This window comes from Hemitrygon akajei, unplaced genomic scaffold, assembly GCF_048418815.1.
Source record: "Hemitrygon akajei unplaced genomic scaffold, sHemAka1.3 Scf000045, whole genome shotgun sequence".
Lineage (NCBI taxonomy): Eukaryota > Metazoa > Chordata > Chondrichthyes > Myliobatiformes > Dasyatidae > Hemitrygon > Hemitrygon akajei.
The window spans coordinates 125,769-197,857 of record NW_027331931.1 but is presented as its reverse complement, the minus strand read 5'-3'; the positions used below and the strand labels follow the sequence as shown (position 1 = coordinate 197,857).

Sequence of the window (72,089 nt, the reverse complement as noted above, 5' to 3'; positions counted from 1 at the left end):
CTCGACAAGGCCGCTTCCCTCGACAGGGCCGCTCCCCTCGATAGGACCGCTTCCTTCGACAGGGCCACTTCCCTCGACAGGGCCACTTCCCTCGACAAGGCCGCTTCCCTCGACAGGGCCGCTCCCCTCGATAGGGCCGCTTCCCTCGACAGGGCCAGTATCCCTTCATGTCTTGACTAATAGAAAATCTACCAACCTCTTCTGGGAGTGCAGTTAGACGAGAAGCTAGACTGGATTGCCAACACAGATGCCTTGTGCAGGAAGGCACAGAGTCGACTGTACTTCCTTAGAAGGTTGGCGTCATTCAATGTCTGTAGTGAGATGCTGAAGATGTTCTATAGGTCAGTTGTGGAGAGCGCCCTCTTCTTTGTGGTGGCGTGTTGGGGAGGCAGCATTAAGAAGAGGGACGCCTCACGTCTTAATAAGCTGGTAAGGAAGGCGGGCTCTGTCGTGGGCAAAGTACTGGAGAGTTTAACATCGGTATCTGAGCGAAGGGCGCTGAGTAGGCTACGGTCAATTATGGAAAACCCTGAACATCCTCTACATAGCACCATCCAGAGACAGAGAAGCAGTTTCAGCGACAGGTTGCTATCGATGCAATGCTCCTCAGACAGGATGAAGAGGTCAATACTCCCCAATGCCATTAGGCTTTACAATTCAACCGCCAGGACTTAAAGAACTTTTTAAAAGCTATTATTAATGCTTTTTGAGAGAGTGATTTAGATGCATATCATATTTTTACTGAGTTAAGTATTGTATGTAATAGTTTTGCTACAACAAGTGTATGGGACATTGGAAAAAAAATGTTGAATTTCCCCATGGGGATGAATAAAGTATCTATCTATCTATCTATCTATCTATCTATCTATCTATCTATCTATCTATCTATCTATCTATCTATCTAAATACACCCAAATACTTGATCTTCACAGCCACCTGCGGCAACGAATTGTACACATGCGCCACTCTGGTTAATTAGATTCCTCCTTATTTATGCTCCCAATGGACGTCATTCTAGGACTGAAGGAAATGAAGTGATGCGAGAAATGCTTCAAAGGGGTTTGTTCTCCGCAACGGGCTGCACGAAAATATACTCGAGGGTAAGTACACCATTGCAGCTTGCAATAGAAAGAGAAGTCAATGACCTGTTACTGCAGTTCATGGTAGTTCCACATTTCTGCAATCACTACATCACGAAGATCAGACCAAAAGTTACTTCAGAAGATACGAGACCATGAAATGAGTAAACAATGACGGAATGTGAGTGGCTTTGAAGAGCTGAGCTGCTGAAAGCAAATTACCAGACCTGGAGTGATTGCGACTGGGTCTGACAGAGGCTGAACTGGTACTCTGGGCACATTCACGTTCGCTACAAATACTTCCTACCTTCCTTTGTGAAGATATATAATGTCTAAAGGACCAGAGTTTGAGTAAATGAGACTCACCAAACTTTCTCCTGACTGAATCACTGGAATCTTCGAGTCAGAAGGGTTCGCTCCAGTTGATGCTCTCAATCCTCGGGCTGGTTCACTTGCTGCTGTTCCCTCGTCATCAGTCGCGCTCTGCTTCCAGTTGTGTGCTTTTCTTCCAATAAATGTCTCACTGCAGGTCTAACTTTAACATGAAAGATAACGAAGTAAGTTCACAATACAAAGGAAAACACAACATTTCTGTTCCATGTTCCTAAAGACATAAACTCACAGAAATTTAAATGTTGAATAAAAATATCACAATCTCAGTGAACATATCTGTAATTGTCCCTCACACATCAGAAAACCTGATGTGGGCAAGAAGGAGTCATAATTCAGTCATTGTAAGATATAAGATACAGGAGCAGAATTAGTCCATTCGCTCCATCTTGTCTGCACCACCATTCATCAAGGTTGAAGATTACACCCCTCCCACACCCCCGCAATGCTCCATTTCTTTCTGCCTTCCTACTGTAACAGCAAAGCTAGTTATCAATCAAGAATATATCAAACTCAAGACCAATCTTCTGAATGACAGTGAGTGCAGGCCCAGACCCACAAAGGAAACTCACCAACACGTCTAATCTGTCAAGACCAATCTTCTGAATGACGCCCAGACCCATCAAAGGAAACTCACCACACACGTCTAATCTATCAAGACCAATCTTCTAAATGACAGTGAGTGCAGGCCCAGACCCATCAAAGGAAACTCACCACACACGTCTAATCTGTCAAGACCAATCTTCTGAATGACAGTGAATGCAGGCCCAGACCCGTCAAAGGAAACTCACCACACACGTCTAAACTGACAAGACCAATCTTCTGAATGACGTGAGTGCAGGCCCAGACCCATCAAAGGAAACTCACCACACACTTCTAAACTGACAAGACCAATCTTCTGAATGACAGTGAGTGCAGGCCCAGACCCATCAAAGGAAACTCACCACACACGTCTAAACTGACAAGACCAATCTTCTGAATGACAGTGAGTGCAGGCCCAGACCCATCAAAGGAAACTCACCACACACGTCTAATCTGTCAAGACCAATCTTCTGAATGACAGTGAGTGCAGACCCAGACCCATCAAAGGAAACTCACCACACACGTCTAATCTGTCAAGACCAATCTTCTGAATTACAGTGAGTGCAGGCTCAGACCCATCAAAGGAAACTCACCACACACGTCTAATCTGTCAAAGCCAATCTTCTGAATGACAGTGAGTGCAGGCTCAGACCCATCAAAGGAAACGCACCACACACGCCTAATCTGTCAAGACCAATCTTCTGAATGACAGTGAGTGCAGGCCCAGACTCATCAGAGGAAACTCACCACACACGTCTAATCTGCAAAGACAAATCTTCTGAATTACAGTGAGTGCAGGCTCAGACCCATCAAACAAGTCGTTCAATCCTGTAATCATTGTTGTGAACTTCCTCTGAATCCTCTACAGTGTCAGAACATCCTTGCTTAGATAAAGGCTTGAAATCTCCTCATTGCAGATGTGTAGATAGAATGCCCTGAGATTCACTGTAATCCTATTTTCCGAGGAATTTTCAATGCTTTCCTAAATCCACCTTCAGCCCTTTATAATCATCAAGGGGACCGTTTCATTCGAGCTTCCTAAGCTTTGCATTTATGTCTTGGCTAAATTTGTCACCTCTTTCGACATCCAAGGTTCCCTTCCCTTGCCATCCATCTCCTTTCTTCCTCCTGGAATGTACTTGCCCAGCATTCCGTGCAGTTAGTCCTTAAATGCCCTCCACATTTGCAATTTCCAACATTCAAAACAGCCATTTCCTATTAACTTTCCCTAATTCCTGTCTAATAATTGCGTAATTTGCCCAGCTCCAACTCATTACTCCTCGGCAAAGTCCAGTATCTTTCTTCTCCAAAGCAATGGTAGAACTCTAATTTGTGTGGTGATTGTACACCAGGTGAATGCAAATCGGCCAATCGTGGGGCAGCGGCTCTGTTAGTTTAATAAAGGAATGAAGACATGGTCAAGAGGTTCAGATATTGTTCAGATCAGACGCAGAACTGGGAACAGATGTGATCTCAGTGGCATTAAGCATGGAATGATTGCTGGTGTCAGATAGTGTAGTCTGAAACTGCTGAACTCCAGAGATTTTCACACACAACAGTCTCAGGTTAAAGAGAATGGAGCGAAAAAATGAAGCATCCAGCGATGGCAGTTCTGTAGGAGACAATGCCTCGATAATGAGAGAGACCAGAGGTGGATGGGCAGACTGATTGAATCTGAAAAGAAGGCGACAGTAATTCAAATAACCACAGGATACAACAGTAATGTGCAGAAGAGCACCACTGAACGGGTAACCTGTCGAACATTGACCATTGACGTCGATGGGATACAACAGCAGAACATAAATTCTGTGGCCACGTTAGTCGGTACAGGAGATACACAGTAAAGTGCCCACTGTGTCGACTTCGGTCATTTAAACAGCCAGTGAGATTCAGGAAGTGTTATTTTAAATATCCCTGCCAGCTGTACCCAGTCTTTGATTAAAAAACACACACACACACACACACACACACACACACACACACACACACACACACACACACACACACACACACACACACACACACACACACACACACACACACACACACACACACACACACACACACACACACACACATATTAAAACAGCATCACATTGCCCATTCTATCCTTACCTTGTGCTGAGCTTGATTCCGTTTCAAGCGAGTCCGAACACCTGAGGTTTATGGTTCCAAACAGTAAGTGAACACAATGTTCACCTGATAATGCACCGATAAACCTGGGCTTCACATTAATCAGCAAGTCACGCCACACCCTGTTCTCACAGCGCTTCTAATGTCCAACACAAAGCACATTGAAGCAACTATTTCCAGAATTTCCAAATGTTTGAGCCAGATTTACCGCTTCAGTGCCCGGGGCCGATGATAACATTTCTCTCCAAATGTTTAATCTGCTCCAGCGAGGAATCACAACTCACAACCTGGTTCGGTCCGGTCGGTGCTGTCGCTTTGATTTGTTATTAACCTTGCGACCGGTTCATTGTTGGATTATAAACTCCAGCGACAACTCAGAACAAAGTTGGCTGTGGTTATATTGAACAGAGACAGCAGAAATAAAGGCGCGTATCTCCACACCCTACTCCCCAGCGCTTGTATTGAACCACAGAAATACTAATTCAAACAGCTCGTGCCGATTATGCCTTTTTGGTGATTTTTGATCAGTATATCCTGGTTCCTACCTTTCACAGCGGCCCCTGATCCTCTTCTCACACTGACCAATGCGAGACTGAGCTAATGGCTCTGCAGATAAATGAACAAACCCCGATTAAAGATTAATCTGCTCCTAGTGAAAATCATTAAGTCGACCCGCGATGTTATCAGTGGATCTCTCCGTGACCTGTTCCTTGGTACAGTGCTTGTTCTGAGTCACACGCCCTTTTTGTTTTACAAACAGGACAGTTCGGACAATTTACCGATGTTACGTTGCTGCCAGTAATAAACGAGACTGTCGCCATTAACCCTCTCATCAGCGCAACAGAACAAACGCCGTGACCTGCAGCTCAGTGAGTTACGAGGTCGCAGGTTCAGTTGCATGTGGCATTATGCATGTCAGAATAGACAATGTCTGTCTCATGTTTCGGAAGGAAGTTCAGGCAAGTCAGGATTACAATGCACTTTCCACCATGGCATTTAAATTGTGGAGGGTGGGAATTCTAAGGGATAGATTTCATTCGCTTCTGGAAAAGACAGTGAAAGGCACAAAGAGAAAAGAAAAGAGAGACAGAGACAGAGAGCGACAGAGAGAAACAACCAGGCAGAAATACACACACACACACACACACGCACGCACGCACGCACGCACGCACGCACGCAAACAGGCACAGAAACTGACAGAGAGACAGACGGAGAGGGGGAAATATACAAATAGAAAGGGATAGTAGGAGAATGACAGACAGGCAGACACTGACGGGAACTTGTGACCCTCAGATAGAGACTGTAAGTGACTCCGGTGCCTCTCATTCATCCAAGGACGGGCGGTGGGGTTGAACTCGGTGCTTTATACGGGGCTAAGTGGGGGAGGGGGAGGACGGGGGGAGATGCTTCCGAAGAGTAGGGAAACATTTGGCGAGAAGCAGTGGCGGGGCCAAGAGAGATGAGGAGGGGGACTGGGCAACTGGGATCCGTACCCTGAGATGTCAGGAAGTTCATGGGACAAGTTGCCTCCTTCAGCTTCTCACCATTAATTCTGTCAGCTTATCTGCTGCAACCGAATGAAGCTGATTCACCGGTCAGTGGGGAACCCCATTCTCAAACGCCCCCAACTTCCCCAGAGGGGGAATCCGATTCTGTTTATCCGATTCGGCCTCTAACTTTAATCGGAATTGTTTATACACACTTAAAATTGTTTTCCAGGGGCCATACCTGGATTTATTGGAAAGCTCCGGATTACTGGTCTTGAAGGCCACAGGTCTAGCCCTCAGCAGACGGCCGATGTCCTGGTTCATCCACGGCATTTGATTTGGTCAGTAGCCGGCAAGTTCTCCAAGGCAGACACTAATCTACACAGGTCTTCGTGTAGTCGGTAACAATTGTGGCCTTCTTGGTCCTCACCACTGGTGCTGTGGTCCTTAGTCTCTGCCCATATGCCGGGAATAGAAGTCCAGCCAAGTGAGCAGACTTTCAAAAGTGTGGGTCTAGATGGTACTGCAGGCGTTCTTGAATATGGGACAACAATGTTCACGTGCGTTGCCTCCTCTGGGTTCACGAGCGAAACTTTGTTGGTAACTGATCAGAGACTTCATCAAGCTGGCCTGGCTGCACACACCAACCTCCCACCCCACCCCCCCCCACACAAACACACACACGCACACACACACACACACACACACACACACACACACACACACACACACACACACACACACACACACACACACACACACACACACACACACATTGAGAGGTAAAGCATTAGGTTGTGCAGTTTCGAACCTGCGGATAACAAAGCTTAGCTCCTTCAGTGCCTGGCTAATGCTCGCTTGAGTTCAAATGTACAACACTACTAGAAAAAAACTTCCTCAGCTGATAAAATGGATTGCATTTGACTGATAGGTGTTCTAGTTCAAGTGGACAGGAAAGACACAGAACTGATACGTCTGTGCATCAAGACAGGTTAATCACAAAGCATTTGAAAAGGTTCCACACGGAAGTTAGTTAGGAAGGTTCAATCGTTAGGTATTAATATTGGAGTAGTAAAATGGATTCACCAGTGGGTGGATGAAAGATGCCAGAGAGTAGTGGTGGATAACTGTTTGTCAGGTTGGAGGCCGGTGACTAGCGGTGTGCCTCAGGGATCTGTACTGGGTCCAATGTTGTTTGTCATATACATTAATGATCTGGATGATGGGGTGGTAAATTGGATTAGTAAATATGCAGATGATACTAAGATAGGTGGCGTTGTCGATAATGAAGTAGGTTTTCAAAGCTTGCAGACAGATTTAGGCCAGTTTGAACAGTGGGCTGAAAGATGGTAGATGGAGTTTAATGCTGATAAGTTTGAGACGCTACATTTTGGTAGGAATAATCCAAATAGGACATTCATGGTAAATGGTAGGGCATTGAGGAATGCAGTAGAACAGTGTGATCTAGGGAAAATGGTGCATATTTCCCTGAAGGTGGAATCTCAAGTGGATAGGGTGGAAAGCATTTGGTATGCTTGTCTTTATAAATCAGAGCATTGAGTATAGGAGTTGGGATGTAATGTTAAAATTGGACAAGGCATTGGTAAGGCCACATTTGGAGTATTGTGTACAGTTCTGATCACCGAATTATAGGAAAGATGTCAACAAAATAGAGAGAGTACAGAGGAGATTTACTATAATGTTACCTTAGTTTCAGCACAAATTATAGAGAAAGGTTGAACAACTTAGGTCTTTTTTTCTTTGGAGCGTAGAAGATTGAGTGGGAACTTGATAGAGGTATTTAAAATTATGAGGGGGACAGATAGAGTTGACGTGGATAGATTTTTTTCCATTGAGATCAGGGAAGAATCAAACAAGAGGACATGAGTTGAGAGTTAGGGGGCAGAAGTTTAAGGGTGACACGAGGGGGAACTTTTTTACTGAGAGAGTGGTAGCTGTGTGGAACGAGCTTCCAGTAGAAGTGGTAGAGGCAGGTTCGATATTGTCATTTAAAGTAAAATTGGATAGGTATATGGACAGGAAAGGAATGGCGAGTTATGGACTGAATGCAGGTCGGTGGGATTAGGAGAGAGTAAGCCTTCGGCATGGACTAGACCAGGGGTGTCAAACTCATTTTAGGTCACGGGCCGGATTGAGCAAAATGCAGCTTCATGCGGGCCGGATCAGTCGGACGCGTGCGAACGCAGCTTTCGTTGCCTCCGTTTTTTCAGCCTGCTCTCATGTGTCTCAGTCTCTGCCATAACTACAAAGTGTTTCACTTTACAAATTCCGTTTCTTATGAAGAAGACTGCCGAATAAACACTAAAAACCCTGAAAACCTGGTACCTGAATAAACTCAGCATTAGCCATATAATTCGCCATAGGCGCTTCGATTACTGGGGCCAGCTTTAATAGTGATTAGATATTATCTCGCCGGCCAAAGATAATTCCACCGCGGGCCGGATTTGGCCCGCGGGCCTTGAGTTTGACATATATGGACTAGACGGACAGAGATGACCTGTTTCCGTGCTGTAATTGTTATATATTTATATGATTATACGATAAAACCACGATTCAGAGGTAAATTAGCATTAGGATAAAATGGTGTGTACTTGAATTAGGAATTTGGAATTGGTATTTTTAAGTTGTAGGGTTCCATTGGAAAACGTGTTGAAGTCATTGTCGCACTTGCCCTGTAATATGTAAATTACAGGTCAGTTTAGACAACGTGGTGGTGCAGTCAATTGCTCAGCGATTTGCTTACGTCGTCAGCCCTAATTCCATAAATTATCCAGCTGCAGCTGGGTGGTCAGTTTAAATCGATTATTTCCCTCTATAACTACAGAGTCCAAATATAGCTATAAATTGTACCGAAATTTCAGCCCTCCTTGCGGAACACGGGTGCCCGCTGTCTTCCAGCCAGAATTCACTCTATCTACTACATCATCCAATTCGGAATCAAAGCAGCCAGGTTTCTCTGGATCCCATGTTTCTTGACTTCCTGAATGATTCTACTATTGGGAACGGATCGAACGCTTATCAAAATTAATACATCCACATCGACTGTTCTGATCCATCTATTTGTTTTTCACTGTTACAAGTAATTCAATCTGGTTCATAAAGGGCAATATGCCCCTCAAAAAGCCATGTTGACTCTCCGCAGCTGAACTACGTTTCTCCAAGTGCCCATAAATTCCCTCCACAATAGCCTTTCTGCAACAGTTTACCCACTACTGACATAATATTCAGTGGTCTCTAATTCGAAAGAGCGTACCTATTATTTTTCGTCAACACAGGGATTACATTTGCCGTCCCCAAATCTTCAAAGTCTACTTCCAGGGCCAGCGAAGACACAAATATCTTGTCAAAAAGTGCACCAATATCTTCGCTGGCCTTCCAAAATTATCTGGACTATATCCCTTCCGGTATCGGGGAATTATCTATCATCATGTTTTCCAAACTTCCAGCGCATCTTTTTTCTGAGCCTCGGCATGTTCGAGCATATCTGCCTTTTTACGCTGTGTTCATATTCATGAATGTATTCGGTGAGGAGCGTCACCGCCTCCTTGGACTCCAGACACAAGTTTTCCTCTGATCTCCCCACACTCTCTCCAGTCTACTCCTGTTCTTCACAGTGCAACTCGCCAAGGGCTCTCAAGTTCCTTTCTACCTCTTCTAAGTCCATTGTTAAATTATTTCTTCTCTCAATTGTGACTCGCCACAACCCTACCCGATCTTTTCTTCCTAAACCTTACGTATCTTTCTTTCTTCCTCCTGGCGAGCTGTTCCAACTTTCTTGTCAGGCAGGGTTACTTTATGCTATCATCCTTTCCCTGCATCAATGAGACAGACTCTTACTGTACCGAATGTCAGTGCTCCCTAAGCAATCCCCATATATCTGTTGTGTATTTCTCTGAGTGCATCATTTCCCAATGTCCGTTCCCAAGTTCCTGCAGGGTAGCACCATACATTGCAGACCCCAAATTCCATACTCTCCGTCCTACCCCTGGGCAAGGTAAATGGAGGGGAGTTCTGACCTATCGTTCTGAAATGCTGACCCGCGGAGAGATCTGTCACCTGATCCGTTTCCTTTTCTAATATTAGATACCGTATGGACTGTTCGCTAGTCCGCGTTTCTTCTTATAGTGACATGAATCCTTCCTGGACACAACTGAGGATTTATGCCAAATGCCTGGTCGTATGTTGTGTAATATATAATACATACGTAATATTGTGTAAGTCTCAGCTGCCCGTGTTAATAACCTGGCGCATGTCAAAGATCCGTTTCCCGATCGGTTCCTCACTGTTCCCGTTGCGTTTTGTTTTTGGTGTAATTTGTTGGGCGGCAGTATAGAATACTCCAGATAGGGTGCTCTCTCGCTTCATGTTTCTGTGTTCGTCTCACAGTCTATTAACAAACGAACGCTCCACGTTGTCCTCCCTTTCTGCAGCAGCGATACTATCCCTGGTTTCCCATCGCACTCCCTTTACACTCCGTTACTCGACTCTGTACATTTTTCAACATCTGAAACCCGGAAGGTCCTGAAGCCATTCCTGCCCATTGTGACAGCCGAGTGTCTGTGATAGTTTGGAACATACTTGAACCAATGTAACAAACACTCCAGGAGCATTGAGCGTTTGTATTGCTACCGACCTGAACTGTATGAAGTCAGCAATTTTCCGCCAATTCTGCAATTTACGGTTGACCAGGCATATGATTGTATGTATTTAAGACATATTTGCCAAAGCTGTTCATTGTAAAACGGCTTTATTTGAAAACTTCGCTGAATTCGCATTAGACACGGGCGTTATCTACACTGATGGCCATTTAATCTAAACACATACTTCATTCCTTTCCTCAGCTCCTCTCTGAATTTCCTCTGTGTCAGTGTATAGATAAAAGTATTGGTACACATGCTGAGTACTTGCAACATGTACCCAAATTGCTGGAGGATGTAGACCGGGGAACTCAAATATCTGTCCTCGTAAAAATAGTTTTGCACTTGCCAATTCAGGGAATGGGCTACAGAGGGCATCCAAAATAATATGAAATTAGCTGATATAGAAAACAACAAAATCATCGATTTTCTGCGTTTTTCCACCTCGGCATCTTTCTGATTGTCGCTGCTGTGCCGAAGCCTTCTGCGGACTCTATTTGCCAGAACGATATGTCTTACGGTTAACCCGTTAAACACCAGGATTAAGCCGATTGGTAGCAATGGTGTTAAAATGCTCTGCAGTAATGTGTATGCTCTCCACACGGGTGAAGTAACGTATTCATATGTGCCGATGCACCGCCACGGCGTGTTGTCAATGATGACGTAAGGTTCAATGGCAAAGTAAATCGGGACACATCTCCCACAGCTCACTATAACCACGGTCACGATAACCACCGTTGCTGTTCTCTCGGTGCAGTATCGCACCCGCAGCTTTCGACAACATATTGCGATGAAACGATCGAAGGTAAAACTGACCGTGAACCAAACAGAACAGTCCGTCGTTACGACCCGAAACACAACTGTTAGAGCGCATACTGGAGTGATGAGCAGGGATCTGGAATAAATGTAGATATTGTTGGTCTGGTCCACTAAAGCGAATACGATAACCACCATCAGATCCGCTGTTGCCATTCCAACCAGGTAACGGGTGATGCATTTGGAGAGTCCGCATTTTCCCCGAGATAATATCACAATCGCCGTTAAATTAACTGCAACAAATTGGGAAAAAAAAGAAATATAATCAGAGTAAATGAAGATATTGTTAGTCTGTTCCATAAATCAACAACGATAACCACCATCTGATCCCTTGTTTCCATTCCAAACAGGTAACTACAAAAATATGAAAACAAAATATGGTCAGCAGCAACTCTCTGAATGCCCCCAGGTATGGTCTGTTTGGAAGTGGAAAGCGGGAATCCAGTGTGTGCGGTCTCCGTCGCTGCACTCCGGCTGGAGGACAATGACGGATGTGAGTGTCAGTGGATTGGCGACCTTCCCACAGTTTAGAGCGAGGCATCCGAGTTCCACGACTCACGGACCGGTGGGCACCCGACCGCCCCTGTTAACAACACCATTTCCATTATTAGAGGTGAAATAGCTGACGGGATTGTATGTAGCGGCGAGAAAGTGGAGTCAAGGAGATATAAAGCACGAGATCTCATTTACTGACTTGCAGATGAACGGACCTGCGTGTCGGAAATAGACCGGACCGTCATTTAAATAAGCTGCCACGTTGTTAGAAGTTCGAAGTGTCGGCACTGATAGAGACTCGGGCTTGGAAAAGCGGAGACCAGCATGACTTCAGAAAGCCGAGCGAGGTGAAATTATGAAACAGTGACGATATTGGCACCAACTTAATTGACAAAAGAAGAAAACGCTGCGATCGAGATATGGAAAATGGAAATAAAACCATTAGATGCCTGAATCCTCCATTCCGGAAACACGTTTCAGCCGACGGTAACATCTGTGCTCAGTAACAGTGCGGATACCGCAGCAGAGTAACGACGGCACCATACATAAAGTAACCAGCTCCGGCATCTTACCGGGGACACCAACCGCTACAAGTGTGGGATAGAAAATGCCCGCGATGTAGTAAATCGCCGCATATCCCATGTTCCGTCAGAAGCAGCGTTCAGTTGTACGGAACGTTTCAGCTGCTGAGATGGACTGGTGATCGGTTTAGCAGACTTTTATTGAGGAGAGAGCAATTCCACTGAGGCAATTAGCGTGGCTATCACGTCAGGGACATTAGTGACAACCAACTGCACAAACTCTTACGTTAAAATATTTTTACTCACTCTGTCCCCGTGTCGTGAATTTGACTCATCAAGGGATTTTGCAATCTATTTACTTTAAAACAAAATATGATGTGTCTTCTTCCATGTTATTTTCCATGATACCTGGCTTCAGCATATAAATAGCATATTTTTATATTATTGTTGCTTTAAAACAGGCATTCATATTGAAGTCGATTTATTTTGTAATATTTGACCGTGCACATTCGCTTCTGAAATTGAGGGAAGGAGTTTGTTCTGGCAGGGGGAATGGAGAACACTTCTTTATTAAAGGGCAACATTCGTTCATTATTTTCTTTCGTTTGTTCCAGTCATTCTGGGCGGTGTGAGTGATGGATCAGGCAATGACAGCTGACATGTGTTATAATAAGATACACTGCACATATTCCTCCAAACACTGTAAAAGATCCACAGCGATATTCCAGAGGCCTGTGATCAAAAAGGGAACGTGTCCTCGGGTGATTAGCGAGGGCTGTGGACAGTTTGAAGAACAATGTTTTCCAGCGCACACATGGGGTGTTTGGCAGGACCCTGACCTCTTCCAGTGAATGACCTGACCACCTCATACCCGTGACCTGCGAAGCAGTCGATTTAACTTTAAAGATATTCTCAAACCAGCTACAATTCTACCAGTATTTCGCCATGCTTTCTCTGTTTGAACAAAAGTAACAAGTAAAATCTGTGACCATTCCGCAGGTTTTCAGGCTGATCTATTATTTGCCACGAAGTTGTCTGTTTTTCTCCAGATTTGCTTTCAGGTATATTGTCTTTCATACAAACATAGAAACATAGAAAAGTACAGCACAATACAGGTTCTTCTGCCCACAACGCTGTGCCGAACATGTCCCTACCTTAGAAATTTCTAGGATTGCCCATAGCCCTCTACTTTTCTGAGTGTTACGTACCCGTGACACGTGACAGTGGTACCCTTGTCACGTGACTGGGGTTGAAGTTACACTGGACATGAGGTAATGGTTTTGTGATGGTGGAGTGATATCATTTTCCCGCCAGTAGAGGTCATGTGACAGTTTTTTTTCTACAGGGTATAAAAGGAAGACCCACCCTGTCAGGTGGGGCAGTTCGTGGCGGAATTTGCTAAGATGACTTCATGTCACTGCGTGATTTAATGTGATGACGCAGTTTAGTTAAAAATGAAGTTTTATATAATGCCTAAAGTTTAAAAGGTCACTGCCAACGGTTTCTTTGCTGATGGAGAGTCAACAAAAGTTTGGAAGGTAAAGATCGAGGAGAATCGATTTTCGAAGGTGGAAAAGTTCGACCTTGTTTGATCCTCATTCGGAAGGATTTCGTTTACTATTCTCGTGTTAGTCTCCGCTGGAAATAGCGGGAGATTGAGAATAGTGTGGAAGGAAGGTCAGTACCTTTTAAGCCGTTATATTTAATTAAATTCTTCGTGGGAAAGTTCGACGCCGGGGAATCGAAGGACATCGACGTGGAAGAGAATTTACATCGCTTTAAAAAAGTCTCTCCTTTTAAAAGTACTGTGAGCTTTTGAACTTTCGGCATATCGTTCTAAAGAACTGTTTTTTCCCAATACCGCTTTAAAGACTGTTTGGGACTGCAAAGCTATTAAGAACTGTGAATGTGTCGCACAGCAGCTGTTTTCCGGTTACGTTTGGGTTTGTTTACTTTTGAGGGGGTTTGGTTCAGTGTTTAATAAACGTGTTATTTGTTGTTAAACCCTTGCCTATCTCATCTATATTTATTGTTGCCTGAATACGTAACATGAGCTCCATGTACCTATCCAAAAGTGTCTTAAAAGACCCTATCTTATCCGCCTCCACCATCGTTGCTGGCAGCCCATTCCACGCACTCACCACTCTTTGCGTAAAAAAAAAATTACCCCTGACATCTCATCTGTACCTAATCCCCACACCTCAATCCTGTGTCCACTTGTGACAACCATTTCCGCCCTGGGAAAAAGCCTCTGCCTGTCCACACGATCAATGCCTCTTATCGGGTTATACACGTCTATCAGGTCACCTCTCATTCTCCGTCGCTCCAAGGAGAAAAGGCCGAGTTCACTCTACTGTTTTCATAAGACAATCGTCACTATGTGTATGTGCAGAACAGCGGATGTGTTCGAGCTCACCTGTCAACAACACTTCCTTCTGCTCCTGCAGTGCACCGCTCCGTGCCGATTGTGGTACTCGTTCCGATGAGCGGGCCTCGGCTTATTGGAGAGAGTCTCAAAACTCTGTTTCCATTGTGGAACTCGCACTAATGTGCGGCCCCCGGTTGACTAAAGCAAGTAATGCCTCTGCCTTCAAATCCACTCTCCCAAAGGGAATCACTTCGTAGCTTCCGGGTTGAACTCCATCTGTAACTTCTCAGCGCTGCTCTGCGTCCTGTCACTGTCCTCTTGTAATCTGCGACAACATTCTATATTATCCATAATTCCACCAACCTCCACATCACCGCAAATACAATAACCCACCCCTCCACCTCCTCTTAAAAATCATTCATAGAAACACATAAGCCGGGAGTCTCAAACTGATCACTGCAGGACTCCACTGGTCACCAACATCCAGGGAGAAAACGCTCCATCCACAACTACAGTCTGCCTTCTGTGGGCATTAGTCCTGAATCCACCAGCCAACTCTCCCTGGATACCAAGCCTTCTGACGCTATGAACGGTCCTACCATGGTTAACCGTTTCAAATAGATAAATAGATAGATAGATAGATAGATAGATAGATAGATAGATAGATAGATAGATAGATAGATAGATAGATAGATAGATACTTTATTCATACCCATGGGGAAATTCAACTTTTTTTCCAATGTCCCATACACTTGTTGTAGCAAAACTAATTACATACAATACTTAACTCAGTAAAAAAATATGATATGCATCTAAATCACTATCTCAAAAAGCATTAATAATAGCTATTATAAAGTTCTTAAGTCCTGGCGGTAGAATTGTAAAGCCTAACGGCATTGGGGAGTATTGACCTCTTCATCCTGTCTGAGGAGCATTGCATCGATAGTAACCTGTCGCTGAAACTGCTTCTCTGTCTCTGGATGGTGCTATGTAGAGGATGTTCAGGGTTTTCCATAATTGACCGTAGCCTACTCAGCGCCCTTCGCTCAGCTACCGATGTTAAACTCTCCAGTACTTTGCCCACGACAGAGCCCGCCTTCCTTACCAGCTTATTAAGACGTCAGGCGTCCCTCTTCTTAATGCTTCCTCCCCAACACGCCACCACAAAGAAGAGGGCGCTCTCCACAACTGACCTATAGAACATCTTCAGCATCTCACTACAGATATTGAATGACGCCAACCTTCTTATGAAGTACAGTCGACTCTGTGCCTTCCTGCACAAGGCATCTGTGTTGGCAGTCCAGTCTAGCTTCTCGTCTAACTGTACTCCCAGATACTTGTAGGTCTTAACCTGCTCCACACATTCTCCATTAATGATCACTAGATCATCACTATATGAGGCCTAGATCTCCTAAAGTCCACCACCATCTCCTTGGTCTTGGTGATAGAGGCACAGAGTCGACTGTACTTCCTTAGAAGGTTGGCGTCATTCAATGTCTGTAGTGAGATGCTCTATAGGTCAGTTGTGGAGAGCGCCCTCTTCTTTGTGGTGGCGTGTTGGGGAGGCAGCATTAAGAAGAGGGACGCCTCACGTCTTAATAAGCTGGTAAGGAAGGCGGGCTCTGTCGTGGGCAAAGTACTGGAGAGTATAACATAAGGGTAAGGAAGTGCGGGTCCTCGCAAAGAGTAGGAGATGACGAGATGGGGAGGAGAGGGAGATCAGTGTGACAGGGAGGGAAGGGTCAGTCCGAGACGGAAAGGACTGAATGGATGTTTCAGTGGGATATTACAATGGAAGCTGTGCTACCCTAAACTGGCGTGCGGGTATGAAAACCCTCTCTCTTGCTTTGTGGCCCTTCGTAGCTCGTTATGTTGCGGATTCTGATTAATCTTATCGATCACCGCTGAGTCGTCTCCGCTGTTCTGCTTTTAGGTCAAAACTCCTCAACCTTTCCTGACTCGATGAGTGAAACGTCGATTGACCCAAGAGTATATTTGCAAGAAGGAGATCGTCCGCCGACACGAACACACGATCCAGAAGCAGCAGAAAGTCAATAACTACTTTCCGCCGTTCTTATCCAACTCTCTGCCTCGGTGGATCACCTCCGTGCCGTACAAACGGAATCGATTAATCTCTAACCCGGTATTGCAACTTCCTGTCCCAGAGCGTCTTACACTTCGAGCGCCAGCGCTCTCTGTATTCTACACACCGTGACAAGATCGTCTTCTTAATCTATTTATTGACTGGACGAGATTTGACCTGGGAAACCGCTAATAAAACAAGCATTTGCAACACATATGAGGATTTCACCGCTGACAAGCGCCGAGCCTCAACATCGGATCTGATACTTAACCTGCGACAAGGATTGTGCCGTGGAATCCAGGACTACCGCTCCGGGGTTCGGCTAGAGTGATGGATGAGACGCTTGTCCATTTCCATCACGGCCTTTGGAGCAATTGAAAGATGAGCTGTTTACCTGGGAGTTGCCCCCCGACCTCTAACACCTCGCCAGTTTGGCTCACCGTATTGACAAAGATCTTATGGAATCATGAACCGATGGCTTCAGAATCCACGCAGTTAAGGGAAAATTATTTAATACGGTGGAGCCGACCACCAACGCATCAAACAGCAGTCGAGTCGGCTCTCCCTAGCCCCTTGTTCCATTACCATAGTCCGTCTCACTCCCTCTGTCCTCCTCCACAATCTGTCGGCTCTACACGCGAAGGAGGCTCTGCTGGTTTCCGGCTCAGCAGATTACTTTCTGGATGGGACTGTGTGTCCCATGCAGCTTGGACGCCGAGCCGAAACATTCTCTCACGCCATCGACAGAACGGCCATTGACGAACCACCCTTGGGAACTGTGAGAGCCAGGCGGACGCCCACACGGCTTCTGCACCACGAGTCCATTCCATTCCTTTCACTTTGTGTTCCTCCTGGCTCCACACTCAAGGCTGTCCCTTCGCCTGGTCGTCCGCTGCACTGTGGAGTTGGAGGCCCAGTTGCTGCACTACCGGCCTGCAACCTCAGTTGATGTAACCCCATAAACTGGTAGAAACGGGTGGGACCTTGGCTCTCACCAAACCTGCACGGGATTATCCTAACTTTGCTCTCGCCTGTAGTGGTAGAGAAGCAAACATCCTGTCATATCACAGACATGACTGTGTAATCGAACTCTTCCGAAGCACCTCCCTATCCCGTGGCACTTTGCTCTCCCTCACTCCGGCAAAAGCTGGAAATTTGTGTTTCAGAATAAACTCTCTGAGTTGCTAGGACACAGCTCTCTTGTCGCACTCTTGTTTTCCCAATCCTCTAATGACTAAATACAGGAGATTCCTCGTTATCCTGACCGGTGTTTACAAGCCGCTAAATGCCGACTTTGAGCAGGCACTGGAGATATTGAATGGTGTCATCAGCAAACAAGAAACCGTCCAGCCCGACTTCTTCCAAACAATTTTGGTGACTTCAATCAGTCTTTAAAATCATTGATGCAAACTTCAATCAGGCTTGATTGAAGAAATCTCTGCCCAATTATCTTCGCAATGTAACCTGCAGCTCCAAGTGTCACAACGCACTCGGCCATTGCTACACTACCATTAGGGATGTCGAATTTTCCTAGACCACATTTCGGGACATCGGATCACTAGGGTGTACATCTCCTCCCTGTGCTCAGGAAGAAGCTAAATAGCAGGGCTTCAGAGATTAGACAACAAAAGGTGGTCGTGGGAGGTAGGGGGCGGCTATAGGATTGTGTCCAGACGGCGAACCTGGCCCTGCTGGGGACTCATCAGAAGGTCTGAATGATCATCGCCGTGGTTGTCACGGACTTTATAAAAACAGTCCGAGACGAACGTTTCCCCATTAAGTCAGTCAGAGTCTTCTCCAGTCGGAATCGCTGGCTGACCCATGAGTTCCGCCATCTGCTGAGGGCCGAACCTGAATCACTGACCAATGCTCGACAGCTGTGGCAGGGGTTGCATGCTGTCACTTCCTACACAGTGAAGACAGTCAGAGTCTTCTCCAGTAGGAATCGCTGGCTGACCCATGAGTTCCGCAATATGCTGAGGGCCCAACCTGAATCACTGACCAATGCTCGGCAGCTGTGGCAGGGGTTGCATGCTGTCACTTCCTACACAGTGAAGACAGTCAGAGTCTTCTCCAGTAGGAATCGCTGGCTGACCCATGAGTTCCGCCATCTGCTGAGGGCCCAACCTGAATCACTGTCCAATGCTCGGCAGCTGTGGCAGGGGTTGCATGCTGTCACTTCCTACACAGTGAAGTCAGTCAGAGTCTTCTCCAGTCGGAATCGCTGGCTGACCCATGAGTTCCGCAATATGCTGAGGGCCCAACCTGAATCACTGACAAATGCTCGACAGCTGTGGCAGGGGTTGCATGCTGTCACTTCCTACACAGTGAAGACAAGCGACTCAGGTGTAAACAAGGCATTGCCTCCAGGTGATTCCAATGGCCTCTGATCTCTCTTTGACCGTCAAGACATGGAGGAACCTTCCAGAACTCCCAAAGCCCCCGATGACCCTGTGATTCCTGTCTCATGGCCGACATGACAGCATCGTTCAGAAGGGTGAACGGACGGTAAGCATCGGGCCCAGACTGAGTACTAATGACCTGAGCTGATCAACGGTCTGGGGTTTTCACCGATATCTTTATCGTCTCGTTTATCAATTACCTGGTTCAAGCAGGCTTTAATTGTACTGGCGCTGAAAGAGAATGTAGTCATCCGCCTCAGGGACTATCGTCCAGCGGCTCTTACTTCCACAGAGATGAAAGATTTTGAGAGATCGGTGATGAAGTATATCAACTTCTGCAGGAGAAGTGACTTCTCCAGTTTACCTGCTGTCGCAACTGGTCCACGGCAGACGCGATTTCATTGGCTCTTCACTCAACCCTGGAACATCGGGACCGGGAGGACGCATACATCAGGATGTTCTTCATCGACTACAGCTCGGCATCCAATGCTGTCATCCCACAGATCTAGTCAATAAGATTCAGGACCTTATCCTTAATACCTCCTTGTGCAATTGGATCTTCGAGTTCCTATTCTGCTGTCCCCGGTCAGCTCAGATTCGCTAAAACATCTCTTCCACAAATTGCATCGACACAGGTGTGCCGCAGGGTTGTGTGCTTCTCCCTGCTCTACCTACGTTATATTGATGACTGAGGCGAAGCACAGCTTCAATGCTATGTTTAATTCTACTGTATACACCACTGCCGTTTAACGAATCACAGGTGTGTCGCAGGGTTGTGTGCTTCTCCCTGCTCTACCTACGTTATGTCGATGACTGAGGCGAAGCACAGCTTCAATGCTATGTTTAATTCTACAGTATACACCACTGCCGTTTAACGAATCACAGGTGTGCCGCAGGGTTGTGTGCTTGTCCCTGCTCTACCTACGTTATATTGATGACTGAGGCGAAGCACAGCTTCAATGCTATGTTTAATTCTACTGTATACGCCACTGCCGTTTAACGAATCACAGGCCTTGATAAATCAGTGTATAGGAGAAAGATTGAAAATCTATCAGAGGAGTGCCACAACTCTTCACTCATTGTCAGCAAGAAGGTGGGGCTGATCAGTGACTTCAGGAACAGGAAACCGGAGATCCATGAGTTCGTATTCTTCGGAGGATTAGAGGTGGAGAGGGACATCAGATTTAATGTCCTACTATCATTTAGGAGGATCTGTTCTGAGTCCAGCACGTAAAGGCAGTTTAGGGGAAAGAACCGCAGTGCCTCTATTTCCTCAAAAGTTATCGAAGAATACCTGAAACTTTGTCAAACTTCCATAGATGTGTACTACATAGTGTACTGACTCGAAGTATCACACTGATGCTTTTGAACATAACATCCTACATCAATAGTGGATATGGTGCAGTGCATTGCGGGTAAACCCTTCCCCACCATTGAACAAATCTACACGGAGCGCTGTCGCAGGAAAGCAGTGTCCATCATTAAGAAAACACTCCATCAATGCAATGCACTCTGCTAGCTGCACCCCCATCACGAAGATGGTACAGGAGTCTCAGGACACTCGCCAACAGGTCAGGGACAGTGATTACCCCTATCAACCATCAGGAAGAAGGTACAGGAGTCTCAGGACCCTCGCCAACAGGTCAGGGACAGTGATTACCCCTATCAACCATCAGGAAGAAGGTATAGGAGCCTCAGGATCCTCCCAACTGTTAAGGAACAGCAATACCACTTTCAACCATCAGGCTGTGAAGTACAGAAGGTATCTTCAGTCAACGTCCCTCGCCCCATCTCTGAATTGTTCCGAGAATCTACGGACTAACTTTCAAGAACTGTTTGTTCAATGTCATTGAAATGTATTGTTTTTTTTTGTTATCTCTCAGTTCAAAACCTGAGGTGCGGGCATCCGCTAGCACACTCACTTCTCAACTGTTAGGAACTGTTGGATTATTCTAGTGGTGTTTGCTCTTGGCTTGCTGAAGATTTACATAATTGTTGTGGTGTTGGCATAGTTTTTAATTCTATTGTGTGGTGATTGCTGTAGATATTATTATTAGGAAAATGTATGCCCTCTTCCCGTTCCATATTCTTCAATATTTTCTTTCAATTTCCCATGTCTTCGGTATTTTTCACTTAGTGATTTCTGTATGTTTTATGTGTTTGGAATGGCTATATTTCTAAAGTACGTTGTTTTTGCTTGTTTATACTGCAATGTTATATACCGACTAAAAGTATAGATTGGCCTATCTGTAATACCGGATCATTTCTAATATAATTTGTCGGATTCTGACAAAACAAGGACTTTGGTTTCTTTTGGCATTTTCTGCATTTACCATCTTGCATGTATTGGTCTTTTTTACTTATATTTGATAATATTTTTGAGTTAACCTGCTGGGCCGGGATTGCAACAAGGAGCCTGTCTGTTTCATGGACGGGTCTGCAACTCAGAGCAAAGCGTTCGCCTCTGCCAGACCGACATCCAGAAGGCTCAGATCGTGGGATGTCTTCCATGGGGGGTCTTGCTTTTCCATTGGTTAGATTTTACTCAGGTTGAATTATTTGTCATTTTCTTGGGTTGTGCTTCCATTTAAATTCAGTGGCGTGTACTTTTTATCAGAAATGCGCATCGTCCCGCGGAGTGCTGAATCCGATTTCGTTGTTGAAAATATATTATTAGAAGTTTTAGATCACTGATATGTGAATTTTTATGCCTATTAATCCTCAACCTCCTCTGTCAGAGGATACGGCTGTCAGCACTGTGCAGTACGTTATTGGCTGCCGGTAACAGATAGGATAATTTTGTCTGTACTCTCAGCTTGGTCATTGGCATTCTGTGGAGTCTCCACATCGATGATGTTGCAATTAACGGAACGTTGTGCAACCGTTGTTGAAGTGAACCTATTTGTATCAGCTCTTCACGGGTTGGGTTGGCATCTTCAATGTTTTTTGTACAGCATTGTTCTGTTCTTCAAGTTGGTTTCTTTCCAGCTCTTGTGCAATTTCATGTTGTTTCTGGTTTAACATGTCTATAGGGATTATATTATAGTGTTTTTTTTTTAATTTTCACTATTCGCGGATCTGCTATTCCTTATGCATTTATTTGTATGAAGGGAGATTGCGAAGTAGACTGTTGATGAAGTTTGCCTTGTGTACTGTCATGTCAGTCTCAAGTATCGTTACTCAGTAATGAATGGAGATTATAAATGTGTGTACTTGAAATGAAACGACGCAAAAGGCAAACAACCAAACACATTTAAAATGCCCACTTCAATCGTGTCTGCCTTTTCGGAACGACTCGTGTGTTCTCAGTTGTCAGTGGACTACTCGTCTGAGAAACAACAGCTGCAGTTGTATTCTGCAGTGTTCGTGGCCTACATTGAAGGCAGGCTCTATCATTCTCGGGTGTCCCGGTGACAGGCCGCCCATTCAGCAGCGCAGACCTATCTGTTTGCCGACTGTCACGCCCAGCGCCAGTTCCAGCCATGTCCTGGCAAACCTCTGTGCCGCTGTCCTAATGCTCTGTTCATTACAGTGTCGGGTGCTGTATGGTCATGCACTTCGGTAGAAGAAATTAAAGAGTTAACTATTTTCTAAACGGACAGAAAATACAGAAAAGAAAACACAGATGCAAAGTGATTTGGGGGTCTTGTGCAGGATTCCCTAGAGATTGTTTTGCAGGTGGAGCCTATGCTGAGGAAGCCAACTACACAACCATATCTACATCGGCGGTGCACAGGTGGAACAGGTCAAAAGCTTTAAGTTACTCGGGGTGAATATCACAAAAGACATGACTTGGTCTAGCCAAGCAGAGTCCACCGCTAAGAAGGCCCACCGGCGCCTTTACTTCCTGAGAAAGTTGAAGTAATTTGGCCTGTCCCCTAAAACCCTCACTATTTTTTATAGATGCACCGTAGAAAGCATTCTTCTAGGGTGCATCACAACCGGGTATGGAAGTTGTCCTGTCCAAGACCGGAAGAAGCTGCAGAAGATAGTGAACATAGTCCAGCACATCACACAAACCAGTCTTCCATCCTTGGACTCACTTTACATCATACGCTGTTGGAGCAGTGCTGCCAGGATAATCAAGGACACGACCCACGCAGCCAACACACTTTTTGTCCCTCTTCCCTCTGGGAGAAGGTTCAGGAGCATGAAGATTCGTACGGCCAGATTTGGGAACAGCTTCTTTCCAACTGTGATAAGACTGCCAAACATATCCTCACCCGGATCTGGGCCGTACCTTCCAAATATCCGGACCTGACTTGCAGTACCTTACTTTCCCTTTTCTATTTTCTAATTATGATTTATAATTTAAATTTGTTATTATATTTATTTCGATTTGTACTTCAGGGAGCGCGAAGCGCAGAAACAAATATCACTGTGATGATTGTACGCTCTAGTATCAATTGTTTGGTGAGAATAAAGTATAAAGTTAAAGTTAAAGTGTGATGCTCACAGTGCTCAAGAGGACTAAAATATAAAAGCAAGTGTGTGATGTTGAGATTTTATAAAACAAGTGTGAGAGCTCACTTTGACTGCTGTGAGCACTTTTGGGGCACTTATCTCAGAAAGGATGCGCTGAAACTGGAGAGGATTCAAAGGACAGTTACGAAAATGATTCCAGTACTTATCAGTTTGTCTTATGAAGAGCGGTCGATGGCTCTGGGCCTGTATTGACGGGAATGAAGAAGGATGAAGGGTGAACTCAATGAAACCTGTCGAATGTTAAAAGACGTTGGTGGATGTGAAGAGGATGTTGCCTTTGGTGGGAGAGTATAAGAGCAGAGAAAACAACTTCAGAATAGAGGGATGTCCTTTTAGAACGGAGAAGAGGAGGAATTTATTCAGCCAGAGAGTGGTGAATCTGTGGAATTCATTGCCACAGGCAGCTGTGGATGCCGTCTTCATGTATATTTAAGATCAAGTGTGACAGATTATCCATTGGTCGGGGCATGAAGGAATACGGGAGTGGGGGTGGGTGGGAGGGTAGGCAAGAGATGGATCAGTAATTATGAAATGACGGAGCGCCATTGATGGGCCAAGTTGCCCAATTCTGTTCCTATCTTACGGTCTTATGATCTATTCCGTAGACATTTTCCCATTTCTGAAGTGAAGGGTTGTTCCCTACAGCCATACTTTGGCTTTAAATGTCCTTTAACTTGAGAATGAATGCTGACCAAAGCCAAAGTGATATTTTATTTCCCACCTGTCCTTCATATCTGCAGACCGTTCCGTTATCCGCCAAGTGGGTACGCATATTAATATTATATTTATTTTTTTCCTCGGCTCAACCGTGTGAAACATGAGGGACAGGGAAAGCCAAGCACAGTAATTTCTCAATTGCCGGGAACTTTCAGACTACTCAGTTGGTGGAGACTCTTGCGGCTTTCCGGAGATTTGCGGAAATATTGCTCTGTGGGTCGAATTGTTGAATGTTATTGTGAGGTGAAGGTGGGATGATACCAGTTGTGGATGTTGCTATTGGATCAATGTACACCCTGTTCATGGTCCACAGCCTTTCAAATTCCTCTTCATGCAGCATGTTTCTGGTGTTTGTCGCTTACTAATTTCCGCATGTTATGTACGTTTGGAACTGCTACATCTTTCACGTCAGTTGCTCCTGCTTTTTGATCCCGTATTATTACAGTATTTCTGGACGTTTTACTATTGATCATCCTGTCTGTAATTACAGATTGGTCGTAATATAATTTGTAGTTCTCAAAAGCTAAAACTGGATCAAGAGGTTGTATTATCAAGTAGGATTTTGATAAAAGATGTTTACCATCTGAATGTGTCTATAGAAGTTACACTGCCGCATGATCCTGTAATCTCTTCGATTGTTTCTCTTGGCATTTTCTGCATTTATCTCGTCAAATTTGGTCTTTTAAAGCACGTTTGTGATGGTTATTTTGTGTTATTTTGTCCTGTATTCTCCATATTTCCCCCTGCCCCCTTCCCCACCCGCGACCGGTTTCACGTATCACCTTGTGATTCTCTATCCTCTCCTCCACCTTTTCAATCTACTCCTGATCATATTTTTTCAACACAGGTGCCTCGGCCGAAATGTTGACTGTACATTTTTTTTTGTCCACAGATGTTCGCCGGTCTGCAGAGTTCCTGCAGCATTTGGTGTGTGTTGCTCAGATTTACAGCACCTGCAGATTTGCTCTTGTTCGACATTTTCCATTTGTTGCACGGCAGCTTTTTGACGATGTGCATATTATACTAGGAGAACTCGCGTATTCATCAGATGTCATTCACCTGCCATTACCCCACGTCACCGGATGCTTCCACTTTATTGGCTTCCAGAAATCGGCCTGTTTCGGCCATGGACTTCAAGCAATTTGTGACCCATTATTTTTTCCAGCGTGACAGAATTTGTTCTAAAGACTGAAACAGAAACATAGACTAGCATAACTCATCTAGTAGAAAGTGAAGCCTGCTAACTCTCGCCCTAGGGTCCGTGTCAAGGGTGCAGGGGTGTCAATTTCCAACATGGACATTGCGGGGCAGTGAAAGGGAAACGACGACATGGAGATTTATTCAGCCTCTGTGACGAACTGCATGTGTATCAATATCAGGTAGGCAGCATCTCTGGAAATAAATGATCAGTCGACGTTTCGGGCCACGACCCTTCAACAGGGCTCGTAAGGCGTCTGGAGGGTGCCAAAATAAGAAGGTTGGGCGAGGGGAAGAAGGACATGCTAGAAGGAGACAGGTGACGGCTGCTGGGACAAAATAAGTGGAAAATACAAAGGGTTGGAGAAGAAGGTATCTGATAGGAAAGCAGAGTAAAGGAGGAGAGAGGAGGGGCTCCAGGGGGAGGTCATAGGCAGATGAGGATAAGGTTTGGAGTCCAGAGTGGGAAAATAATGAAGAGGGAAAGGGTTGAGGAAAACTACCGGTAGATAGAGATATCCATGTTCATGCCTCATAATTGGGGGTTACCTTGGCGGAATATAAGAGGAGGCCGTTGATTGACATCTCGGACTGGGAAGGGGGATAGATGTAGAAATAGCTTGTCCAGGGCGAAATTCCCCTTTAGTGGATGGGGCTGTGTGGCTGAACGAACCGTCATTTAATGAACGGTTTGCATGCGTTCCGTATCTTCTTAAGACTGATTGCGATACTAATTTAAGACTCCACAATATTACCATTGACAACCGCTGTCCCAGCATCATAGAATGAGTCACACCCTTTTCCTCACCTTCCACTCACTTCGCTCCCTGTTTATTCAATCTCAACTCCTCATCCCTCCTCTCCTTTCCCTCCTTCCTCGCTCTCTCAACTCTCCATTTAACCTTCTGCCGGCAGCCATTTTGTGACAGCGTGAGACACTTCCTCCCACTTCCCCCACCAAGAAGTGTGTCACCCCTTCACCATCTTGTCACCCTCCTTCCCATTCCATCACTCGCAAAACCCTTCCCTTCCTCCCCTCGCTTTCCTCTCCCCACCACCTCGATTCTCTGCATCGTATGCTGGTTGGCGGCCATTTTGCGATGCCAATCTTCGCCTCTCCTCATCGCGCTTTCTCTCTCTGTTACCCAGTGAGGCAATCCCATACTCACCTCATCACTCCTGACACACTCCCCTCTCTGTCCCCTTGGCCTTTCTTCCGACATCACGACATCCTGGGTGGTGAATATTTCCTTTTACAGTATTTTTATTCAGAAGAAAAAACAAGATTTACAGAGTACAACACATACATACATCTCAACATAAATTGTGTACATTCATATATTGTAATAAGATTGATCAAAATGTTATAGCATATCACATAAAGGTATATCACTCCGTAATCAAAAATTTAAAGATACGTCATACAACATAAAAGATTTATTTTATATAAAAAAGTCAACCCGTGACCAACTACCAAAGTTGATGAACAATTTCTGATGGGAAATTTCGCACCCCCAACCAATCCCTTCCCTCCGTCGTTGAGTGAGTGCTCCCCCTTTCCCTCACTCACGCCCCCCCCTTTCTTGCAGCTCGTCTTACTTGCGAAGGGAATGTCACCACTCATCCTCTCAAAAACTCACTCCCCCACACTTTCCAACCTGTTCCTCCCCACCCTGTCCTATCAGACCAAACCCTCCCATCCCATTCCAACACCTCCCTCCCCGTCCCATCACTCCCCTTCCCTTACCGTCCCATTACTCCCCCTCCCTCCCCGTCCTATCACTCCCGCTCCCTTCCTGTCGTGGGAACCCCCCAGTTCCAGCACCCATGTTATGAGACGCCCTGTCCCACCCTCGGCTCCCATCACTCCTGAAACACTCCGCTCTCTGTCCCCTCTATCACCGCCCATCTCACCCAGGCTGGGGGCCATTTTTGTGATGATTACCATTGACAACCGCTGTCCCAGCATCGTAGAATGAGGCACACCCATTTCCTCACCTACCACTCACTTCCCTCCCTGTTTATTCAATCTCAACTCCTCATCTCTCCTCTCCTTTCTCTCCCTCCTCGCTCTCCAAACTCTCCATTTAACCCTCTGCCGACAGCCATTTTGTGACAGTAAGCACCCCTCCCCTTTCTTGCCGTCCGTCTTATTTACGAAGGAAATGTCACCACCCATCCTTCCTCCTCTATTGAGTAAGTCCCTCCCCCACACTTCCCATCCTGTTCCTCCCCACCCTGTCCCATTATTCTCCCTCCCTCCCCGTCCCGTCACTTCCCCTCCCTCCCCGTCCCATCACTCCCGCTCCCTTCATGACGTTTCACTCCTCCTCACCCTGTCTTTATCTTCTCCATGTCGGCCACCAGTTTGTGACAGGAACTTTCGCCCCTTCCCTCTCCGTCCCCTATTGAGTCAGTGACTTTGCCACGCTCACCGTCTCATCAGTCCACTCCTCGTCCCATCACTCCTCTTCCTCCCAAACCCCTCACCCCTCCTCCCCAAAACCCACATGTATATGTGTATGTGTGAATATCTGAGATATATACATTAGTTTATTCAATGACAAAATTATTGGACTTAAACATATATACAATGCCCAGGACTATATAAAAACATATTAAAATACTGTTATTACAATCAGTAACACACTCGATCCCGGGATTGTATCCATGGGCACCGCATGTTCCTTCGCCATAGATTCTGTGTGTGACAGTGGCCATTGTAAGTCAGTGCCTCACTCCATCCCTGGCGGCCACATTAACCAAGGATTCGCACATTTTAAATTAGCGCGACCCTCCCTCTCTAGTGATCACTTCTACCAAAGCCGCCACTCCCTCCCCAGCGGCCATTTCCAGTGAAGCGTCGGCCATTTGAATTCAACGTGTCCTTTGCATCTTCTCTGCCGCTCACTTTAACCAAGGAGTCGCTTCCTCCTTGCCAGGAAACGTGTGCGGTAATATTCTCGGTGTCGATACAGAGACCCGACACCGTGCGCGGTAAAACTCTCGGTGTGGAGACAGAGATCGGGAATCGTGCGTGGCAGAATTCCCAGTTTGGGACATGGTGCCCTGTATAAACACCTGCGTGCAATGCTGGCACCCGAAACCGGGCGCAATGAATCATCCGCCGTGGGGACACGGAAACCATTAACCTCTATCATCACTCCCCCACCCGACCTCGCCATCTTCAGGAAGGCCCTGAAGTCCGATCGTATCCACCTTCTCCGCCGGGAGATGAGCATCGTCAGCTTTGCAAAGCCGTCAACATGCACACGATTGGACTTTGCCTGTAACTAATCAACCCACCCGCATTCTTGTCCCTAAACGCCGCCCTGAGTTCTGTCAAACATGGAATTCGGGCGTCCCACCAGTTTCCAGGTTCACAGACCCGTCGGAAATCAACTGGAAGGTGTCCCGTTGGGAGGCAGAGGGGGGAGTGAATTTGAAGATATGGGTCCCATTGGAAGTGAACGGGAACGGATGGGGCGCATTGGGAGTTCGGACGATAGGAGTGAATGGGAAGCGGTGCAGACGGTGGGGATAATTCGGAAGGTGAGGGCCCCTTGGCTGGCAAACAGTGGGAGTAACGGGGAATGGGTGGAGCCCATTGGAAGTTTGGAAGATGCAAGCGAATGGGTAGGGGTACGTCCCGTTAGGAATGCGGATGGGTGGAGTGAATGGGAAGAGACTGGGTCCATTGCGAGTGCGGATGGTGGGAATGAATGGGAAAGAATGGCATTTGATTGGGATCGCTGTCCGTGTGAGAGGACAGGAAGTGTTAGGTCCCGCTTTTCAAACTTATCCTCAACTTCGATTCCACCCTAGAAGCCAAATGTGATTGTTAACCGTTAACTGCCTGACTCCGGGAGTGTGTGATGGGATGGTGTGGAGGGAGATTCACACTGTGTCTGACTCCGGGTGTGAAGTCCGACCTCCCTCAGCCTGGTCCTGAGATGTTACTGTGTCAGTGTGAGGAGCTCCGACCCACTGTTGCAGTGCACAGGCTGCGGGGGGCAGCAGAAACCTCAAATAAAACTCGAATCCGGCACCAGGACAGGAAGTTACAGCGGTTTATTGATTTCATCATGACAAATGTAGATTAAACAATGTGTGAGCTGCTGACGTGCGGGAATAAATAAGCTGCTCCCGACTCACTCACAGTCACACACAATTAACTGACCGGCGACAACGAGTGACCGGTTGAATAATCAGTCCCGTTTCTCACCGTCACTCTGCATCGGGGAACCGATGATTATAAAATCACACTTCAGGGCTGTGCCCGAGATCACTGCAGATCCAGGGTCACTGCCGAGGTATTTGTCAATTTAACAGACCGCCGAATGCACCATCCTCAGCAAAGGGAACAAAATGATTCTCCCTCAGGATAATCACACCCCGGGGAATCACATCCATGGGCTCTTTCGGTCTGTGTAATTCCCCAGGATCTCACATGGGCGGGGTCTCTAAACAGCAGATCCAGCGGAACCAGGGCCGGCAGACAGAAGGCGGAAATACGTCACTGCGGGATCGTGATCACTTCCGTAGTCGCGGGCGTGAGACTGGAGCCTGTTCCATAAAGATCGTTGGGAATCAACGGTTCGGAAAACATTGGGCGGACTTTACAGGGGAGGGCGGGAATCGGCCAAAATATCCCCATCCCGCGGGCGGGGATGTTCACACATTCAGATGTTCACACGGTCACTGTCAGTCCGGGTCTGGGTTCCTGCATAGATCTCAGTTCCTTTCCCCCAGTCTCACTGAACTGATTTCCCCGCAGCCTGAAACAGATGAAAGAATAAAGATGATGTTAACAGATTACACAACAGTGTCAGTAACAGGGGACTGGGGTTAATGATTCAACAACACTCACAGACAAATAGCACCAGAAAACCCGCGGATCCAGTGATATTTTATCACATTGAACATTAACACAAACACTCACCCGATCCACTCTAGACTCGGGTGGTTCAGTACGAGACGGCGGAGAGCGGGGACAGATTGGTCTGTGAGCGAGTTTGATCCCAGGTCGAGCCATGTCAGTGATGGGATTGTACTGAGAGCGGAGGCGAGATCCTCGGCACCATAATCTGTGAGACCGACTTTGTACAGCCTGGAGATGAGAGAGAGTGAGGGTGAAGGACACAGAGAGACAGGAGACGGTACAAATCCCCAGTGTTTATCAGTAACACAATTACTGATCACATTAATATTCAATGTCAGACACCCAGTGACTGTAAACACAATCTCCCACAGTCTGGTACCTACCACAGATTCCGAATTTTACACTCTGGGTTCCTCAGACCCGCAGGCACCATTTTAACACCGGAATCTCCCAGCTTATTATATCCCAGGCTGAGTCCCGTCAGGGATCGATTTGTACCGAGAGCGGAGGCGAGATCCTCGGCACCAGAATCTGTGAGACCGACATTGTCCAGCCTGAAGATGAGAGAGAGTGAGGGTGAAGGACACAGAGACAAAGGAGCCAATAAAAGTCCCCAGTATCTATCAGTAACACAACTACTGATCACATTAATGTTCAGTGTCAGACACCCAGTGACTGTAAACACAATCTCCCACAGTCTGGTACTTACCACAGTTTCTGTATTTTACACTTGGGGTTCCCCAGAGCCACAGACACCAGTTTCACTCCTGAATCACCCAGACCATTGTTATTCAGACTCAGCACCGTTAGTGATGGGTTTGTACTGAGAGCGGAGACGAAATCCTCGGCACCAGAATCTGTGAGACTGACACTGTTCAGCCTGGAGATGAGAGAGAGCGAGGGTGAAGGACACAGAGAGACAGGAGATGGTACAGATCCCCAGTGTTTATCAGTAACACAATTACTGATCACATTAATGTTCAGTGTCAGACACCCAGTGACTGTAAACACAATCTCCCACAGTCTGGTACTTACCAAAGTTTCTGCATTTTACACTCCGGGTTCCTCAGAGCCGCAGACACCAGTTTCACTCCTGAATCTCCCAGGTCATTTCCCCAAAGTCTAAACAAAAGCAGACTAATTGATGAAGAAAGTGATTCAAACAGTGTGTCTAAAGGAATTTCTCTCACTTGGATATTTCAGGAAACATTAATCCCTTCAATAAATCACTGATCGGAGTTCCCATCACTATTAATGTCCCACATTGACCAGCTCCAGGAAATTCACCGAATATCAGTAATTCATTCTGTCGGTGTGACTTTGTCATATTCCGGTTCATTCTCCGATGGTTAGAAAAGTGTTCCTGACGTAAGAGGGTCGGAAGGCGAAGGGATGAAGGATGGGAGAAAGTCCCACAGTGAGGAAGATTTGTGAATGTGAAATTGTCGATGGGAGATGGTGGAAGGGCAGCCACCTGAGGAAAAGGGATTGGAAGACAGAACCTGCAGGAGGATGGTGATTGAGGAAGAGCGATCCCAGAGGAGGAAGGAGGAGGGGGTCCCACAGTAGGAAGAGGGATGGGGAAGAGAGATCCCACAGGAGGAAAGGGACGAATAAGAGAGATACCACAGGAGGAAGGGGGATGGAGAAGAGAGATCCGACAGCAGGAAGGGCGATGGGGAAGAGAGATCCGACAAGAGTGTGGTGGATGGGGATGAAAGATGCAACAGAAGGAAGGGAGATGGGGAAGAGTGATCCGACAGGAGGAAGGTGAATGGGAAACTGAGATCCAACAGGAGGAATGGATGGGAAACAGAGATCCCACAGGAGGAAACAGGATGGGGAAGAGAGATCCGACAGGAGGAAAGGGGATGGGGAAGAGAGATCCCACAAGAGGAAGGGGGATGGGGAAGAGAGATTGTACGGGTGGGGAGGTTCTGAATAGAGGCCAAGGGTATCTGGAAGTGAGTAAAGTCACAAACGGGGAAGGGCAGGGGAGGACAATCTCACAATGGTATTTCTTTCCTTCTCACTGGGACAGTCTGCTGACGGCCTCTTGTCCCTCACCAGGAAGGGGGTGTGAATCTCTGACCCACCTGCTGCAGTCAGTGTTGGTCTGGGTGTCAGTAACAGTGAGAAGGGACATTGTCAATGGACGTGTCACAGGCAGCGAGAAACATGGCCATTCCTGTGATTTACTACCATTAAGCCAATGGCCATTGTTCACTGATCTAATGAAGTTTCCAACATCCCTTCACAAGGAGCCGCGGAACCCTCCCGTTTTTGGGGATTTACTGACCGATCCCCTGGGCATTTGTCACAAATCTTCTCAATCTCATTAACTGAAGGTGTACCCACATTCCTTTACATTGAAACAACACAATGGAACAGTTTCACAGTTCAGAGTGAGAGATAAATCAAGTTACCTCAATTCCTGGCACTTGTGCAGCCCGGGTCCCAGCCGCTGGATTTCTTCACATTGAATGTGGCAGTTCCCCAGGTCGAGGTGTTTAATTGTATCACAGAGTCCGATGGCATGAGACAGGACTGTGCTGTAAATCGGGGTCAGTGTCATTCCACTGAATGAAAGTGTTCTCATAGATTCCAGTGTGGCCTGAGCCAGTCCACGATTCTGAGACTCAACCAGGTAGTGTAATGTGTTCAGGAGGCTCCTTTTACCAGATTCACTCACCGTGCTAGCAATCTGGCGTTTAACCTCCTCCTTCACCCAGTCAATCACCCGGCTGTTTGTTTCATCTGGAAATGGACCCAGAAACTCCTCCAGGGCCCGAGCTGTCATTGGGGAGGAGAGACCAGCAACAAACTGGAGAAATACCTCAAATCACCCATCTGTCGCGTTGTGGGCTCCAGTGAGGAATTTCAGAATATCCCCGGGATGTGGATTCAGGAATTGTGCGACTGCAGCTACAAACTCTTGGATAATGAGGTGTGGGAATGTGTACACCACGCTCCGGGCAGAATCCTCTCTCTCCAAAAGCTCCATCAGGAACCCGGACAGGAACTGGGAAGGCTGCAGATTGTAGGCGATCAAATCTCCATCTGTAAACACAATCTTCTTCTCAAACACTCCTCTGAAGGCCATCTGACCAACCCTGAGTAACACATCACGGGGGTTCTCAATCTCACGGCCGTGGTTTTTCAGGATGTTGTAAATATAGTTGGAGTACAGTTGGGTGATGGTCTTGGGAACTCGCTGCGGGTCCCTGACTCTTTGTGTGAAGAAGGGGCCCAGTGTCAGAGTGAGGATACAGCAGTAAGAGGGGTTGTAGCTCATGGTGTACAGGATCTCATTCTCCTTCACATGTTTGAAAACAGCTTCCGCCACCGTCTGATCTTCAAAATACCTCATGAAATATTCCTTCCGTTCTTCACCAGAAAATCCCAGGATTTCAGCCCAGACACTGATCTCAGCCTTTTCCAATAAACGTAACGCACTGGGGCGGGTGGTCACCAGCACTGAACACCCTGGGAGCAGCTTGCCCTGGATTAAACTGTACACAATGTCCGACACTTCACACCACCACTCAGGATCTGGGCACTGGTGCTTGGGTTCTGTGTATCTCTGAATGTCAGCAAAATCGATTCTGTGTTTGAATTCATCCAAACCATCGAATATAAACAGCAATCCCTCTGGGTTCTTCCAGACCTCTCTCAGTAATTTACCAAAGTAAGGATACTGATCCAGAACCAGATCCCTCAGGTTTATTCTGCAGTTAATGGAGTTTAAATCCAGGAACTTGAAACTGAAGACAAACTGGAACTGTTGGTATATTTTCCCCGTGGCCCAGTCATAAACAATCTTTTGTAGCATTGTTGTTTTCCCGATCCCTGGGACTCCGGCCACTGCTGCCGAACTCCCAGATGTGGATTTACTCCGGGAAAAGCTGCTCTGGAACAACTGATCAGTCCGGATTTTTTCCAGCTCTCCACGGAGGTGATTCTCTCTCCACTCCTCGTGGTCTCTGCCTCTCGCCAGCAGCTCATGTTCCAACAGTCTCCGATCTCGAACAGTAGAAATGACCGTGAGCTCAGCGTATCGATCAAGCAGCTGGAAAACCTTCACCTTCTCCGTCATCAGGATCGTGTTCACTCTCAGTGTTTCAGTTTGTGACCGCAGAGTCTCCTTGTGTTTTTGTTGAACATCTTCCATGGGAACAGAGAGTGGACAAACTGTTAGATGCCTCAACTCCGAACTCTGTATTTAAGTAGCTAAGAATTAGCTCAAAGCCATTGCATTAATTGGATTCATCTAATTCGATTAACAGACCCTGAACTGGACATGGAGGCCCTGACTTGATAAACACCAGATCATCACATTTCACAATTAACTGTGCTGTGAAAGTGGGTATTTCCCTGGTAGCTTACTGACCCCCGACTGTCCCGTACTGGACAACCTCCCACTACTTCCAGAGCAATCATTGTTTCTGTGGAAGAACTTTGAAAGCCCAATGTTTGATATGGTGTATGGTGTCAGAGAAAGGGATAGTGAGCATTCTGTCAAAGGAACAGTTCGGGGAATCACAGCTCACCACCTCCCCTCTCACTGTCACTGATTCAAAATACAAAGAAGTAGCTTTGTTGACCAGTACATGCACTGTGGGTGGATGGTTGGGAGAGGAAATGTCACTGTCTTGTTCAGGAAATTACGACAGTCAGAAGATTGACACGAAACACAGACAATTCCGCCACCCCATCATCACAGATGCTGCTCCGCTCACTGAGTTCCTCCAGAAAATGGTTTGCGACGTCAGATTTGCAGTCTCGTGTCTCTGAAAGAGTATGTGTTGTAAATACTCAACAGATACAAGATAGACAAGTGTAAAGAATAAGGAAATAATTGTTATTCCGGATCTGATGCAGCACAAAGACTCAGATAAAGAACGCAATGAAAAATACAAATAAACACGTTCGACACAGGAGTTACTCTGACCTCAAGTGGCTCAGACAGAAAATTTTCAAACCGTGCTGGTGATGGGGTGGGGGGTTGTTGGTTGTGGAAGGGTGGCTTAGTCGTTGGAGGTGTTGATCAGTCTTACTGCTTGAGGAAAGTAACTGATTTTGTGTTGCAAGGTCGTGGTTAAGGATGAACCCAAGAGCAGGACACAGGCACGGAGTCCGAGTCGTGAGGCGTTAGCACCGTCGTGAATGGCGAACCGGTATCCAGGAGAGTCTTTACATGGAGACAAGGTTTATGTAGAGTATCCAGGGAATGATGCAGAGTTAGTACTGACAGTCCTAAGGAATCCTGAAACGATGTTTACTTACACTGGAGTCGACCAACGAACTGGCAAAGCTTGGCTGTGACGCTTGAATTTTAACCTATGCTCGCTAATGGGAACCAGGTGTGGTAGAATTAGTGGTATTGGGAATGATTGGAAATCAGACTAGGGGATTAAAGCCCAATTAAAGATGTAATAGCAAATGGGGAATTGTAAGAAGGGACTGTGACATTTTGATATGTGGGATAGGTGTGATCCTTCCTGATACTGCTGCCCCTTTTCCGGAGCCTTTCTGTATATACATCTCTGATGGAAGGTAGGCTGGGGGTGCCGATGATGCGTTGGGCAGTTTTGATTACCCGTTGTAGAGCCTTCCAGTCCGCCACAGTTATGCAGCATGTTGGCCTGTTCTCTGCAGCACAGCTGTAGAAGGACGGGAGTGTAGATGTGAGTACAGGTCAGACAACGTCTGTGGAAAGGGGAGAAAGGGGAGATGCTACTGGTCTATGACTTTAAATACAAATTTGAAAACCATGCCGATTACAGGTCGGGTGGTGAAGAGAGCAGAGACCGAGGAATTTCTGTAGCAGGTGGTTCAGGATTTCAGCTGTCACAGGACCTGGACAGAACACAGAACAGCACAGGAATAGGCCCTTCGGCCCACAACGTGATGCCACATTAAACTCTGATGTTTAAACATTCTCCCCATTTAGATAACAGTCTGTACTATTGTTTCTTTTACCAAAATACATTACCATACATTTTCCAACACTGTATTCCATCTGCCATATTTTGCCCACTCTTCCAATTTGTCTAAGTCTTGCTGCAATCGCATTGCTTCCTCAGCACTACCTACCCCTCCATCTGTCTTTGTATCATCCGTAAACTTTGACACAAAGCCGTCAGTTCCACTATCTAAGTAATTGACAAACAATGTGAAAAGTAGCCGTCCTAAATACTGATCCCTGAGGAAAACCACCAGTCAGCGGCAGCCAAACAGGAAAGGCCGATTTTATTCCCATTCACTGCCTCCTGCCTGTCAGCTATTCCGCTATCCATGCCAGTATCTTTATTGTAACGGTATCGGATTTTATCTTGTTAAGCAGCTTCATGCATGGAAACATATCAAACGCCTGCTGAAAATCCAAGTAAATGACATCCATTGCCTCTCCTTTGTCCACCCTGTTTGGTTTTTTACTCAATGAACTCCAGCAAATTCGTAAAGCAAGAATTCCCTTCATATAAACTGTACTGACTTTGACTTATTGTATCATGAGGCTTGTTATGTGTGATAAGCAAACCAGATGGAGATGGGGGCCAGAGTTGACCCCCCCCCCCCCGTGAACTATGCTGCTAATGACAGAGAGAGATGAAGAACAGAGGGAGAGGTATCTGCTAGAGATAAGAGACAGAGAGACGCATGATTTAGTGTTATGGCTTCTTCACTGATTATTTACCTTTTGGTACAAGGACACTCTGCTTTGCTCGTTAACCTTCCTGAGGAGACAGCAGGGAGTGGCTTAGTTTGATGGACATGGACATGTTGAATGATAGATGGCTGATATCCCATCAGGGGAGATAAAAGACGGGTCTGCCGAGGCACCGGCAGACACGCCACGAGACACTGCACGAGTGTTGTGCACCCACAGGAAGGTGGGGGCCTGGGGGATCGGTTCCGGGGAATCGGTCCAAAGCTCACCGTGGATGAAGGTAGGCAGATGGGGACTTGTGTGTGTGTCCACCGACGCCCTGGTGACAAGTCTGCCACTGAAGAACGGTCTCGCCTGGAACGGAAGGGTCATAACCGGTGACCGCAACGGCACAACGGAACAAGAAGACGACGGAAGGTTTGCCTGCTGCAACTGCTCATCTCTCTCTCTCTCTCTCTCTCTCGAACATTGCAACAGCCCCTTCCTCAACACGAACTGAACTGAACCGAACTCTGTTTACTCTCAGGACAATTTATTTACCCCTGAACTTTGACAGAGCTTGGTTCTGATTCTGATTCCTATACTTCTGTATTGATCATTGCTAACCTGTTTTATATGTATATTTGCATTTTTGATACCGTATTACTTAGTTTAGTAACCCAGTCACGGGACGGGTGTGGGTAGGTGGCAGAAATGGAGTGATGGGCACGGAGTATCGGCATGGACACTGAAATACCAAGCAAGGTCATTTGATTCCAGACAATTACAGAATGTCTCTCTGGTACTTCCTGCTCCCTCCCCTCTCCCTTCCCCTTTTCCCAACCATGATTCGTCTCTCCCTATCCCCTTCCCACTCTCAGTCCACGATAGAGACCCATATCAGAATCATGTTTATCATCACTCACATATGTCATGAAATATGTTTTTTATGTACAGTACAATACCTAAAATTACTGCAGCACTGTGCAAAAGTCTTAGGCTCCCTAGCTCCAAATACCTTGAAACCTGAAAATTAATAATTGAATTGAATTGACTTTATTTCTTGCATCCTTCACATGCACGAGTGAAAATCCTTACATTACGACTCCACCTGAATGTACAATGTGCAATCATAGTAATTTAAAATAATTTATAGATTCCAAGTTTCCGAATCACTTAGATTAGGCTAACTGGCCGATAATTCCACAAAGAAGAGAAAATCTGCAGATGCTGGGAATCCAAGCAACACACACAAATTCTGGAGGAACTCAGCAGGCCAGGAACAATTGATGTTCCTATGGAACAGTTGATGTTTCGGGCCGAGATCCTTCGGCAAGACGGGAGACAAAAAGCTGAGGAGTAGATTTGAAAGGTTGGGAGTGGGGTGGAAGGAAAGAGAAAAGCCAGGCGATAGGTGAAACTTAGAGGGGAAGAGATGAAGCAAAGAGCTAGGAAGTTGTTTCTTGATAGAGACAGAAGGCCCTGGAAGAAAGATAAAGGTGTGTGTGGGGGGGGCGGGGTTTGCACCGGAAGGAGGCGATGTACAGGCAAGGAGATGACATGAGAGAAGTACGAGGGCATGGGGAAAGGTGAAGGGGGAGGGGAAAATTTACTGGAAGTTTGAGAAATCGATATTCATGCCATCAGGTTGGAGGCTACTCAAACGGAACATTAGGTATTGTTCCTCCAACCTGAGTGTGACCTTATCCCGACATTGCAGAAACCCATGGACTGACGTATCGGAATGGGAATGGGAAGTGGAAATAAAATAGGTGGCCACTGGGAGATCCCACTTGTTCTGGCGGACACAGTGTAGATGCTCGGTAAAACGGTCTCCCTATCTACGCCGGGTCTCACCGATATACAAGAGGCCACACCGATATCATCTACACCTCCCTCTGGTGCTCTCTCCACCCTCCTTTCTCCTTTCTTCCATGGCCTTCTGAATCTTTCAGTAAACAACTTCCTAGATCTTTGCACATCCCTCCCCCTCCAAGTTTCACCTGTCGCCTCCCCTTCCACCCCCGCCCTCCACCTTTCAAACCTCCTCCAACAGCGTTTTTTCTACAGTCCCACCGAATGTTCTCGGCCCAAAACGTTGACTGTACTTTCTCCATAGATGCTGAGTTTCCCCATCATTTTCTGTGTGTTAGCCGATAATTTCAATTCTTCTGCCCTCATCTCTTCTTTATTTTTTTTTTGTTTTGTCTTTAGTTAGATTTTAAAAACTTCCCAATTCATGCAGTCCCAGCTGCCATCTGAGGGTTCATTTACATTAATCTCCCTGATAAGATCTGATCTCACAGTGTGTCAGGACTCTTATCAGGGACGTGTGGGTTTCACAGTGTATCAGGAACCTGCCGGCAGTGTGTGGGGTCTCGCAGTGTGCCAGGAACCTGACAGCGGTGTGTGGGATCTCTTAGTGTGTCCGGAACCTGCCAGGCGTGTGTGGGGTCTCACAGTCTATCAAGACCCTGTCAGGGTTGTTTCGCGTCTCCCAGTGTGTCAGGACGCTGTTACGGACGTGTGGGGTCTCATAGTGTGTCTGGACCTTTCCAGGATTGTGTGGAATCCCAGAGTGTATCAGGACCCTGTCAGTGATGTTTGGAGTTTCACAGTATTTCAGGACCATGTCGGAAGCGTGTTGGGTCTCACAGTCTATCAGGACCCCGGCGGGCATTTGTGGTGTCTCACAGTGTATCAGGACGCCGGCGAGCATTTGTGGTGTCTAACAGTGTATCAGGTCCCATGCGGGTGCTTGTGGGGTCTCACAGTGTGTCAGCATCCTGCCAGGGGTGTGTGGTGTCTCACAGTGTGTCAGGAACCTGTCAGGGGTGGGTGCCGTCTCATAGTGTGTCAGGAACCTGTCAGGGACATGAGGCGTTTCAAAGTGTGTCAGGACACTTTCAAGTAAGTGTCAGGTTTCACAATGCAGCAAGACTCTCCCAGGGGTGTGGGGGGGGGGGGGGGGGGGGGGGGTGTCTCACAGTGTGTGAGGACCCTATCGGGGACATGTGGGATCTTCAAGTGCGTCAGGACCCTAACGGTGATGTTTGGGGTTTCACAGTGTTTCAGGACCATGTCGGGGGCGTGTTGGGTCTCACAGTCTGTCAGGACTCTGTCCGGGATGTGTGGGGTCTCACAGCGTGTCATGGCCCTGTCAAGGGTGTGTGGGGTATCACACTGTGTCAAGACGCTGACAGGAGTGTGTGGGGTCTCACAGTGTGTCAAGACCCTGTATGGCGTGTGTGGGATCTCACACTGTGTCAAGACCCTGCCATTGGTGTCTCACACTGTGTCAGGACACTTTCAGGGCTGTGTGGGGTCTCGCAGTATGTCGGGACCCTGTCAGGGGTGTGTGGTATCTCACAGTGTGTCAGGACGCTGTCCGGATTGTGTGGGGTCTCACAGTGTGTCAGGACACTGTCCGGATTGTGTGGGGTCTCACAGTGTGTCAGGACCCTGTCAGGGACGTGTAGATCTCAGTGTGTCAGGACCATGTCAGGAACGTATGGGGTTTCACAGTGAGTCAGGACTCTGTCAGAGGTGTGTGGGGGGTATCTCATCCTACCTGCCTCTGGGGGTAATTATTCACCCCATTCCCTAACTGTTGATGTGCCTGTTGAAATCGCTGATATCCGTTTGGATCACCACGCCTGGCAGCATATTGCATGCACCCGCCACTCTGTGTAAAAGAAAATGCACTGTACATCTTCCCCTTATCTCATCCCAAATCAATAGCCTCTATTATCTTACATATCTACACCAGAAACACTCTTACTATCTTCACCTTTCGATTTTATAACCGAACATATGGTATCCTTTCAACTCTTTAAACTTCATATAAAACAATCCAGGCTAATCTACCCACTCCTTAAAGTTTATGCCCTCTAATCTAGGATGTGAGTTGTATTTCTCTTGAGCTCCCCCTGAGGCCTTCACAGCTTTCCTATAATGGGGGACAATTGCACCAATGTTCCAAGTGCAACCAAACCTAAGTTTTATACAGCTGCCACGAGACGGCATAGTTTCAAGGAGCTTGAAAAATAGGTACAGAGGAGATGTCAGGGGTAGGTTCTTTGCACAGAGAGTGTTGAGTGCGTAGAATGGGCTGCCGGCAGTGGCGGTGGAGGCGGAAATGGTAGAGTCTTTCAGAGACTCCTTGATGGCTTCTTGCTTAGAAAAATAGAGGGCTGTGGGTAAGCTTAGGTAGTTCTAAAGTAGAGACATGTTCTGCACAGCTTTGTGGGCCGAAGGACCTGTATTGTGCTGTAGGTTTTCTATGTTTCTATTTCAGCAACATAAACCTTATCTCTCCCTTTCAGATTAAATTTACAACATCTCTCGTCAAGTTCCACATCGTTGACTTTAATCCCCTGTGGAACACAGTCCCAAATTCTAATCAGCTGATATTTAATGGACCCCACATGCCAGTTGTGGATTTGCCCAATAGCAGCTGCTACCAGTCTAACCTTTTGCCATTTAATCTGCCTTCCCGCAATTTATCTTTCCCACACTCCATACCGCATAATCTTATGCCTCTCCTGACTGATACCCATCTGAGAACAGGAGTTGTGTTCACTGATCCCAAAGTCTCAACCACTGAAACCGAGCATCTTGTAGGCTTACATCCCAATACCGGCAGCAGTATGGCCTCTCCTCTACTTCAGACATTACACACATTTTTCCAAGAACACATCCTTCCATCGGAGATTCCTAAAATATTCTTGCAGTAAGGAAACACGGGGTAAAATATATTAGGTCATCAGTAACACAGGGAAAATTACCCACTACAACAAACTTTCTGCTTTTGCACCTTTCCAAAATTTGCCTACCAATCAGTTCCTGATGACTTCTAGGGGATGTTTATTAAAACCCATCAGTGACAGTATCCATATTATTGTTGTGCTCTCCCCATATTGCCTCAGTGTTTTAACTCCCCAGAATGTCCTCCCTGAGTGCAGCTGTGAAATCCCCCAGATCAGTATATAAACCACTCCAACTGTATTACCTGCCCTCTCTAATTGGAAAAATCACGAGTCTGGAATACTGAGCTGACAGTTCTCTATTTCGCAATCAAGTCTTCATAAAGGCCACAGCAGCACACTTCCATGTGCTGCTCCACTCTCAAGGTCCAGCTACCTGACCTACAACACTCTCTCCACTGTCAGGGATGTGCGGGTTCTCACAGTGTGTCAGGATTTTGGCAGGGGTGTGTGGGGTCTCACAGTGTGTCCGGTCCCTGTCAGGGGTGTGTGGGGTCTTACTGTGTGTCAGGACCCTGCCAAGAGTGTGCAGGGTCTCTCAGCGTGTCGGAACCCTATCAGGAATGTGTGGCTTTTCAGAGTGTGCTGGATCCTGCCAGCAGTGGCTCGGGCCTCACAGCGTGTCAGGACCTGAAAAATAAATACAAGGAGTTCAGATGGGGTGAAAAAGCTGTGAGACAGTACCACAGGGGTAGTAATCTCAAGATAGTTGCTTTTACCGCTTGACAGTCGGGGCAGCAATGCAATGAGGTGGCAGATAAATGTGTGACTGAAGAATTGGAGCTGGCAACGGGGATTCATATTTTCGATAATTGGGACCTCTTCTGGTGCAGGTGGGACCTGTATAAAAGGTTAGGTTGCACTCGAATCCAAGTGGTGATAATATTCTTGCAGGAAGATTTACTCGAGCTGTCGGGAATGTTTTAAATATGGCAGGAGGATGAGAACCAGTATGATAGAGCTGAGGATGAGCTAGCAGGTTTACAAGTAAATGATGGGTGAAAATACAACGTAAGGTAGGACAAGCCCATGATTGGGAACAAATGCAGACAAAGCAAAGAGTTAAATTGACCCAAAGAGGCAAAATTCAAAACAGCGAAAAATGCAAAAACTGAAAATGCTGGATTTAAATGTGGGTAGCCTTCAGAATAAGGAGGAAGAACTCATCGCGCAATTGGAGATCGGTCGGTATGAGATTGTGGGCATCACTGAGTCGTGGCTGAAAGAAGACCATAGTTGAGACCTGAACATCAAATGATATACTTTGTATCAAAAGAACAGGCAGGAAGGCAAAGGCGGTGGTGTGTCTCTGTTGGTAAGAGTTGGAATTACATCTTTAGAAAGATGTGAAAAAGGGTTAGAGAATGTTGAGTTTGTGTTGGTGGAGTTAGGAAATTGCAATGTTTAAAATAACATTATGTACATGATATATAGGTCTTCGAATAGTAGCAATGTGGGGTTGATTTTGCAAAGGGAGCTGGAAAAGCGTGTTATAATGGTAATAACACAATTGTAATGCAAAGTTCAATTTGCAAGGGCTTTGGGAAACTGAGGCTGGTGTCAGATCGCAAGGGAAGGAATTTGTTGAACGCATATGAGATGGCGTTTTAGAGCAGCCTGTGCTTGTGCTATCTCAGACTGGGTGTTGTGTAATAACACAGATAGTTTCTAGGGAGCTTAACATAAAGGAAGCCTTAGGAGGCAGTGAACATAATATGATTGAATTTATACTACAGTTTGAGAGGGAGAAGCCTGTCTCATATGTATCTGTATTGCAATGGAGTAAGTGAATTACTGAGGCATGAGAGAGGAGCTTTCACCGGAGGCTTGGAGGAGGATACTGGCAACAGAACAGAGATGGCTGGAGTTTCTGGGAATACTTCACAAGGCACAGGATAGATATGTCACACAGAGAAATAAGTTCTCAAATAGCAGAGCTACGCATCCGTGGCTGACAAAGGAAGTTCAGGACTGCATAAAAGCCAAGGAAAGGGCACACGTTGTCGCAAATGTAAGTGGGAAGTTGGATGATTGGGAAGATGTTGAAATCCAACAAAATGAATCTATTAAAAAGATTTAAGAATGTAGGAAAGCAAAATAAAGGAAATTATAGGCCAGTTAGCATAACCTCAGTTGTTGGGAGTCTATTATTAAGGATGAGGTTTCAAAATACTTGGAGACTTATATAAAATAAGTGAAAGCCAGCATGGTTTCTGTCAAGGGAAATCTTGCCTGCTCAATCTTTTGGAGTTCTTAGAGGAAGTAACGAGCAGTGAGAACAAAAGAGGGACAGTGGATGTCATTTACTGTACTTGAATTTTCAGAAGGCGTTTAATAAGGTGTCATATGGCTGATAGGGAACATAAGAAAACGAGGCAGCTGAACAAGATAAAACTGACAGAATGGTCCAAAAGCGGCAGATGGAATACAGTATTGGGAGATCTATGGTAATCCATTTTTGATAAAAAGAAAAAAAAGTGAGAGCTATTATCAAAATGGGGAGAAGGTTCAAACATCAGAGGTGAAGAGGAACTTAGGAGTTCTCATGCAAGACTCCCGGAAGGTTAATTAACAGGTTCAGTCTGTGGTAAAGAAGGCACTGCCAGCTGTGTGTGGGGGGTCTTGCAGTGGGTCAGGACACTGTCAGGGGCGTGTGAGGTCACACAGTCTGTCAGGACCCTGCTGAGAGTGCGGGGGCTCTCTATTCAATGTACTTGGGCGAAATAGGGAGCTTAGGAAAACACTGATTATTGAAATAGTTACTTTAGAGAATGCGACAGTGGTAGAAATTTTGTTCTTCAATAATCAGGGAGAGAATCTGTATTGTATTCAGAAATGGGTGTGGGAATTTCACCACCGCGTCTGTTTCCTCGGCAAACAGCCTGAAGAACAGTGAGGAAGAAGTTTGCAGGCTATTTGTAGAGACGTATTGTAGAATTGCAGAAATTGTAGAGTCATTAACGACGGACTAGTCGATTTGAAGAGAGATAGAGGGAGGGGGAGAGTGAGAGAGAGAGATAGAGAGCGTGAGGGAGGGAGAGTATTAGTATAGGGGGTTTGATTGCGAGGCCAGTTTTCTGTTCTGGGTGTCAGATGTGCAATGTCCGAGAGACTACCAACCTCCCTGATGGCCACATCTGTGCCGGGTGCATCGAGCTTGTCAGGGAGAGTGAGAAGGTGCTAGACAGGAGCTACAGATAGACAATAGACAATAGATGCAGAAGTAGACCATTTGGCCCTTTGAGCCTGCACAGCCATTCTGAGATCATGGCTGATCATCTACTATCAATACCCGGTTCCTGCCTTGTCCCCATATCCCTTGATTCACCTATCCATAAGATACCTATCTAGCTCCTTCTTGAAAGCATCCAGAGAATTGGCCTCAACTACCTTCCGAGGCAGTGCATTCCAGACCCCCACAACTCTCTGGGAGAAGAAGTTTTTCCTTAACTCTGTCCTAAATGACCTACCCTTTATTTTCAAACCATGCCCTCTGGTACTGGACTCTCCCAGCATCTGGAACATATTTCCTGCCTCTATCTTGTCCAATCCCTTAATAATCTTATAAATTGCAATCAGATCCCCTCTCAATCTCCCTTAATTCAAGCGTGTACAAGCCCAGTCTCTCTAACATCTCTGCGTAAGACAGTCCGGACATCCCAGGAATTAACCTCGTGAATCTACGCTGCACTTCCTCTATAGCCAGGATGTCCTTCCTTAACCCTGGAGACCAAAACTGTACACAATACTCCAGGTGTGGTCTCACCAGGGCCCTGTACAAATGCAAAAGCATTTCCTTGCTCTTGTACTCATTTCCATTTGTAATAAAGGCCAACATTCCATTAGCCTTCTTCACTGCCTGCTGCACTTGCTCATTCACCTTCAGTGACTGATGAACAAGGACTCCTAGATCTCTTTGTATTTCTCCCTTACCTAACTCTACACCATTCAGATAATAATCTGCCTTCCTGTTCTTACTCCCAAAGTGGATAACCTCACACTTATTCACATTAAACGTCATCTGCCAAGTATCTGCCCACTCACTCAGCCTATCCAAGTCACCCTGAATTCTCCTAACATCCTCATCACATGTCACACTGCCACCCAGCTTAGTATCATCAGCAAACTTGCTGATGTTATTCTCAATGCCTTCATCTAAATCATTGATGTAAATCGTAAACAGCTGTGGTCCCAATACCGAGCCCTGTGGCACCCAACTAGTCACCACCTGCAATTCCGAGAAACCACCATTCACCGTTACCCTTTGCTTTCTACCTGCCAACCAGTTTTCTATCCATGTCAATATCTTCACCCCAATGCCAAGAGCTCTGATTTTACCCACCAATCTCCTTGTGGGACCTTATCAATTTAGGTTAGGTAGTTACCAGTGTCACAAGAGACAGATAAGTGGGTGACTGTCAGGACAGGGAAGGGAGGGCGTTACATAGTGGAGAGCACCTCTGTAGCTGTCCCCTTAAACAATAGGTATTCCATCTTAACTGGGGGATGCATCCGCGGCCCTGCTCAGAACGGGAAGGTAAAGAACGGAAGAGGAAGTCAGTGGCGAGAGGGAAATCTATAGTTAGGGCGACAGATAGGTGATTCTGTGGTGGAAAGGCACAAACAAGGATGGTAGTTTGCCTCCCAGGTGCCAGGGTTCGTGTGTTTCTGAGGTTGTCCTCAAGATTCTGAAATTGGTGTGTCCTGAAAGCAGAATAGAGGGGGTTAGGAAGGAAGCTAAGAAGCAGGACCTCAAAGGTAGTAATCTCGGAACTGCTGTCTGTGCACACGCGACAGTGAGTATCGGAATAGAATGAGGTGGAGGATAAATTCGTGCTGAAGGATTGGAGAAGGGGGCAGGGATTCAGATTTTTGGATCAATGGGACTTCTTCCGCAGCGGTGTGACGTGTACAAAAATAACAGGTTCTACTTGAATATGAGGGGGACCAATATCCTGGCTGTGAGGTTTGTTAATTCTGTTGGGGAGGGTTTAAACAAGATTTGCAGAGGTGTGGGAACCGAATTGAAGAGGCAAAGGATCAGGTAGTTGGAGCGCAAGTAGAGACAGCTTGTAGCGAGTTTTTGAGGAAGGATAGGCAGATGTTAGAGCAAAGACGCACTCAGCCTAATGGTTTGAGACGTGTCTATTTTAATACAATCAGTATCATAAACAAGGCCGATTAACCTAGAGCGTGGATCAACACGCGGAACCGTGACGTTCTGGCCATTACAGAAACTTGGATGTCTCAGGAGCAGGAATGGCTGCTGAATGTGCCGGGATTTAAATGTTTCAAAATGAACGGAGAGGGAAGCAAAAGAGGTGGGGGTGGTGCGTTGCTAATTACGGATAGTGTCACGGCTGCAGAAAAGGACGACGTCATGGAGGGATGATCTACTGAGTCATTCTGGATGGAAGCCAGAAACAGGAAAGGGAAAATAACTCTGCTGTCCTAATAACTCTACTATCCCAGTTGTAACAGGGATATCGAGGAGCACACAGGGAGGCAGATTCTGGAACGGTGCAATAATAATATGGCTGTTGTGATGTGAGATTTTAACTGTCCTAATATAAATTGTCATCTCTTTAGAATATGGGGTTTAAATGAGGTGAAGTTTGTTAGGTGTGTTCAGAAATGTTTCCTGACACAATATAGTCTATACTTGATCTGGTATTGGAAAATGAACCCGGTCAGGTGTCAGATCTCTCAGTGGAAGGGCCATTTGGAGGTAGTGACAATTCCTATCTCCTTCACCGGAGCGCTGCAGAGGGATAGAAGCTGACAATTTGGGAAAATATTCAATTGGGGTAGGGGTATATATTATTCTATTAGGTATGAACTTGACAGCATAAATTGAGAGCAAATGTTCACAGGGAAATGCACGGCAGAAAAGCAGCAAATCTTCAGGAAACATTTGCATGGATTTCTGCATAGGTATGTTCCATTTTAGCAGGGAAAGGATGGTAGAGGTAAGGAACCATGGTGTATAAAAGATGTAGAAAATCTAGTTAAGAAGAAAAGGAAACCTTACGAAAGGTTCAAGAAACGAGGTACCGGTAGAGCTCTAGAAAATTACAAGGTGGCTAGGAGACAGCTTCAGAATGGAATTAGGAGAGCCAGAAGGGGCCATGAGAAGACTTTGCTGAGCAGGATTAACGGAAACCCCAAAGGATTCTACAAGTATGTGAAGAGCAAGAGGATGCGCCTTGTGAGAATTGAACCAATCAGGTGCGATCGTGGAAACATGTGCATGGAATCGGAGGAGGTAGCGGAGGTATTTAATGAAAACTTTGCTTCAGTATTCACCAGGGAAAATGACCTTGGCAATTGTGGGAATGACTTACAGCGGACTGAAAGACTTGAACATAAAGACATTAAGAAACAGGATGTGCTGGAGCTTTGAAAAATATTCAGTTTGATAAGTCACGGGAACTGGATGAGATATATCCCAGGCTGATGTGGAAAGTGAGAAAAGAGATTGCTGAGCCTTTGGCGATGGTGTTTGTATCATCAATATAGAAGTACCGGAAGATTGGATATTTGCAAACGTCATTCCATTGTAAAAGAAAGGCAGTGGAGACTACCAAGGAAATTATAGACCAGTGAGTCTTATATCAGTGGTGGGCAACTTGTTGGAGAAGATTCTGAGAGGCAGGATTTATGAGCGTTTTGAGAGACATAATCTGATTAGGGATATTCAGCATGGCTTTATCAAGGGCCTGTCGTGCTTTACGAACCTGATTGAATTCTTTGAGGATGTAACAAAACACATTGATGAAGGTTGAGCTGTGGATGTAGTGTATATGGATTTCAGTAAGGCATTTGATAAGGTTCCCCATGCAATGGTTCCCCATTCAGAAAGTAATGCGGCATGGGATCCAAAGAAACCTTGCTTTGTGGATCCAGAATTGGCTTGCCCATTGAAGGCACAGGGTGGTCGTAGATACTTCGTGTTCCGCATGGAGGTTGGCGACTGGTGGTGTTCTGCAGAAAAGCGTACTTGCACCGCCCCCCCCCCCCCTCCTCGCACTCTGATTTTCATAATGACCTGGCTGAAGAAGTACGTGGGGGGGTGGGAGGGGGGTTAGTAAGACTGATGATGACACAAAGGTTGGTGATGTTGTGGATAGTCTGGACGGTATTCAGAAGTGACAGCGGGACATTAATAGGATGCAGAACAGGGCTGAGAAGTGGCCGATGGACTTCCACCCACATAGGTGTGAAGTGGTTCATTTTGGTAGGTCCAATTTGAAGACAGAATATAATATACCTGTAAATGGTAAGAATCATGGCAGTGTGGAGAATCTGACAGATCTTGGGGTCCGTGTCAAAAAGACACTCATGGCAGCTGTGTAGGTTGACAGTGTTGTTAAGAAGGCGTATGGTGTGTTGCCTTTCATCAATCGTGGGAATGAGTTCAAGAGTTGTGCGTTAACGTTACAGCTATACAAGATCTTGGTCAGACACCACAGCGTACTGTGCTCAGTTTTTGTCACTTCACGACAGGAAGGATGTGGATACTACAGAGTGATGCAGAGTAGATTGACAAGGATGTTGCCTGGATTGGAGGGCGGACCTTATGAGAGTAGGTTGCGTGTACTTGGCCTTTTCTCCTTGGAGAGATGGAGGATGAGAGGTGACTTAATAGAGGTGTATAAGATGATAAAGGGCGTTGATCGCGTGCATAGTCAGAGGCTTTTTTCCCAGAGCTGAGAAGGCTAACACAAGGGGTGGAGTTTTAAGGTGCTTGGAAATAGATACCGAGGGGATGTCAGTGGTAAGTTGTTTTTTTACATAGATAGTATTGTGTGTGTGGAATGCACTTCCAGTGTCAGTGGTGGAAGCAGATAAGAGCCTCTTGGATAGACACATGAAGCTTAGAAAAATAGAGGTCCATCTGCTGGGGAAATTCTCGGCTGTTTCTAGAGTAGGTTACATGTTCGGCACAACACTGTGGGCCGAAGAGCCTGTAATGTGCTGTTAATTTCTATGTTCTAAGTTCTATGTACCATATCCATGGTGCAGGGAAACTGGGGGCTTTACTGTCTGAATGTAGACTGGAAAAGCATTAACAATGTTGACAGAGGCAGGAGCAGATTCTAAATTCCTTGATTCATCTCTCCCTGGAGTCATACGTAAATTAACATCTTTGGAATTTGAACTTGGCAATAAGAGAGATTGACCCAGTGTTCTGGTCGAGATTCATTACGTTTCTGTTCAAGAGCTTCAAATATTCAAATAAAACCTGGGCTACTTTAAGATTAGTAACTTTTGCAATATCTGACTTTCCTTTGCACTCTCCTCATAAATGTGGCGTTCAGTGATCCAACTCAGTCTGCGATTATGAAGCCTTACAATCTTTTGTGCCCATGTACTGCCCGGGCTCCATTTTCACAGGCATGATGCGCTTCCGGATGTAGTGAGCTTCTAATCCAGCCGATCACAATGCAATTAATTCCAATATTATTTCTAGATATTTTCAGTCCTTTGCACCTTCTCAGCTGCAATCCCACAACCCTCGGTTTCTCTGTCCTAATTCCCATCTCTCACCCTTCCACAGAGTCCATCACACAAACCGGCATATGTGAATTTCAGCTTCTGACTGAGCTGAGGATTTTGTTCCCAATCTCACCCTCACTGACACGGACGTCCCAGGATTCTTGAGCTGGAAATTAGACTGCATAACTGTAGCAGTGTTTGCACCGAAGGAGTGCAGATGTGAACAGAATGGGGTTCATATGCTGCTTTGGGGTTGAACAGACCATTTTGGGATGCTAACTGCTTTTCACATTAAATTAATGCTGTCATTGTTTTCTCTGTAACGAGAACTTCAATGGACTCCCAGTTCTAGAATTAATGACTTGCAGGATCTGAGGGAATTTTAAGAAGTGATTTAGGATGAGGGCTGTTCCAGGCTTTGGGTGGCTGTAGGGGAATGATTTCACCTTTTGCAATAAAAAAAGGAAGGAAAATCTGATTTTCACTCTTCCAGATTGTCGTCTTATCCACTTTGACTCTGGTGGAGGTACCTGTCATTGCAGAACCCAGAGAGGTATGTTCCCTTTCAGCAAACAATCCAACGTTCTGTGTTGTTTCTCTTAATGTCATAAGAACATAAGATATTGGAGCAAAAGTAGGCTATTCGGCCCATCGAGTCTGCTCCGCCATTCAATCATGGGCTGCTCCAATTCTTCCAGTTATCCCCACTCCCCTGCTCTCATCCCATACCCTTTGTTGCCCTGGATAATCAAGAACCTATCTATCTCTGCTTTAAATACACCCAATGACAGCCGCTAGTGACAACAAATTCCACAGATTTACCACCCTCTGACTATAGCAATTTTCCGAATCTTTGTTCTTAAAGGGCGTCCTTCAATCCTGAAGTTATGCCCTCTTGTCCTAGAATCCCCTGCCATGGGAAATAACTTTGCCATATGTAATCTGTTCAGGCCTTTTAACATTCGGAACGTTGCTAAGAGATCTCCCCTCATTCTCCTGAACTCCAGGGAATACAGCCCAAGAGCTGCCAGACGTTCCTCATAAGGTAACCCTTTCATTCCTGGAATCATTCCCGTGAATCTTCTCTGAACCCTCTCCAACATCAGTACATCCTTTCTAAAATACGGAGCCCAAAACTGCACTCAATACTGCAAGTGTGGTCTCACTGGTGCCTCGTAGAACCTCAACATCACATCCCTGCTCTGATATTCTATACCTCTAGAAATGAATGCAAACATTGCATTCGCCTTCTTCAGAACCGACTCAACCTGGAGGTTAACCTTTATGGTATCTTGCATAAGGACTCCCAAGTCCCTTTGCATCTCTGCATTTTGAATTTCCTCGCCATCTAAATAATGGTCTGACGTTTATTTCTTCCACCAAACAGCATAGCCATACACTTTCCAACATTGCATTGCATTTGCCACCTCATTGCCCATTCCTCTAAACTATCTAATCTCTCTGCAGGCTCTCTGTTTCCTCAACACTACCCGCTCCTCCACCTATCTTTGTATCATCGGTAAATTTAGTCACTGTGTTGCCTTAAGGCATTTGTTTAGCTCTATTACATTTTCGCTTTAGTAATTCGTTTGTAATTATTTTCCAGTTAAAGTTAAGGTTGTTGAAAGTAAATTCGTTGTCTGTGATGTATCGCGGCATACGATGACGTCACACGGTTCTGCCGCGTCTTGTGGGAAAATACCGGTTTGGAGAAACGGGAAGAAGGGGGCTTGTATTTGCAGGATTGGGGCGAGAAAAGTTTTCATTCTACGCACTAAGAAACATCATAAAAACAATGCCGTACGTTTATAAGATAATCGATACATGAAGTAAAAATGTTAACACTGATTCTGTTAAAAGTAATGACGGTTGATAAAGTTTATTTTCCTGTGTTATTGAAAGCGTTGCTGGACAGTTTGTGTTGAAGTGTATTTAAAGCAGTTGATGGCGTAGGTAGATTCTGACTATGTTGTACTTTAATGAGACTTTAATGTAATATAGTTTGTTATAGTTTTATTTTTACAAGTTTTTATGATGTAAATGTGATGCCCAGAAGGAAGCAAATACTGTATATATTTTGTATTGTTTTATCAACAGTTTTCACCATACGTTAATGTGGAAGAGTGAACAATAAATGGTTAATCTCACTGGGATCCTGTCTTCATTGACTACGGTTTACCTGGGTGTTTAGTTCAGAGTTGCTACATCTGTATGAGAACACTACAGTCCACAAATCCATTAATGCCGTAGTCCAAATCATAGACATACATCGTAAAAAGTAACGGTCTGAACATCGACCCCCGGGGAACCCCACTGGTAACCGACAACCAGCCAAAATAGGATCCCTATATTCCCAGTCTTTGTTTTCTGCCGATCAGCCAATGTTCCACCCAAGCTAGTAACTTTCCTGTAATTCCATTGGGTCTTATCTTCCTAAGCAGCCTCATGTGCGGCACCGTGTTAAAGGCCTTCGGAAAATCCAAGTACACCACGTCTATTGCATCTCCTTTGTCTGCCGTGCTTCTAATTTCCACAAATCATTGCAGTTGGTTTGTCAGAGGCAGGATTTTCCTTTCGGGAAACCATGTTGGCTTTGGTCTATCTGCTCATGTGTCTCCAGGTACTCCATAGTTTCATCCCTAACAATCGATTTCAACAACCTCCCAAGAACTGATGTCAGCCTAACTGGTCTATAGTTTCCTTTCTGCTGCCTCCAACCCTTCTTAAATAGCGGGGTAACATTTGCAATTTTCCAGTCATCCGGTACAATACACGTCCTCTGAAAACCAACCTTCCAGCACACGTGTTCCTTGTGTCTCCCTGTGTCACGGTGGAACATTTACCTGGTCAAGTCCCCCTGGCTCAACAACGATATGTCCCTACACAATATCAACCTTTGGTGTAAACAGCGGTTTCTTCACTTACCTTTCAGCTCACTGGGAAACTTCGGGACAGGTCGATGAAGCGGTACACAACCTGTTCGGATTTAAACAATTTGGGGAATTGAAATGCAAGGAATTATTAAATATGTAGAGCTTGAATCTTAAAATAGATTAATCTCTGATATTGACTCACCATGCTCCTGAATTTCGTTCAGTATTTTGTCCAACTTTGGGACACAATTCCGCATTTTCACAAAGGTTTCCCACATCACCCTCCGGGCGTGGGAGCCCTTCTCCATCACCAGGCTCAGGAGGAGTTTAGAACTGTCCGCCCGCTCTTCCTTATCAGCGAGATCAGAGATTTTCTGTGAAGAGTAACGGTGAACATATTGGGGACTGACAGATTCACACAGAGAATGAGAAGTAAATGACGTGCTCTGTAACGGGATCACACTGAACAGTCACCAGGACGGGTGCTGATCCTGTCTGGACATGGACAGTACATTCTGAGTGCAGAGCACACGGAGGGACATTCACCGTGAACCTGGTCCACCAGTCAATGAGATCCTGGCTGGTCTGTGACCGTTTCATTGATGTGGCTCCAAGTGCATAAATAATTCCTCACCGGATTTGACGGTGTAAAACAGAAATCTGAAAATAATGATCACAGATGAAGAAAGACGTCAGGAGGGTTTTTATAACAGAATGAACAGTCTCGGAGAAGTTGCAGAAAAGATTATGTGATTCATCTCCTCAGTCCGCCAGTGTCCAACATGACAGCGGATTACCGGCTGACACCTGATGCCTTTCCTTTGCCTTTTCCAGTGGAGGTTGATTCAGTGATTACACATTACAATATGGCAGTATTCCCCGATCCACACTGTCTGCAGTTACAGATTGTAACACAATCATCTCCACCCAGAACAGAACACATTCAAGCTCCTGTGGCATCCACAGATGATGTCCCTATTCTCACTGCCATCCTGCTGTCACGCTGCACGTTCATCCCAAACCGAAACTTCCAGTCATATTTCCATTTAATACTGTAAGCCCACACAACTGTTACCTGCTCAACTCACTCTGAACACTGAGCAGCCACCCACCAGTCCACGGGGTATTTTCACCCCTTTCTATCACTGGTTCAGATTCACATTTTTGTGATTGTATTCACAGTATTTATTTCCCAGCTGTTCTTTTGTATCTAATTTAATATCCGATGAGTGAGAGTTCCGACACCCATCAGTCCTGTGATGTGTGAAAATTCAAACCCATTCCCACTCCCACTCACACGATGTTCCTCTCTGCTGAACTGATTCTCGGCCATTAACGCCAGGCTCACTCCGTGCACCCCTCCTTCCATCGCCTGCTCCAGCCTGTCCCGGTAGAATTCCGTCAACTGCAGCAGCTGGGAATCGTTCCAGCTTGCCAGGAGCTCGGTGATCCCTGAGCTCAGACCTGTGAAGAAAAACGGGGAAAATTAAAGAAATTGCCAACCCCGTATTGGGCAGTGACTTCCTCTCTGGAACATAAAGATGGTGCAGCACGTCAAGGAAAACAGTGCGAGTTATATATGGTAGAGGGAGACGGGTCTGGAGAGGGTGTCAAGGAGAGAGGGGTGACAGATCCGGTGGTGGTGTGGGGGGTGGGGTGAGTCGGAGGTGGGAGAGAAAGAGAAGGAGGCAGAGAGACAGAGGTAATGGAGGGGGAAGGGAGGGATGGGGAGAGGTGAGGGGAAGGGTGGGGAGAGACGGAGTGGAGAGGGAGAAGGAGGGATGGGAGAGAGAGATAGGAGAGGGGGAAGGGAGGGGTAGGGCGAGACGGAGAGGAGAGGTGAGGGGAAGTGTGGGGAGAGACGGAGTGGAGAGGGAGAAGGAGGGATGGGAGAGACAGAGGAGAGTGGAAAGGGAGGGGTGGGGAGAGACGGAGGAGAGTAGGGAGGGATTGGAGAGAAGAGGGGGAAGGGACGGAGAGGAGATTGTGAAGGGAGGGGTCGAGAGAGACGGAGAGGAACTGGGAAGGGAAGGTGGGGAGAGACGAACAGGAGAAGGAGGGTCGGGGAGAGGTGGGGAGGAAATTGTACTAATTCCACTTGTGACTGTGTTCTCCCAGAGATGTTAACTCTCTCTCTCTCTCATCTCTCTGCTGCTTTCACAAATATTTTGTGAAATGCAAACACTGCATTAAATCCAGATACAGAGTCAAGGCAATTGCCGACATACCCGTGATCTTTCCTGATATTGACATCACTGGAACTCCTCCACTGCCCGCCCATTCAGCCATGTTGAGGACAGTTGTGGTGAGATTTTGCTGCTCTGTAACAAACAAAGTTAACAGTAGAGCGCCAGGCATTAATTGAAGTATGAAGGAGAACACTGTTTTGTTTTTAAACAAAAACACTCACTTCCAAACATCTTGGGCCTATCCACTGAAGACTTGATACGGCCAAATCTACCTGCGCCCATCCACCCACAGTCACACAATACTCATTATCCCTCTACCCCTGGATTTTACACCTTTCCGGGACTCCCCGAAGTATCTACTGTATTGCAAGCAATTCCATTTGAAGAACCAAACTTGTGTCCTGGACTGGGAGTGATGTGTCAATGGAATGGCGAGGCAAATTGAGCAGACAGTGCCCACTGCGTTGGTCCTCCTACCACTGGTGGCGCTATGGACAATTGCTACAGCAGTGTGGGTTGAAACATTTCACTGACCAATGGAACATCTATACCCCCATCACTAAGTTATACAGTCTCCTCAGTCACACCTGATTCTCACCGTCTCCTTTCAGTTTAACATCCACTGACATTGACACCGATGGCAATAAATGGTTTGAGTCCATAGAGAAAAACTCTGACATCCTGAACAATGCAAAATCACCCATAGCATCACGGAATCTTGACTAGAGCCACGGCATTTTCTCCGGCAGGATTTTAAGATAATTTTTAGCACCAAATCTCCGGTCAAGATTTAATTACGCATGTCATGGTGCGGTGCTTGACGTCCGCATTCCGGTTCACGGTACAGCCCATGGACTCCGGACTCTGGGTCTTCTGGCTGTCCATTGTTTTAGTTGGGCTTAATCTCAGGACCTGATCCTCATATTGGGGCTGGAAGTGCCCCTGGGTTCGGAGAGTGGTTGCCGGTTCATCTCGTCAGTATCCTGTCCTCTCCTCCGTGGGGTAAGTCAGGCCATCCTTACCATTGCCCTACGGTGGGATCTGTCTCTCCCGATCCTTGCTTCCGTGGGGTAAGTCAGGCCGTCCTTGCTGTTGCCCTACAGTGGGATCAGTCCCTCCCGGTCCTTGCCTCCATTGGGTAACTCAGGCCATCATGCCGTTACCCTGAGGCTGGACAGTTCCTTTCTTTCTCTCTGAAGCCTTGCCGGCTACACACGCCTGAAGCCCTGCCGGCTACCCACGCCTGAAGCCTTGCCGGCTACCTACGCCTGAAGCCCTGCCGGCTACCCACGCCAGAAGCCTTGCCGGCTACCTATGCCTGAAGCCCTGCCGGCTACCCACGCCTGAAGCCTTGCCGGCTACCCACGCCTGAAGCCCTGCCGGCTACCCACGCCTGAAGACTGGCCGGCTACCCACGCCTGAAGCCCTGCTGGCTACCCACGCCTGAAGCCTTGCCGGCTACCCACACCTGAAGCCCTGCCGGCTACCCACGCCTGAAGACTGGCCGGCTACCCACGCCTGAAGCCCTGCCGGCTACCCACGCCTGAAGCCCTGCCGGCTACCCACGCCTGAAGCCTTGCCGGCTACATACGCCTGAAGCCCTGCCGGCTACCCACGTCTGAAGCCTTACAGGCAACCTACGCCTGAAGCCTTGCCGGCAACCTCTGTCTGGAGCCCTGCCCTGCAGCCTGTGTCTGAACTCTCGTCTGCTACCTCTCGCCTCGAGCCTCACCTGCTACCTTTCGCTTCTACCGCTGTAAGTTCAACTACCGGAGCAAGATAAGGAACTCTCTTTGGCTGTTTTGAACTGTCTCTGTGTCCCCGCCTTCGCTAGGTAGGTCCGGCCTTTTGCCGCTACCTAGCGTTGGGAACTGTCTCTCTGTGTCCACGCCTTCGCTAGGTAGGTCCGGCCGTTATCCGCTACCTAGCGTTGGGAACTGTCTCTCTGTGTCCACACCTTCGCCAGGTAGGTCCGGCTGTTTTCCACTACCTAGCGTTGGGAACTGTCTGTGTCCACGCCTTCGCCAGGTAGGTCCGGCCGTTTGCTGCTACCGAGCGTTGGGAATTGTCTCGTTATGTTCAGCATTCCGTGTATGAATCCCAGCCCTACGTTCTGGTTCCAAGGAGGGGTCCCGGCTTTGTGTTCTGCACTCCTGTTCTCCCTCAACCACGGCTCTGTGTTCTCATCTTGTCCATGTGCCTCGCCCAGCCCGGTGCTGGGGTTCCCTCGTCCTGTGCTGGGTTTCCCTTGTCCTGTCCAGGAGTCTCACGTCCAGTCCTGTTGCCTCCCCTCGTCCTGTAGCCACGTCTTGCCCTCGCCTGGTTCTGGAGTCCGAGCCCGTGTCAAGACCCAGGTTCTGGGTCCTTGTCCAGTCTCTGGCTCGGAGTCCAAGCCCAGGCTCCTAGTTCCTAGTTCCATGTCCTGGTTCTGCTGCCCTAGTCATGTCCTAGCCCAGATCCAGCTTCCTTGTCTCGTCTGGGGCGTGTGTCATGTCCAGCGTCCTTTCTTCTGCACTTCCCTTGCTTCCTTCTCATGCCTAGTCCTGTTTCTGGTAGTTCAGTGTCTGTGTCTTGCTTTTGGGTCCACTCCTAACACCCCCCTTATCACAACGCATTCATCTGTCTATTATTAGATAGTTACATGGCACCTTGTTAAACACAATGTAGACCCACCATACATCAAAAACAGATTGGCAATAACTAAAACAAGATGCTCTAATTATTGAACAAGACAGGCAGTGCTTTGATACTTCAAATCAAAGACTGTGTAATGAAAGCTGAGCCTGTCTGTAGCAATGACGTATCTGATTTCTATAAGCGTTGTATTCTGTGTTGTGTATTTATGATTTTCTTATGCTCCGGAGTGGGGTAGAGCGGGTTAAAAATGAAGGGAATCATTTACATATTTGTGCTTTGTTCACAGCTGGGAACTGACGGATGTCCTATCTTTTATTATTATCCACTTAAATACACCGAACTAACATGGGTAGACTTCAGTTCCATCGCTACAAGATTGTATGTTTCCGGATTTCTAAAAAAGGAACGAATACACCAACCTTTACAATCAGCAACTTTTATAATCAATATTGGAGCTGAGGGCACGTCATACAGCTATAACAAATCCGTAACAAATATAACAATTTGTTTGGCTACGCTCTCAACAATGTTTCTCAATCTGGCGATTATTTAAAATAGAAGACCATGAGATATAGGAGCAGAAATAGGCCATTCGGCTCATCCAGTCTGATCCGCCTTTCAATCATAAACTGATCTAATTCTTCCACTCATCCCCACTCCCTTGACTTCTCCACCATTCTCTTTGATGCCCCGGCTAATCAACAACCTATCTATCTCTGCCTTAAATATACCCAATGGCCTGGCCTCCACAGCCGCTCGTGGCAACAAATTCCACCGATTTACCACTCGCTGATTAAAGTAATTTCTCCTCATCTCAGTTCTAAACGAAAGTCTTTCAATCCTGAAGTCGAGCCCTCTTCTCCTAGAATCCCCTATCATGAGAAATAATTTTGCCGGATCTAATCTGCTCAGGCCTATTAACATTTGGAATGTTAACATTTGGAATCATTCTCCTGAACTCCTGGGAATACAGTCAAAGAGCTGCCAGGCGTCCTCATACGGTAAACCTTTCATTGCTGGAATCATTCTCGTGAATCTTCCCTGAACCCTGTCCAATATCAGTATATAATTTCTAAAATAAGGAGCACAAAACTGCACTCCGTGTGGTCTCACAAATGTCTTATAGAGCCTCAACATCACATCTCTGCTCTTATATTCTATACCTCTAGAAAGGAATGCCAACATTGCATTCGCCTACTTCACCACCGACTGAACCTGGAGGTTAACCTATAGGGTATCCTGCACAAGGACCAAGTCTCTTTGCATCTCTGCATTTTCAATTCTCTCCCCATCTAAATAATAGTCTGTCCAATTATTTCTTCCACAAAGTGCATGAACATACACTATCCAACATAGTATTTCATCTGCTACTTCTTTGCCCATTCCCCTTAACTATCTAAGTCTCTCTGCAGTCTCTCTTATTCCTCAACATTACCCGCTCCTCCATCTACATTTGTTTCATCGGCAAATTTAGCCAGAAATCCATTAATTACATAGTCCAAATCATTGACATACATCGTAAAAAGCAGCTGTTCCAATACCGTCCCCTGTGGAACGCCACAGGTAACCGGCATCCAACCAGAATAGGATCACTTTATTTTCACTCTCTGTTTTCTGCCGATAAGCCTACGCACTCAAGGGAGGGGTGTGGAGAGAAGGAGAGGAGAGGGGGAAGGGAGGAGTGGGGAGAGACGGAGAGGAGAATGGGATGGGAGGGGGGGGAGATGGAGAGGGGATTGTGCTTGTGACTGTTCCCCCAGAGATGTTAACTCTCTCTCTCTCTCATCTCTCTGCTGATTTCACAAACATTTTGTAAGTGCAGACAATGCATTAAACCCAGAGACAGAGTCAAGGCAATTGCTAACATACCCGTGACCTGCCAATCACAGTCACACAATACCCATTTTCCCTCTGTCCCTGGATTATTCACCTTTCCGGGATTCCCTGGAGTATCTACTCGCTGTATTGCAAACAATACCCTTTAAAAAAAAACAATCTTGTGTCCTGAACCGTGAGTGATGTGTCAATGGAAAGGCGAGGCAGATTGAGCAGACAGTGCCCACTGCTTTGGCCCTCCTACCACTGGTGGCGCTATGGTAAGTAATGGACAAGATAGATAGATACTTTATTCATCCCCATGGGGAAATTCAACTTTTTTTCCAATGTCCCATACACTTGTTGTAGCAAAACTAATTACATACAATACTTAACTCAGTAAAAAATAAGATATGCATCTAAATCACTATCTCAAAAAGCATTAATAATAGCTGATACACTGATACAGCAGTGTGGGGTGAAACATTTCTGCTGACCAAAAAACATTTATTCCTCGCATCACTGAGTTATAGTTTTCTCAGTCACACGTAATTCTCACCGTCCCCTTTCAGCATCGCCTGGCATTGACGCTTCTGGCAATATATGGTTTGAGTCTATATAGAAACACTCTGCCATCCTGAACAATGCAGTCCCACCCATAGCATCGCAGCATCTTGTCCAGAACCACGACATTTTCTCCGGCAGGATTTTAAGATCATTATTAGCAACTAATCTCTGTTCAAGATTTATTTACGCATTCATCCGGCTATTATCAGATAGTTACATGGCACTTTGTTAAACACAATGTGGATCCACCGTACGTCAAGAACAGCAAGCTGGCAAAAACAGATTGACAATAACTAAAACAAAATGCTGGAATCATTGAACAAGACAGACAGTACGTTGACACTTCAGATCGAAGACCGTGTAATGTAAGCTGAGCCTATATGTAGCAGCCATGTATCTGCTCTCTGTCAGCGTTGTATTCTGTGTTGCGGATTTCTGATTTTCTTATGATCCAGAATGGGGTAGGGCGTGGTAAAAGTGAAGGGAGTCAGTTACATATTTGTGCTTTGTTCACAGCTGGGGACTGACGGATATCATATCTTTTATTATTATCCACTTAAACACACTGAACTTACACTTGAGTAGACTTCAGTTTCATTGCTACAAGATTGTATGTTTGCTGATTTCTAATAAAGGATCGAATACACCAACCTTTACAATTGCCAACTTTTGCAATCAATATTGGAGCACGTCATACAACTATAACAAATCCGTGGGGGTCGCCAACAATGACAATTTGGCTTGGCTACACTCTCAACAAATGTTTCTCAATCTGACGATTATTTTAAATATAAGACCATAAGGTATAGGAACAGAAGTTGTCCATTCGGTCCATCCTGTGTGCTCTGCGTTCAGTCATAGACTGATCTAATTCTTCCAGTCATCCACACTCCTTTCCCTTCTCCCCCGAACCCTTTGATGCCCTGGCTAATCAACAGCCTATCTATCTCTGCCTTAAATACACCCGATGACTTGGCATCCGCAGCCGCTCGTGGAAATAAATTCAATAGATTTACAGCCTTTCAACTAAAGTAATTTCTACGCATCTCAGTTCCAAATGGACGTCCTTCTATCCTGAAGTTGGGCCCTCTTCTCCTAGAATCTCCTATCATGGGAATCATTATCGTAAATATTCTCGGAACCCTCGCCAAATGTCAGTATAGGGTTTCTAAAATAAGGAGCCCAATGTGGCACTCCAAGTGTCATCTCACGAGTGTCTTATAGAGCCTCAACATCACAATCCTGCTCTTATATTCTATACCCTAGAAATGAATGCCAACATTGCATTCTCCTTCTTCACCACCAATCAACCTGGCGGTTAACCTTTAGGGTATCCTGCATAAGGACTCCCAAGTCTCTTTGCATCTCTGTATTTTTGAAGTCTCTCCTCATCTAAATAGTAATCTACCTGATAACTCCGTTTATATCTTCCATCAAAGTGCATGAACATACATTTTCCAACATTGTATTACATTTGCCACTTCTTTGCCTATTCCCCTAAACTATCTACGTCTATCTGCAGGCTCTCGTATTCCGCAACACTACCTGCTCCTCTACCTACATTTGTTTCATCGGCAAATTTAGCCAGAAATCCATTAATCCCATAGTCCAAATCATTGACATACATCGTAAAAAGCAGCAGTCCCAACATCGACCACAGTGGAACTCCATTGGTAACCAGTATCCAGCCAGAATCGGATCACTTTATTCTCACTCCCCGTTTTCTGCCAATCAGCTTACGCACTCAAATTTCAATTTGAACTTGATCATATTGTCATCACTGTTCCCTAAGGTTTCTTTAACCTTAAGCTCTCTTATCACCTTCGGAGCATTGTGCAACATTCAATGCAGCACAGCCGATTCTCTAGTGGGCTCAACAGCAAGTTGTTCTTAAAAACCATCTCTTTGACATTCTCTCTCTTGAGGTCCAGTACTGACCCAGATTTCCCAATCCACTTTCATGTTAAAATCCCTAGTGAGTATCATGACATTGCCCTACCACCACGCCTTTTCTATCTCCTGCTGTAATTTGTAATCCACATCGCGACTGCTGTTTGGAGGCCTGTATACAACTGCCATTCGGGTCCTTTTACACTTTCCATTTCTTAACTCAACCCATATAGACTCGACACCTTCCGATGGTATGTCAGCCCTTTCTAATGATTTAATATTATTTCTTATAGACAAGGCCATATCACCCTCATATCTGCCTACTAACCCATCTTTCCGATACACGGTATCTCCTTGGACGTTCAGTTCCCAATGACAGCCATTCTTTACCCAAGATTCAGAAATGGCCAAAACGTCATAGTTGCCAATCTGTACCTCAATTTCAATATCGTCCATTTTATTCATTATGCTGGGAGCATTCAGATACAACACTCTCAGTCCAGTATTTGTTGCTTTCTGTTTTAATTGCACCATGACTCTATTACCCTCTAACTCCTCCCACTGGCTGTGATTAAGCCTTATCTCCGGCCTGTCCTTTCTATCATCTCTGTTGCAGGTTATATTCGATTTATTTCTGTTTTCTCCTACCTCAGCCCAATCACTCTGTTTCCCACCCCCCTGCCAAATAGTTGAAACCCTGCCTAACAGCTCTATTAACCCTGCCTACTCGGATATTTTGGCTTCAGGTGTAGCTGTCCTTTTTGTGCTGGTCGTCCCTCCCCCAGAAGCGGCCCCAGTGATCCAGGAATCCGAAGTCCTGCCCCCTACACCAGTTTCTTAGCCACGCATTAAAATGTCTCATCATGCCATTGATGAAAACACTATTAGGAGAGCACTAATAGTGAACACTAATAGGAGATTTTAGAACACTATTAGGACACGACACTGTGCCCGTTTCTATTTCTAAACTTTTGATGTACGATCGCGTAGCAAAAAGATTTAAAGTCATTCCCAGACTCCTAAAAGAACCTCGAAAATCACCAGGGCTTACCGTTTCTAAAATCAAACCTCAATTAAATTTGAACACCGCATGCAAAAAAATGATCTCAGTGAACAAATATATAATCGTCCCTCACACCGCAACATCTGGAGGTGATATCCTTCTGTTCACAGTAAGACCATTAGTAAAACCAGTATAATACGGCTAATTGGCCCATTCAGTCCGATCCAACCTTATTCTCCTGCGTTCTACCCTAGACACTCAACCTCCTTACAATCGAGAACATAACAGTATCACACCGACAGCCTCCAACATCCTGTGTGGCAACAATTTCCACACATTCACCAATAGCTGAAGAAATTCCCCTCATTTCAGTTTTAAAGGGAAGTTTCTTTATTCTGAAGGTGCAAGCTCGGATTTCAGACTCTCTGACCAATGGAAATATCCTCTCCATGTCCACTCTATTCAGGTTATTAAGCATTCAGAGGTTTAAGTAAGATCCCACCCAATCCCTTTGCTCTGAACTCCACTGCGCACAGGCTCAGAAACATCAAACTCTCCTCATTCCTGTAAATGTTGTTAGCAACACCTGTACAGAACACATTTTCAGCAATAACAGGTAAATCGGTATCAGGATAATTTACGGGGGAAGAAATTGTGATTATTTTATTGCTCTACAAAATTACAACATTAGCACAGGTCGATTATCAGGAGATTAAACCATTCCAGGATGAATGTAATAAAAAAAAATTAACTGGAATTATTTGAGACGGTCATCAGGTAAGGAACTGCTGTGTGGAGAGGAACAAAGTAACAATTCAGGTTCACAAACTTTCTTCAGAATGGCTTCAGACATTTTCCACTTTTATTGCAGATCTCCAGCATCCTGACTTTATCAAATCCAAACGTAACACACACAAGCTAGTGCAAGATCTTTGCGGGCCATCTCAGCCCCGAAACAACGACTGTTCACTCTTCTCCGTAGATTCTGCCTGGCCTGCTGAGCTCGACCAGCATTTTGTGTGCGTTAACTTGACTCTCTGTTTGATTTCCTCTGCCTGACAGGTGACAGTGAGGGGAAATTTCCAAACACAGTGGGAACACTGAACCAGGTCTATACCTACTATTGCAAGAAGGGAACAGCCCATTTAATCTCAACATTTGGAATAGGAGCTTATGCTCTCTTCAGAATAGCAGTCTTTGCTTCCAAAAGAACTTGAGAAACAAATATCTGACCCCAGAACAGAAATACTCGCTCAACACCTCAAAAACCTCGGGTCCATTTTACCTGGGTCAAAATCTTTGATATTAGGATCTAGATCTGTGGCAAAACGGGAGCTGGAAATTGGATCACATGACCGGTGGAGGCTCTCCCAACTGAACCGGTAACTCTGTTCCTCGCTACACAAACACTACCTATCCACCGCTGCATCTTCCAAATTATTTCATATTTACAGCAGCTACATTTTTAATTATTCCCTCCGTATCTTCCCCGATCCCTTCACTTCACCACCGGGTCACAGAGTTAAGGGTTCATTTCAGATCCCGGTCCGACACACAATTCAGACGCAAACGGGAAATGTGCAAGTTTCATTTAATTCACTTCTTTGTGTACCAACACTAAATTCTATTCACATTTCTCCGGTCTCAATGGACAGGAACACTAAAGTATCATCAAGTGAGAAGCAGCAAGAGGTGGTGTTACATGTCCACTGTTTCGTTTATGGTGAGTGTCACTTTAAAAACACCTGGAGGAGGCGGGACAATGATGTCAGTGTAACAAGCTGTACAGATGACTGGGACTGGGGGGGAGAGCGGGAGGGGAGAAAGAGAGGGGGGGAGAGTGAGGGAGAGGGGAGGGGTTGGGGGAGGAAGAGGGGAGAGAGAGAGAGAGAGAGAGAGAGAGAGAGAGAGAGAAAGAGAGGGAGGGAGAGAACTTTCCAATACTCAAAGGACTGGGTTGATGAACGGCACATAATACATCGGATGTGAGACTGTCACTCGTATGATCCATAAGTGGATTCTGTTGGAGTACCCTGTGGCAATCACGTTTGTTAACCTTTACCTGTATTCGGGTGTGCTATGTTGTAACCACTTGTGCGAAGCAATATTCTGTGACTGTCACCTTGTGATCTCTCCCCTAATTCATTCCTTGAATTACTGAACCTTTCTACTCTGCTATCTTAAGACTTTAGTAAATTCTCCAAAGCTTGATAGTTTGGGAGCCACACACATGCATAACACTGTTAACTTCAGTCTATTTTGTTTAATTTTCTATATTCTCGACGAGATGCTGATAAAGATAGTGGTTTTTAACATTAAAACCTGACTCATTTATGATCTATTGCTGCTGGTATGTAATAGTTCACATTCAGCCCCTCAAACCATCAACAAGATGGCGGCTGCTCTCTCATCTCAGCCTGATGTTTCTGCCCGATCCACATTTCCTCGATCCCTTCAGTCTCCATACATCTGCCAGCCTCTGTTTCATCTGAGGACGATCACTGAGTCTTCACGGCCCTCTGTGGTGGGGATTTACAAACATTCACCACAATCGGAGTGGAGACATTTTCCCTCATCTCAGTCCCGGACAGTCCACCCCCTTTTTTAGAGACTGAGATCCCTGGTTAAACCGGTAATGATGTCGTGCATTTCAATGTGTTCACCTCTCAGTCCTCGATTCTCTAAATGAAAGGGTTATCACATTTGATCTTTCTTCATATGATGACCCCACCACTCCAGGGATCAGTCTGGTGAATCTTCATTGCACTCTCTATAACAAATGCTCTCTAACCTCTTTGTTAATCCTGTATGGAATTAATTTCCATCTTCTGCAGCCCCGTGTTGCCCCAACCACTCACCTCCCACCCCGTCACTATTTCCACTTTCCCACCTCCCCCTCACCTGGATCCATCTCTCACTCCCCAGCTCTCGCCACATCCCCAACCGTCACCTCTTTTTTCTGACTATTTCCCTCCACTCTCAGTCGAGAGGGAGGGTCTCGGCTCGAAATTTTGACGGTCCATTTCCCTCCACTGATGCTGCCCGACCCCCCTGAGTTACTTTGGCAGTTTGTTCTTTGGTCTGTTTAATCCGTTTTAGTATGAGGGGCAGGATTTTACACCATATTGCTAAAGTCATTTCGCTCTGATATCCAATAATTTTTGCAATAAATTCAATGTAGTTTTGACCTCCCTCCCTACCCACTGCACCTCAGTAACTCACCATTTACACACACTCAGTGTTTCTCACATTGGTCTCCAGCTGACCTGTTGTCCCCACTCACTCCTTTTGCCTCCGTTATGATGAAATCTCTCGAGCCGTACAGCACAGGAACAGGCCCATCGGCCCACAATATCGTACTCAATCAATTAAAATTGTTATCAAAATGTTAACCAATCAAATCACTTCTGCCTACAAAATGGCCATAATTCTATTTTCCTCACATCCGTGTACCTATCGAAACGTCTCTGAAAAGTCGCCAATGTGTTTACCTCTACCACCACCCCAGGCAGCACATTCCAGCGACCCACAACTCTCTCTGTAAGGAACACTTGCCCCTGACATGTCGTTTCAAACTACCCCCTCTCACCTTGAAGGTATGGCCTCTGGTGTTAGACATTGCTACCATTGTAAAGAGATATCGTCTGTCTACTCTATATATGCTTCTCATAATCTTACAAACGTCCATCTAATCTCTCCAGCCTGTGTCGCTACAGAGAGAATAACCCAAGTTTTTCCAAAGTCTCGTTATAGCTCATGCCCTCTAATCCAGGTGGTATCCTGGTAAACCTCTTCTGCGCCCCCTTCAAAGCCCCGACATCCTTCCGAGAATGGGGGCGACCAGAACTGTATGAAACACTCCAGATGTGGTCTAATCGATTTTTATGAATTTTGAATGCAATATCTTGACTTATAAAGGCAAACATGCCATTTGCCTTCTTAACCACCCTGTCAGTCTGTGTAGCTACTTTCAGGGAGCGATGAACTTGGACTCCAAGATCCCTGTGCTCATCGACACTGTTCAGGGTTTTGCATTTAACAACGTACTGTATCTTTACATTTCACCTACCGATGTGCCAATATGATCACCATTAATCAAATCTCCCTGAGTTTTCTCAGGTCCTGTTGAATTTATTTCCAAGTGAGCAACTGTAGGAAGGTACAGGTACAGAGAAACACTGACTTCTAGCAGCATCACAGGCAAGTACATCCAGATGAGACACGAACATAAATTATACAAAATCTCTGTCAGTAACAATATAAAATAACATTTTCATGTCGTTAACAATATATAGAGTTTTCTGACGTGACCAGTTTATAAATATACGGTATGTATCGATAACAGATTTATAAATGTTGAATCTGGTCCGTCAGTCAAATTGATGACACAGTTTGGGAACAACTGGGCTGTACGCAGCTGTCCCTACAACACTGGGGCATCCTGCAGGCCCAAGAGTAGGCCCAAGTCTGGTTATTCCTTCTTTTTAAACACACAGACAACAGGAACAGGAGCAGGCCACTCATCCTCTCCAGCCGTTCCTGTCATTCAATAAGACCCCAGGCCTGTCCATCCTTGCCCCCCACCAACACCACTCATATAGTCACTTTGCCCGGACCATTGGCCCCGCTTGCAGGTCCACAGTCTGCTGGTGTTTGCCCTCCACTGTTGTGAATCCCTCTGCTCACCACCACAATGGCCTCAGACATTTCTACAGGAATCCCTGCTGTCCACACCGGGACAAACATCCTGTCCGACCCCTCTTACACCATCTTTATCCTTTCAATAAAATTTCCCCCACTTCTTCTGGCGGGATCTCTCCCACCCCAGGGAGCCGGCATCAAGCCGATGAGCAAGCGGACTCCTCCTGCTTTTCAGCCATAAATCAGACACCGGCTGTAGAAGACGGTTCACAAACGCCCCCAACTTCCCTCGGAGGGAAATGAAGAGAACTAAACAAGGAAGACATTTACTTTGAGGTTTGTTCCACACCGTTCTGTGGTGGTACCACCCTCTCGACTGGTCCGCCTCCACTATTGGGTGTAACCAGTAATTGACATCTCTTCGCATCAATGAGAAAAACGTAGCTTGTGAATACTCTGTTGACAGCGCCAGTGGTGGAGTGGGGGGGGGGGGGGGGGGGGGGGGATGTCGTGATTGGTACCTCAGCCGTTAACTCGTCTCAATACGAGCCTGGCAGCGCGATTGAGTGAACTCGGCCTTTTCTCCTTGGAGCGACGGAGGATGAGAGGTGATGTGATAGAGGTGTATAAGATGATGAAAGGTATTGATTGTGTGGATTGGATAGTAAGAGGCTTTTTCCTAGGGCTGAAATGGCTACAACGAGAGGGCAAAGTTTTAAGGTGCTTGGAAGTTGGTACAGAGAAAATGTCAGGGGTAGGTGTTTTGCACATAGAAGGGTGATTGTGTGGAATGGACTGCCGACGACGGTGGTGGAGGCGGATACGATAGGGTTGTTTAAGACACTCCTGGACAGGTACATGGAGCTCAGTAAAAAAGAGGATTATGTGCAAAGCTAGGTAACTCTAAGGTAAGGACACGTTCGGAACAGCTTTGTGGGCTGAAGGGCCTCTATTATGCTGTAGGCTTTCTATGTTTCTGTGCGTGTGACGTAACCTACCGTGCACGTGTCGTCAGATGTTGGTGTTGGAGAGCACTTGTATTTTAAAACACCTGAATGGCCGTTTATTCTGGTTTCAAAGCGACAACAAAATCAATGATGGGATTCGCCCAGCTGTGCTGTTGTTTGAGTGGGCAGCATGCTTTTTTTCTCGAGTTTGGTAACAAAATCCCAGTTGTTTTGGGAGAACTATCTGGGCTGATCTGGTTTCAAGCAGATTAATCAATGCAGTGTCTCGCTGTTCAGTATTTTCAAAAAAAACAACTGTTTTACAAATGTAAACCAGAATTGCCAGCGTGGTCCACACACAGTGTATTAGTCAACAGAAAACTTCTCGTCCCTGCAGTCTTTGCCTCCCGGTAAACTCAACACCCTGACAGTGTGGACCATAGATACCCCTTCCTCTCAGAGTCAGGGGATCATTCAGACAGCTGATCGCTGAGAGGAATTATGTTTGTTAATTGTTAAAATTCGCCTAGGGTCAGATAGATGGAGTTGATGTGGAGATCGTGAGTGTCACAGAGAAAGGGCTGGACAGCCAAGCCTTCTCCATTGACCATCCGGCTGCCGGCAAATGGTAGGTCCGCGGGGATCTCCGGCCACTCGTGGCCATCTGAGGTCCCCTGAGCACTAGTGTTGCTGAGGGATCTGTGTTGGGGGTCGTGGAAAGTCACACGGAGTCTGCAGCAGGATTAACATGGAATCGGGAGCTTGTCTCTCGGCCCAACACCGTGTTGCCCAGGTCACCGAGTTAGTCATAAATTCCATCCCCTGACGTAGCTAGGGCGCATACTTAAAGCACAAAGTTGGATGTAAATAGTTCATCTATTTAATGCTTGTTTATAGCTAACCATATAAATAAAATTATATCTCTCTTCGAATGCACTCATTATACCAGCTTACATTATTTAAATTGTCAAGAGTTTTCCTCAACATACCAATACTGTACGCATAACGGGACCACACGTCCCTCAAAACTGATGCTGAAGATAATGAAATCATGGCTGAGCTGATCTGAAATTTCATTCCGTATTCCCCCATGTCCATCCCTGTAACCTACTGTTTATCAAGAATCTCAGCCTTCAACAGAATCACATGCTTTGCTCCCACTGGCCATTGAGGAGAAGAGTTCAAAACACCCTCAATCAACACATGAACAATAGATATATCCGTCTGAAATTAGAAATTCTGAAAAGGGAACAGGCGTTTGCTGTACAGATCCCGCACCTTCGCTTTGAAGCAGGTGGCCATTGTTCTAGAGCTGTTCTTAATCTTTACTAAGCCTGTGGAAAATGTCAATTGTGCAAACAGTTAACATAGAAAAACATGGAACATAGAAAACCTGCAGCACAATACAGGCCCTTCGGTAAACAACGTTGTGCCGAACGTATCCCTATCTTAGAAAGTACTACGGTTACACATAGCCCTCGATTTTTCTAAGCTCCATGTACCTGTCCAAAAGTCTCTTAAAAGAGCCTATCATATCCACCTCCACCACCGTTGCCGGCAGCCCATTACACCACTCACCACTCTCTGTGTAAAAAAAGTTACCCCTGACATCTCTTCTTACCTACTCCCAAGCACCTTAAACATGTACCCTCTTGAGGCAGCCATTTCAGCCCTGAGAAAAGCCTCTGACTATCCGCACGATCAATGCCTCTCACCATCATATACATCTCTATCAGGTCAACTCTCATCCTCCGTGGCTCCAAGGAGAAAAGGCCAAGTTCACTCAACCTGTTTTGATAAGGCATGCTCCCCAATCTGGGCAACATCCTTGAAAATCTCTTCTTCACCCTTTCTATGGTTTCCACATCCTTCCTGTAGTGAGGAGACCAGAACTGAGCATGGGGTCCTATATAGCTGCAACATTACTTCTCGGCTCCTAAATTCATTTCCACGATTGATGAAGGCCAATACACTCCGAATGCCTTCAACCTGCGCAGCAACTTTGAGCGTCCTATGGACTCTGATCCTCCACACGGCCAAAAATCATACCGTTAATACTATATTCTGCCATCATATTAGAACTACCAAAATGAACTATTTCACGCTTATCTGGATTGGACTCCATTTGCCACTTCTCAGCCCAGTTTTGCATCCTATCAGTGTCCCGCTGTAAACTCTGACAGACCTCCACACTACTCACAACACCCCCAACCTTTGTGTCATCAGCAAACTTACTAACCCATTCCTCCACTTCCTCATCCAGGTCAATTATAAAAACTACGAAGAGTAAGGGTCCCAGAACAGATCCTGAAACACACCACTGGTCACCATGCAGAATATGACCCAGCTACATCCACTCTTTGCCTTCTGTGGGCAAGCCAGCTCTGGATCCACAAAGCAATGTCCCCTTGGATCCCATGCCTCCTTACTTTCTCAATAAGCCTTGCATGTGGTACCTTATCAAATGCCTCACTGAAATCCATTTACATTACGTCTACTGCTCTTACTTCAGAAATGTGTTTAGTCACAACCTCAAAAAATTCTAACACGAGGAACAGAAAAAGCAAAGCAGCTAGAAGTGGCTCAATAAACAAATATCTCCTTGATCGCTGATTCAATACAGAGACAACTTGTTGCTTGGAAATAAAGATCCGAAATAAATATCAGAAGCTGAATTATTCTTAAGTCAATTCCCCAAGAGTGTGAGAGTTTTCTGAAAGTGTGAATACTGTGTACCATTTCTTACAAATAATCATGCCCACAAACCCCACACATATCTCATGTAACCATGGCAACACACAGGGTGCTGGATGAACTCAGCAGGTTAGCCAGCATTTACTGATGGGTGTAAGCAGTCGACGTTATGGAACGAGACCCTTCATCAGGACTGGACTGGAAAGGGGAAGAGGGCAGATAATTGACTAACTTGGAAGGTGTGGTTTGTTGTTCTGTGAGACTCGGTGCTCAGGGTCTGCGTGCAAGCAGCTGCCTGTCAGAAAATTCCTCAGAACAGGGAGCGGCCGTTCCGCTGAAATCAAATCCAAACCGTTTCGGCAAAACACTGTCATTCAAGTGTGAAGAAAGTTTAACCCTTTGCGCTACAAGGAGGAGCAATAGAACCAATGAGGGGATGTAAAGTACATTAGCTGGACTCTCGAAGGTCGACTATTCCTTTTTCCATAGATGCTGCCTGGCCTGCAGAGTTCCTCCAGCATTTTGTGTGTGTTGCTCGGATTCCCAGCATCCATCTGCTGATTTACTCTTGTTTGAGAGAGATCGGTGGCGGGTCACTGCCCCCCGTGGGATATTTCACATGTC

General features: G+C 46.0%; 2 protein-coding genes across 2 annotated transcripts; both read right to left on the bottom strand.

Moving 5' to 3' along the window:
• Window positions 1-29,468: 29,468 nt before the first annotated feature.
• Window positions 29,469-33,095, bottom strand: LOC140720650 (NACHT, LRR and PYD domains-containing protein 3-like). Its single transcript, XM_073035489.1, has 6 exons — window positions 32,722-33,095; window positions 31,331-31,417; window positions 31,005-31,175; window positions 30,679-30,849; window positions 30,356-30,523; window positions 29,469-30,191 (listed from the first exon to the last, which is right to left on the bottom strand). The coding sequence occupies exons 1-6, from the start codon at window positions 33,093-33,095 to the stop codon at window positions 30,104-30,106; spliced, it is 1,059 nt and encodes a 352-aa protein (XP_072891590.1). The 3' UTR covers window positions 29,469-30,103.
• A 42-nt stretch (window positions 33,096-33,137) lies between these two features.
• On the bottom strand, window positions 33,138-55,399 carry LOC140720649 (NACHT, LRR and PYD domains-containing protein 3-like). Its single transcript, XM_073035488.1, has 5 exons — window positions 55,311-55,399; window positions 54,380-54,546; window positions 53,285-53,456; window positions 53,135-53,185; window positions 33,138-34,459 (listed from the first exon to the last, which is right to left on the bottom strand). Exons 1-5 carry the CDS (start codon window positions 55,369-55,371, stop codon window positions 33,138-33,140), a joined length of 1,773 nt encoding a protein of 590 aa, XP_072891589.1. The 5' UTR covers window positions 55,372-55,399.
• Between the last annotated feature and the right edge of the window lie 16,690 nt (window positions 55,400-72,089).

Excerpts from the sequence above, each read along its gene's own strand:
- LOC140720650 (XM_073035489.1), bottom strand. The coding sequence starts at position 33,095 with ATGACAGCTCGGGCCCTGGAGGAGTTTCTGGGTCCATTTCCAGATGAA. Across the intron at positions 31,176-31,330 it reads TGTAAAATGCAGAAACTTTG|GCTGAACAGTGTCAGTCTCA; the intron begins GTAAGTACCAGA and ends TCTCATCTCCAG. Across the intron at positions 30,850-31,004 it reads TGTAAAATACAGAAACTGTG|GCTGGACAATGTCGGTCTCA; the intron begins GTAAGTACCAGA and ends TCTCATCTTCAG.
- LOC140720649 (XM_073035488.1), bottom strand. The coding sequence starts at position 55,371 with ATGGCTGAATGGGCGGGCAGTGGAGGAGTTCCAGTGATGTCAATATCA. Across the intron at positions 54,547-55,310 it reads AATATCAGGAAAGATCACGG|GTCTGAGCTCAGGGATCACC; the intron begins GTATGTCGGCAA and ends TTTTCTTCACAG. Across the intron at positions 53,457-54,379 it reads TCAGCAGAGAGGAACATCGT|AAAATCTCTGATCTCGCTGA; the intron begins GTGAGTGGGAGT and ends TACTCTTCACAG.